Genomic DNA, 72,089 nt, shown 5'->3' on the forward strand with positions numbered 1-72,089 from the left:
TTAAGACATTTTAAGGCCTTAAATTCAAATGATTGGAGCTTGGACAGTTTAAGACCCTGGGGCAGCATTTTTTGTTCATAATTAAAAAGAGTACATTTGTAAGCATAAAATGGTTTCTTTGGATCATTTTTTTGGAATTATAAATGGATATTCCAGCATCATTTTTAGTTAAATAAGTGCACCAAATTTAATTTAGGCTTTCTTTGTTTTTATTACAAATATTATTAACACAAAATATTTTCTTATTTTGGTTGAAAAAGTATTAAAATAGTCTACAAAAATGTTTCCCCTAAGATTTACTTTCTACAGTTGTGACACAGCAAAAGAAAAACAAAGTCATGTATTTAAATGCTGTCAAAATCAAGGCAAATTATTCACAAAGTGTATTTCTGTAGTAGTTTGTAACTGATTCTGTGGTACCTTTCTACCTTTGAGGTATACATTTGTTGCATACAACTCATTCAAACACTGATCATGTGAGTTGTTATAACACCATAATGCTACTGCACATACAGTACAATGTATATAAATACACACACTGTATTAGGGGTGTCCCGATACGCCTTCAATTCCAGTACAATACGGAGTATTGGACGATATCGATATTTATCAGACATTAACAGGAATCATACATACTTTTATTATTTGTGGTGTGTGAGAAAAGGTTTGATCAAGTGAAATCTGTAGAAGCATTTAAGTCCCATCTTAAAACTCATTTGTATACTCTAGCCTTTAAAAAAACCCTTTTTAGACCAGCTGATCTGCCGTTTCTTTTCTTTTCTCCTCTGCCCCCCTCTCCCTTGTGGAGAGGGAGACACACAGGTCCGGTGGCCATGGATGAAGTGCTGGCTGTCCAGAGTCGGGACCCGGGGTGGCCCGCTCGCCTGTGCATCGGTTGGGGACATCTCTGCGCTGCTGACCCGTCTCCGCTCGAGATGGTCTCCTGCTGGCCCCACTATGGACTGGACTCTCACTATTATGTTAGATCTACTATGGACTGGACTTTTACAATATTATGTCAGACCCACTCGACGTCCATTGCATCTGGTCTCCCCTAGAGGGGTGGGGGGAGGGTTCACCCACATATGCGGTCCTCTCCAAGGTTTCTTGTAGTCATTCACATCGATGTCCCATTGGGGTTGTGAGTTTTTCCTTGCCCTTATGTGGGCTCTGTACCGCGGATGTCGTTGTGGCTTGTGCAGCCCTTTGAGACACTTGTGATTTAGGGCTATATAAATAAACATTGATTGATTGATTGATTGAAATTAGTCCAACAGTAGGTACGAAAAACACTAATCTATTTCAAAATGGACTTATGCTGTCTTTAAGTTGAAGTGGACTGGTAAAGTTTTTTTGATGACACCTAGTAGCCACAATAATTCATGAAGTGTAGATCATTATGCAGTAAATGATGCAGACACGTTTGTTACTGAATACTTTCTAATATGCTCCTGCCTTGGTGAATTTGTACGTGTTGCAACTAGAATTAATTGACAAGTGTTCCTATGATGGATCCCGCTGTAGTGGCTGCTGGTTGCAGGAGCTTTGTGCTCTTGTGTGTCCTCCTTTGCGTTCTTGATGTTTCCTTCTTGTTTTCATGTGGTTTTTTGTCTTTTGTTTCGGGCCTCTTTGGGATGGCGCATCAAGTTGTTGGCACTTTCATGACTTCTGCGGTGCTTCTTTGTGAACTTTCGGATCTTCCTCCCGAGAGTCTTTTGGCCATGGCCATGTTTGCACTGGAGATCAGCTGCTGGCTCTCTGCCACAGCAGAGTCTGCATGGAGAGACCGGCCTCCGGAGCTAGCGCTGAGCGTCAGGATTCACAAAGCCCTGGCTGAATGAGCATGTATCAGAGACTTTGGTCTTTTTGGCCGGATTCTCGCTCATCCGTGGAGGCCACCACAGTGTATATGGGTGTTGAAATTGTGTTTTTGTTTTGTTGCTTGTCTATGCATGGTGCGATCGAATGTGCGCAATATAGATTATTAATAGCACATTTTTCAGTTTCTTGTGGATTACTTTTTGTAGCTGTATGTAGAACTGGTGCCGCTGAAGGGGCAGCTTGTTGCATCAGTTCTGTGCTCTTTTAATGTCCTTTGAGATTTCCCTCGTTTCCACGTGTTTTTTAACCATCATTTTGTGGACTTTTTGCACCCACATAATTGACCAATTGTGGTATAAAAAGTCTATACTATCCTATCGACAAATATGCTGTTTTAGACTGCAATCAAGGGCACTTATTACATGTCTAACCTGTGTGCTTCGCTGTTGTGTAGCCGCTGGCTCCCAGTAGCCTACCATGTTTACCTTTTGTAAATGACTTGACTAAAATAGAAGAAAAGACCAACCTTGTGTGCTTATTGGAGGAAATGTAGATGTTAACTGGTTGTCCAGCTTTGCACAAGTAAAAACGCTGCAAGACTGCTTATATCGGACATTATATCGCACATTTGACATGCAGGCACATATGAACACATACTGGTTTTATTGCTGATATCGGATCGGGAGACCCCTCTACTGTATAGTAGATATTCAGTGTATGAGAACACAACATTAAGTACCATTAAAAAATGTATGTGCTTTCCAGAGTCCTCCAAGGAGTGTAAATTGTACTTTATGTCCATCTGCTTATAGTCCATGCAGGGTGGATATGATTATGTCCATAAAAGTAGCTTCCAGACAGTAGCAGATCTGCACATCTGGATCAGCTCCGCCTAATTCCACTACTGACTTCTGCGGTAAAGCAAGTTTAGTGCAGACGTCTGCTGAACAGTCATGGGGTTTCTCCTTCAGATACTGTAAGCCTGACATGAAGAAACAACAAACGGTAACTAAATGACTGATAGTAAATATAAATGCTTTTTTTTTTCTGTGCTTACGAGCAATGAGAGGGTCGATGTCCCTGGCTTTAGTGGCCACGTCGGAGGCACAGACTTGCCCAACTTGTACAAGCAGCGACGTCACGTCTTCATAGAGTGGAGGGAAGGCCTGGCAGAAAGCTACCAGGCACGGCAGTGTGGGCATGAAGAAGGCGAAGCGCTTGGCACGAGTCAACACTACAGAACACAAACACAACTTCATGTTGCATGACAGCCAATGGCCAGAAGGTGGTAGTAAAACGGCAATAATATATTTGACCTATTTGAACATTGAAGGGGTCATATTTACAATTTGTTTTCTATATTTATAACACTTCCTTGTGAAGTAGAGGGAAATATATTTATATAGCGCTTTTTTCTCTAGATACTCAAAGCGCTTTACATAATGAAACACATTATCTACATCTTTAAGCTACATTTAAACAATGTTCTGAAAATTACTTTAAAAAAGTAATTAGTTATAGTTAATTGAATTACGAATGGAATTACTCTTGAATAAATGTAATTAATACGTTACTTAAATAAAAACTTTTGAATGTTGTCTGTCTATCTGTGTTGGCGCTGCGATGAGGTGGCGACTTGTCCAGGGTGTACCCCGCCTTCCGCCCGAATGCAGCTGACATAGGCTCCAGTACCCCCCGCGACTCCAAAAGGGACAAGCGGTAGAAAATGGATGGATGGAACTTTAAATATCCGGTATATGTAGTTGAGAGACGTTTCATATGAGAACAAAGTGTGCTTGTGGTTTTAAAAGGCAGTGACATCAACAAAAGTTTTTAGCAAAGCTGAGTTTGTCGGCTCTGAAACTAGCTATCTTTTCACTGTATTGTGTTACCTCTGCTTGATGAAGAAATTAAATGTGCTTCGATGGCTGTCATATGTTTTGGTCAACAAACGTGTGCATTGTTTGGATGGCAAGTTTGTCAATTTAATCATTAATTGGTTGTTCATCATTCCCATTATGTAGGTATGTGTGTGTAAAAAAAAAAAAAAATTCATTTAAATGAAACCAGTATCATTAGACAGGTGTTGTTAAGATGGTTTTAGTGATATAAGCATCATTTTCATGTAATAAGTATTAAAAAAATGTATGATTTTTTTAACCCTGTGAAAATGCACTAGTTTATAGTCAACATCTTCAATACAAAGTCAATGAAGCTCAAGATTTTAGGTGTGACCTTTTTGTTAAACAATTCGTAACTTTCTTAATATTTACCCTGTTTTAAAAAGGCTGGTATTGTCGGAAATATTGTTAAACAAAGAAACAGAAAAATAGGTTTCACAGTTAAGGTGTATTTTTAATTGATCAAATGCATAAAATGAAATGTAGGAAGTGACGCAAAATTTGAGTAAACAAGATCGGTCCGACTCGACTTGTGACGTGAGTCACATCACAGCAACCAGGAAGAGGAAGTCAGCGAGTCTAAAAAAATTGTCGTGCGTATCTATCAATTTAAAAGATATTTGACAGACTCACACATGTATAACTTATACTTTAAAAGGAAACCCAATTAAGTTTTTACTGATCGTAGATTTTTTGCAGGGGAGTTTTGTTGTGTGTAAATGTGTCAAATGTTGTATGAGCTCTGTGGCGCAAGTACATGTCCAATCGGAAAATTACGATGTTCTGGATAAACTAGGATATGTGGTCCACGTCATGAGTGTAGGTGTAAAGTGGTGACGAAAACAACGCGAATGCAGTTGAACTCTGAAAACAGCGGCCCTGTTGCTACTCACGATGGCGCATTCAAGAGTTAAACGCTCTCAGTGACCACTGCTGAGAGCCAACCAGCGGCGAATACACACATTGTCTACATGTGCGTATGTTGTTGTCTGCTGTGTCACACAGTGATGGTGCCTCTTCTTATTTGATATCAAGTTTATTTTAGTGCGGCGCTGCTTGTTGCTTTCATTAGTAAAAATATATTACCTGCATTGAACTTGCTGCACCTATGACAATGTCTTGTTGTTGACATAAAACCACATCAAAAGTAGCGTGCCACGTTACATTAGGCTATTGCTAACGACGTTGTTAGAGACCTAAAAGTAATTAATTAGATTACTCATTACTAGTAAAAGTAACACCGCTTAGGATATAACGTCGTTATTACGAACACTGCATTCAAACCAGTGTGGGTTGCACTGGGAGCAGGTGGGCAAAGTGCCTTGCTCAAGGACACAACGACAGTGACCAGGATGGCGGTAGAGGGAATCGAACCCTGAAGTTGGTGACACGGCCGCTCTACCAATCTAGGTACCCCGCCCAGTGAATCCTGTGGTCTACATAACATGTAATGATGGTTCTTAGGTCAAATTTTGCATAGATAATGTTTTAAAGACCGTTTTCAAGCTGCTTTCTCACTGTCTCTTTTCACAATGCTCCGTTTTGTGGGCGGTCTTTTTTTACGTGCCTCTACTTCGACAGCGTTTTTTCCCCGCCAGCAATGATGTTGTTTTTGGCTCTTTCATATCAAGTTTACCGACAGATATAATTTCTAATTTACGCTACTTTGTATTAGAAATGGCAACAGCGGAGGATTCATGTGCACGCACGAGCCAGTCTGCCCCACAACCAGAGGATAGAGAAAAAGAAGGAACTTACTGACTACAATGGCGGACTCGCGCAAAGATCTTTGGGTAATTTCTACCATTTATGGAGATATCCGCTAACGTCACAGGGCAGAAAACATCACTGGACGGAGCAAATTTCTAACGGCTCGTTTGGAATACCGTATATTTCGGATTATAAATCGCAGTTTTTTTCATAGTTTGGCCGTGGGTGCGACATATTATTAACACATTACCGTAAAATATCAAATAATATTATTTATCTAATCCGCGTAAGAGACGAAGCAATTGGCAGCAATCGTCACACACACGTCAGCAATCGTCACTCACACGTCAATCAATAAGAATTCGTCGGGGGAGGGTCATGGCAGAAGTGCATTGTGGGTGATGGGATGCTACTGCCGTAGCTATTAAAATGGATCACATCAACATTGGCGGTAACTAGAGATGTCCGATTATATCGGCCTGCCGATATTATCGGCCGATAAATGCTTTAAAATGTAATATCGGAAATTATCGGTATCGTTTTTTTAAATTATCGGTATCGTTTTTTTATTTTTATTTTTTATTAAATCCACATAAAAAACACAAGATACACTTACAATTAGTGCAACAACCCAAAAAACCTCCCTCCCCCATTTACACTCATTCACACAAAAGGGTTGTTTCTTTCTGTTATTAATATTCTGGTTCCTACATTATATATCAATACAGTCTGCAAGGGATACAGTCCGTAAGCACACATGATTGTGCGTGCTGCTGGTCCAGTAATAGAACTAACCTTTAACAGTTAATTTTACTCATTTTCATTAATTACTAGTTTCTATGTAACTGTTTTTATATTGTTTTACTTTCTTTTTAATTAAAGAAAATGTTTTTAATTTATTTATCTTATTTTCTTTAATTATTTTTTTTTTAAAAGGACCTTATCTTCACCATACCTGTTTGTCCAAATTAGGCATAATAATGTGTTAATTCCACGACTGTATATATCGGTATCGGTTGATATCGGTATCGGTAATTAAGAGTTAGACAATATCGGAATATCGGATATCGGCAAAAAAGCCATTATCGGACATCCCTAGCGGTAACTTATAGAAACTGAGAAGGACTGAACAAAAATGGCACCGAAAAGGAAATCATATACTGCAGATTACAAACTGGACGTAGTCAAATATGTAGCAGAGAACGGCAATCGAGCAGCAGAAAGAAAGGACATACCAGAGGCGACACCGGGGAGGAAGATTTCATCGGATTTAGCGATCGGGAGTGACAGATTGTTTGGTAAACGTATAGCATGTTCTATATGTTATAGTTATTTGAATGACTCTTGCCATGTTAACATACCAGGCACGTTCTCAGTTGGTTATTTGTGCGTCATATGGCGTACACTTATTCAGCATGTTGTTCACTATTCTTTATTTATTTTAAATTACCTTTCAAATGTCTATTCTTGGTGTTGGATTTTATCAAATAAATTTCCCCCAAAAATGCGATTTATACTCCAGTGCGACTTATATGTTTTTTCCTTCTTTATTGTGCATTTTCGGCCGGTGCGACGTATACTCCGGAGCGACTTATAGTCCGAAAAATACGGTATGAAGAAAGGCAAGATTATTTTATAAATATCTCAGCAATGGCCTCCATGGTTTGTTTTAAAACATCCCATCAGGTAAGAAAATATAGTTTTGCAATATAGGCCCCCTTTAAGTTCTCAAATTAAAGTGAAAGAGGAAGAAAAGCTCTGCTGACCTGTGAGAAGAGTCCCCATCACACTGATGGCCAGTCGAGCCACACTGAGAGATTTTGGTAACGCATACTGAGTACACAAGTAGGACAACAACTGGATGGCAAAAATCTGTTCAAACAGGGACAGTACATTTTATTTACTTTTTCATTAAATTGAAAATATGCAATTGAAGACATGATGAAAGCTAAAGAAAAAGTAATTCAATATTTAACCTGCTTCTCCAGTTGAGGTTGAGCCAGCAGTTCGGGGATGAAGTCTAGACAAATGTGCATGGAAGGAATTCCTGCAACTGTGAGAGGCAGCAGAGCTTGAGGGTAACCCTGAAAGACAACAAGAGTGAGGTGGACTTAAAACCAAAAATGTGATATAAGTTTATATGACACTTACAATACAATTTATTTGGATAATGTTGAAAAATGTAAAAGCACAATAAACAATCATACTTATTTAACACATTCACAACAATGTGGCGTGTGATAAAACGTTGTCTTGATTAGGTGTAGGAACATTTATTTATTATTCTATATGCATTTAAAGTCTTTAAAGGCCCTACACAATTAGAAACATTTTCTATGAGCTTACAACACTTCACACACTCAGTATGTTTCCATGCACTAAATTACTCTGATTTCTCAAATAATTAGGTTTTTTCTATTTTCACACCTACTGCTGAGTCCCTGTTTCCATGCTCTATAGCTAATGTGACTGTGTGCCTCTTTTAATACAATTTTTCAAAAAACAAACATGATCAGATTAAGGTGTTTCCAAGTGTTTAAGAAAGCTTAATTTGAGCCAAATTATTTGAGAAATCAGACCTGAGTATATGAAAACATACTGACTCTAAAAGCTACTTAATTTTAACATGAAACTTTAATAGTTACTATTGTACCCAATGCAACTTTAAAATGAATGAACTCAATGCTACTTGAAAATCAACGTACTTGATGCAACTTTAAAATCAATGTACTCAATGCTACTTTTACCTCAATGTACGCAATTGTACTGTAACATCAATGTACTCAATGCTACCTTAAAAGCCACAATGCAGAATAGTATTAAGTGGCAAGGTAACACTATTGTGGCACTTCAGGTTGTGTATACTGTAGTATTCAGTCATCCACCACCACATTGCACTTAAAATGTTGTAGCTTTACTTTATTTGTTTTTTCTTTTTTGCAAATTTGACATATTTTGGGGCTAAGTTAATTGTTTACAAAATTTACGCGGCTGCCTATACGGCGCTAACTTTCCAAAGTGTTGTAAGCATTATATCCCGCCTTCTTACATCTTTCAGCACATAATGACATAACTATGCCCGTACATAAGATGCATTAGCTTTGTGTGTTGATCACTAACGTTAGCCATCATTGACTGTATATTCTATCATAACAACAACATGACTGCAAATTGTTAGTTGCTTCTCTTGGACTGTTTTCAAAGGGAAACTGCACTTAAATTCAGCCTATCGTTCACAATCATTTTGAAAGACGGGATGTATTTTTATATAAAAGTCTGCTTATAATGGAGCCAATACAACCCAATAAATAACCACCAAAAAAAACGGCAACATTACTCCATTTAAATTTTGCAACTTAAATTTTAACCAAGTATTAGTGATGTTGTTATTATAAATACTATCACAGACCAACTATTTATAGCGGTACCGTGATCACTAGTTTGTGTGCCTATGTTGACATTATTGGCTGGTGAGCTGCTTCCTCACCTCGATGTTCGTCAAAGTTTATTTTAGATCATAAATCATGCCTCTCACCTTGATAGTAGAAGGATAAGGAAATAATCCGACAAGTTGGTACACTCTGACAGCCAATTTAGACCCGTGCTTGGTTCCACCCCCCTTTCCTTGCGAGGATTATGAGTCATCTTCATCTAAACCGGGATATAACAATATTCTATCAGTCAGCATCCTAATGACAGCAGACATTGTACAGTAAGTGATGTTTTACTATGTTTGTTGGCTCTCAGAAAGTCTACAGTTAGCAGTAGTCAGGGTTGTCGACAAAGAAAAAAGTATAAGAAGTGTTGCAATTTTTACATGTTGTTCTAAATGTGCCCGTTACTACATTTCATATGTACTTACAGTGTGCATATAAAAAACCTTGATGGAGGTGTTTGGAATGTTTTTTAAGGGCTTTGTTGGTGGAATAGAGTGACTTCGATAGGCTCCATTGCAAGCACACTTTTGATTTATTTACAAGTTAGAATCCTTAAAAAACGAAAATAATATTTGTTCTTGTTTTACATAAGGATTGTGAATAATAGGCAAAATTCCAAAAAAAGTGCTGTTCCCCTTTAAGTATGTGTACACACTCCCTACATGTATGCATGTATGTCTGTACAAGACAGCGGTGAATAATTAAGTAAATAACATGTATTTATATAGCATCATTAACAGACATAAATCAACAAAGTGCTTGACAACACAGTTCATATATCAGAAATTACCGGTACATACAATATAAAAGGCCAAGACAACACAAAAATCCTAGCGGGTGAAGAACAGCTAATTAAAAGCCTGAACAAATAAATGAGTCTTAAGTTTACTTTTGAGCACAATGAGGGCGGAGGATCGTTCCAAAGCATGGGAGCAATAGCCTCGAAGTATCGGTCACCTGTAGTCCGAAAACGAGTGTGAGAAACCTTCAGCAGATTCTGATCCACAGACCGCAGGGGTGTAAAGCTGGATCAGATAACTCATATAAGAAAGAGCCAGACCATGCAAGGCGCTAAAGACTAGAACCAGAATTCTAAACTTGATCCTATAGGACACTGGCAGCCAATGAAGTTCTTTTAGAATAGGAGATATGCAGGTCTTCCTATTTGCACGGGTCAGAATTCTCGCTGCAGATTTTTGCACTAACTGCAGTTCCTTCTTGTTCAGACATGAAAACAGACTATTACAACAGTCTAAATGTGAAGACAAAAAAGCATGAATGATAAGCTCCAAATCATTCTGTGACACCATTTTCCGAAGTTAAGAGATTTTCCTTCGTTGAAAGGAGCAGTTCTTTTTGTCAGCTGCTTACAGTGATCACTAATGACAGGTCTTTGTCAAAGATAACGAGCACATTTTTAAAGTTTGGCTTAGTAGACTAGCCTAAATCACCAAAGTACTGTTTAATCCACAAGTGAGTGAGTGAGTGAGGATCTTTTCGCTGAGATATCAAGCATGAACGCCTTACTAACTCCTCGGCTGAACAAGCAATTTTAATTCAATGTAATTAGTAATTATAAAAATATGGACACTTTAAAACTTGAATGTTCTGTAAAACCACTAATGGTAACATATTACAGTAAAGTATTTGTCTTATTTTCCATTATATTGTCCGTAATCAAAGTAGATATTTACCGAGGAATTCCGTTCCCGGGTTAATAGGATCTTCCGTTTCCATGGCGATGGAGCGATTGTTTACATATTTTTCATGTGAAATTTATTAATAAACTATGCAGAATATCGCAAAATACCGTCATATTACAATATCGTAGTACTGTATTGTATCATGACTGATACAGATGATACATATCAAGTCCAGCAATACTAAATGTTCTGTAGTAAGTTTGGTGCTATCAGCAACATTTGACACTATTTTACTGAGCTGAAGTAAACTTCTTAGTAGAAACAATCTAAAGATCCTAACCACATTGCTACTGCATTCATAATTGTTTGGTTCAATGTTTTATTCTCACCTGAAAATGGACCAGTTTGGCAATATTGGGGTCAGCAATGAACATCTGATGTAGGAGACAACAGATGAGACATTGAACTTCCCTCAAATCACTGAGCAATCCTCCCTCAGAGTCAGCATCCTTTAAACACTCCTTGGCTCTAAGTTTCAGGCTGTGTGGCGTTTTTGCTGGCACGGCGCCTCTGATGCTCCTCAGAAGACTTTCTGAGTTTGCTCCCAGCTGCTGCTCCTCTGAGGTCGGCAAGCACACCTCCAGAAGGATCTGTACTGCTGCACTATCCTACAAGAAGACAGGAATTATTAGTCATGATTGTATGCTTTCTGAAGACAATGTTTCAGTATCAGACCTGTGCTGCTAAAAGAGCGTTCTTCAGCTCCTCCCGGGTGACCTCCGGTGTATCTGGCTGTCCAGGTACACCCAGGTTCGAGACCGTCTGGCTTTGTCGGTCAAAGTCTGCGGTCTCCTTCAAGTGGCTGTGCAGGTGTGCTTTAGAAGCCAGCAGGTAACCATTCAGCATGTGAAGAACAATGTCCATTAAAGGGGGACACCTAATGAAGTTGGGGAAAAGAAACACCCATCAGAACTTCATGTTTCATGGCCAATTATCCGAATTATATGATGACGTCATTTTGACTAGAGATCGACCAATATATTTTGTCAGGGCCGATACAGACTATTAGTCATGAAAGAGACCAATAACAGATCATTTGGAGCAGATATTCATTTACAGTAAAAGTGACATATTGGCGTCAAATTTTTTAATAATACTATTACAAACTTCAACACTTAACTTTCTTAAAATGTTAATAAAGCATGTTAATTTAAAAAATGAGTAAATACAATCTAACAAAAACAAAAAGTGCATGGAGTCTCTTGACACAGTAGCATCTCTTATGAAGTTAAATACAAATTTGAATAAATATATAGCTCCATTAAGTTTTACAACGTAAATAAAACAACGTTAAATAGAATTTGCCAAAAATGTGACTGTTAAATCAGTTGGTAGCACCAATTAAGCAGCACAAGATTATGGTGCAAAAAGCAAAGCCGTTGAGCATGCTCTCAGATCCATCAAAGGCATTATTTAGGTAGAAAATATCATAGGTTACATTAGGGCTGGGCGGTAACCGGTATTATAGTTAATACCGGTATATTTTAAAAAGTGGTATATATTTGAGAAGTACTGCTATCTTTTGATGTGCCTTTGTTACGGCCGTTTTCTCTTCTCTGCGCCTGATGGGCGAAGTACAGGGCATTCCCTTTGGCTCACCCCTGCCCCTTGCGTGTTTACGTAGGCTTCTGACGCACAATGACGCGCCACAAAAATACTTTTCAAAATAATATGGCGCCCCCGTGCCGACTTCTTAACTCCCGAGTGATGCAATGCTTTGGTCAACGACTGCATTTGGCTGTTGGTGAGTGACTACAGCTTTATTTAAACATACACCAATTGTCTTGAGAACATACATCTCTCCTTGTAGCAACTTTATTACGAATGTCATCTATTTATGTTGTTCACAAGTTGTAAGCGACTTAGGACAGCAGCAGTGATAGCTCCGCTCTGCTGCTTGCTCAGTGTGTCAAATGTTTAGTTTCACCTTGGCTTGAAAGTGCCTGTTCTCATAGCTCATGTGCAAACTATGCTACTGTTGTATACTGGTATAACAGCCACTGGCTTTCGTAATTATTATATTTAGGCATTGCAACATCAAAAGAACACATTGTTTCCCCCTTTTTATGTTTAGTTCTGCTATCAAACACTACTAATATAGCAGAGAATAAATTTGATTTGAAAGTTTCTCAAACAAATCAAAAGTTCAAACAAACATTTTACAAAGTGATTGCTGCAGAAACCAGAATGGTCCGATTGTATTCCACAAGATGATGAAAGTGATATTTCTAAAAGCCATTTTCTTCGACGCACTTTTGTTTTTTCCCCTGACTTTATTACTACCAGTAGGAACCACTTCTTGTGGGACTCTATGAAAGCTCTTTCCTATCCTTATATTTGAATGATTGGAAAACCCAAAAGCAGAACAGATATAAAGCATTTTATGCTCAAGCTCTACACTCACTCTCTCGTTTTAATGCTCCGCTCAAGCTGCTTGACCACAGTGTGAATTAAGCAGCGAAGAAGAGAAACGGATGTGACGTCATATGCAACCCAGCAATAGCGTAACGCTTTTATTTTGAACCTGGAAAAGTGTGTGATTGGTTTGAGAAAGTCTCTTGACATGTTCTGATGTCTCGAATAAATGTGTATGAATTTATATATACAGTCGTGGTCAAAACAGCTCAATTTTTGTTTCATCTGACCACAGAACTTTCCTCCAGAAGGTCTTATCTTTGTCCATGTGATGTCAGATGAAACAAAAATTTAGCTGTTTGGCCACAATACCAAGCAATATGTTTGGAGGAGAAAAGGTGAGGCCTTTAATCCCAGGAACACTATTCCCACCGTCAAGCATGGTGGTGGTAGTATTAGGCTCTGGCCTGTTTTGCTGCCAATGGAACTGGTGCTTTAAATGGGACAATGAAAAAGGAGGATTACCTCCAAATTCTTCAGGACAACCTAAAATCATCAGCCCGAAGGTTGGTTCTTGGGCGCAGTTGGGTGTTCCAACAGGACAATGACCCCAAACACACGTCAAAAGTGGTAAAGGAATGGCTAAATCAGGCTAGCATTAAGGTTTTAGAAAGGCCTTCCCGAAGTCCTGACTTAAACGTGTGGACAATGCTGAAGAAACAAGTCCATGTCAGAAAACCAACAAATTTAGCTGAACTGTACCAATTTTGTCAAGAGGAGTGGTCAAAAACTCAACCAGAAGCTTGCCAGAAGCGTGTGGATGGCTACAAAAAGCGCCTTATTGTAGTGAAACTTGCCAAGGGACATGTAACCAAATATTAACATTGCTGTATGTATACTTTTGACTCAGCAGATTTGGTCACATTTTCAGTAGACCCATAATAAATTCAGAAAAGAACCAAACTTCATGAATGTTTTTTGTGACCAACAAGTATGTGCTCCAATCACTCTTATCACAAAAAATAAAAGTTGTAGAAATTATTAGAAACTCATGACAAACTCAGCCATGACACTATGTTCTTTACAAGTGAATGTAAACTTTTGATCGCGACTGTATATATAAATGTATACATGTATATGCATGCATGCTTTGGAGCCCCTGCCTCGAAAGAAAATAATGTTTGCCTTGGTGCCCTTTCAACTTGCTTTGGTGCCCTAACACATGAGCTCTCCTTTAAGGCAACACTTGCTTTGACCTTAAAAAGTTAAAATTCGAGGCCTGCATCTGAGCCAACCAGTTTTAAATGGGCCTCTCGGATTAGAAAAAGGCAGACGCTTGTTCGATGATTGCTACATTTAAAATGATGGAAATGGTGATAATAGATGTAAATATTACTAATCATTATCAATATTAAAAATAAAGACAAAATACATTTAAAAAAAGTCTGGTGTCGATATATGTGTCAAAATTCTCAATATTGGTGCCAATAATCAGCCCGGCCGATAATCGGTCAACCCCTCAAACAGAAACTTTGACATGGCACTGCCATCCAAAAATGTTAGGCAATGTGTGGAAAACTCTACCTGTAGACCCTTTGGTCACAGCGCAGCACAATGAGAGGATCCACCATCAAGTTGTTCTGAGAGTATGTCTGCTGGCCAAGCAACGTTGCTGAAGGTTGAAGTGCATTGACGGTCATCACCCAAAGCCTGCAACACAATATCACAATGTCACACTAATGTTGGTGTAACCTAAACAATAAAACATAAAACACTCTTGGAAAAAGAAAGAAGTAATATTGCTAAATTGATACAAGTGTATTCAGTAGGAGTTTCATGGCACCATCCATAAAATGTGTTCTGACACTAATGTCTTCCTCCTTCAACATTTCCTGCTATGAAAAGATTATTTCACTAAGTCTCTTTTCATGCCTGGAGATTTTTTTTGTCAAAGAGCCTTTGCGTATCAATAATGTATATTTTCCGATTTTTGTAACTGTGCTGACAGAGTTGCTTTTAACACACTGCAGCTCAAGGTCAAAGGTGCAACAGTTGTTGTTCCACAGGTCGTCCTTTACTCCTTACTTAGTGTGTCTCACAGCAGCTTAACACAGACTTAAGAGAAAGGTCCCTGACCCAAAAGGTGAAAATCACCTCCTCCCTCCTCACTGAAACAACACAAGTCTCATCAAGGTACGGTAACTAAGAGCCAACCATAGGCACTTGCTGATCTGTCAACAGCAGCATGTACACAGATTAAAAAATGTTTTTTTCAGCACATCCAACAGTGAGGCCACTGATTCAAGACATATTACACATAAGAGGCAGGATTACAAAGTATTCAACTTTCATAGTTTTTTCAAAGAAAGAAATAAGGAGATGATAAGCTGATTTTACACAGTATAGGAGATTTGGGAGGCCGAAACAGGGAGAGCTGTTTTAGACACGTCACATCGATCTCTCTGAGAAAGTTGGAAGTGACTGAAACCATAACCAATGATTAGACTGCGAGGTTGATAGTTGAACCGTACGTATAATGGATTAGATTTTATATAGCGCTTTTCTAGACATTCAAAGCGCTTCACAGAGAAGTGAGAACCCATCATTCATTTTTACAACTCATTCATTCATCATTCATTCTCCGGTGTGAGCGGCACCGGGGGCAAGGGTGAAGTGTCCTGCCCAAGGACACAACGGCAGCGATTTTGGATGGTAAGAGGTGGGGAGCGAACCTGCAACCCTCAGGTTTCTGGCACGGCCGCTCTACCCACTACGCCATGCCGCCCCCAGTTTGAATCAAATGAAAAGACAGTCCTACAAACTATTATCTTATTAATGACTCATTGATTTTGTCATAATTCAAGCTTTCCTTAACATGACTGACACTAACGTGGCTGAAGAAAAAGTGGCTGATAATCCATTCCACCAAATCTGTTCCCATAGCATCTTCATTAAATACAATGTATAAATGCACAATTCCATTAAAATTAACTTTTAAATATTTTTTTCTATTAAGTAAAGTGTCCTGCACAAGTGCCAATATATGTAATGAAAATCATTTTAGATGACTTTAAACTAAATTGAACACTGAAATATAGAAGGATTGTGTTGCCTGTTACTAAACTATCATGAAATGCAATAATTTAAATCCTTCATAAATTTTGTATTTTTACACATTTGTGTTACTTCTTATCTTAATTACAATCAAATTTCCGTTCATTAATTTTTTTCTTGCAGGTCAGGATTGTAAGGGCCGCAATTTCAGTTAGAAAAAAATAGCCACTGGCACCTGTAGCAAGGATCTTCATCAAATTAAATGGAGATGTGTATCATAGCAGCCCGCACAAAAAAGTCTCAAGAACCCATGTTCCAAAACAAACAGGAAGTCGGCCATTTTGGTGTAAAACTAGGGGTCGTACTTTGACGGACTCGTCTATGTGACTTTGACCAAATGAGCCCACATGAAAATGACATGAAGTAAACAGATGGGTGATGATAAATTGCGAACCAATTTAGCCTATGCCTTTGAGATTCACCAAACAACACAAAACCTGAATAACTCAGCTCCACAAGGTCAGACATTGATTATATTTGGTGTGTATGATGAATATGACACCCAGAAGTGCCAGGTGATCATACCAACTCATAGTAGGCGGAGCCTGGCGGTGAAAACTGTTCCACGCCAATAGCCATCAAACTGTCAAAACCTAACCTCAGATGATCGGATCTGCTTCTAATCTTAAATGAGGGCTACATGTTGATATTGACTCCAAGGGTGCCACATTGGCAAGTCTGAAAGGCTCTGCCTAACAACACAGAACCTCTAAAACAACTTCAAAACCCTCCATCAACATTTTATATACAGTAAAAGCTGCAAGTATATATAATGTTGTAACAGACACGTTCATAACAATATCTGATATGTACAATATTTAGCTTATTTTGGTCATTTTAAGCATTGCCGGAACTGGTAGACTTGGTAACAGAAAACAAAAATAAATATTTTTGGACAAATAAGGATTCACAACCTTACTTTTTTTAACCTGAATATACGGAGGATGAACTGCTGCTTATAGAAGCGAGCACACAAAAAGAGGGTGAGACGTTGGAGCAGATGATGCAGAGAGAGTGAGGTCGGCGTGAATTTGACGCTGTAAATGTGGAACTGGGAGCCAAGCTATATGATAAATGGAGAGCTTACCCAATATAAACTGGAAGGTCCCCGGCCAGCTGGACCAAGCGCACGACTGTCCATCGAGTGAGTCACTTTAATATTGCTCATGATACACGCAGCACGTCATGCGTGTTATTACAACTACATACGCTGTCGAGCGAGCTTTGTACAAAGAAAACATGAAATGTGGGCCAATACTTTACAGATACTGTAATATGATTGTTCATGTTTTTCAGTCAATACAAATTGGTGTCCTATTGCATTGTGTTTTGCATTACAAACTCAAACGTGATTCAGGTGCTGATGTAGAAGCTAGCATATCTCTTGCCGTAGTTAGCTTTTTTTGGCTAATAACAAAGCATGTCTATATGTTACTCCGCTGGAAAAAGGAGTTTCTCCGTGTTTGCTCTTACAATAACAATGTCGCTACAGCTTGGTTATTATACAGGTTACGTAACATAAATGAAATATTGTTGGCGGTTTTTGAATGTATTTTTAAAGTGATTTAGAGGTAGAATTGATGGCTCCCATTAGCCACATAGAACGAGACGATTTTTACACGTTAGGCTGCAAAAAAAACCCAAACGTATGTCTTCTTGTCTCTCATAAGGATTGTGAACGATTCCAAGTAAAGTGCAGTTCCCCTTTAAAGAGTTGGAAATTAGTATTAGCTATTGACTCTGAGCTGCATTGTTTAGGAAGAATGTTAAACTGTATAGTTTCTGTTAAAATAAAATTACTTTCCTTTTTATTTTAAATTGCATTGATTTGGTGTTATGGTTGTTATATCACATGTATCACGCGGACAACTTGCCATTATAATTATACTTCAGTGTACTCTCTCCAACATATACTGTAACTGTGTCCAATCACGTACCTGCGGGGCATCACAGTGTTGAGGCCCATCCAAAGCTTGTTGAGGGTCTGCAGGATGCGACGTGGCACAGCAGGTTCCAGCAGCAGAGCCATGCTGGCAGTGAGGGCTTCTGAATAAGGGATCAGGTCTCCGGGTGTGAGAAGTGTCAACTGCTCCAGGATTCGCATCAGCCTGGGACTGCTGGATGGTAACTTCTGGAAGGCTGGTCATGACAAATGCAAACAGATGAATCAATTGAAGTCTGAAACATTAATAAATCAATGTGTGATATGTGACACACATTGCATGCAAAAACAGAAACATGACATCGTCCTAAATTCCTCAAACATCAGTTTGGCTATAAATTTATGTCTAAAAACAGAAACCAAAAAAATAAAAACGTCAAACTACCGGCGACTTGCCTGCAGCTTGACACCATCTTCAGCCTGTGTAGGGGAAGTGCATTGGTTCCTGATGCCTGACCAATTATTCTTTTTTTGCCTGTGTGCTGTTTTTTATAGCAGGAAAAAGAAAAACCTTCTACTGAGTCCTCGTTGGGCAGCGCGTTCCATTCTCAGTCACATGGCTACTTTTAATATGATTTGCATATTTATAAGGTCTGGGCGTGCCAAGCCACGCATACGTTTGCGGTCGATTTCAAGTAAATTGCGACGTAACAAATAAATGTGTTTGGATTTGTGCATGCAAACACTTTCATACATGTGCATGGGAACACTTTCATACATCTGAATTTTTACTGACATATGCAGTTTTCGGGATTTGATATTTAGTAGGAAAAGCCATGCAACTTTTTGCACATGAGACCCATGGTCTGCTACAGAATAAAGATTTGGGATCAGTGTTGGTGACTTTATGGCTGCACTAAGCAAGTATTCAGACCCTTCTGTCTCTTTCAAAAAAACATTTACTAACATTTTCTGGTCGTGGTGAATACTTTTAAAGACTAACATGAAGGTTATTAGTCTTCAAGATTTTTACATTTCTAAAACAATCTCAGCAGTGCAGTTGCTATCAAGTCAGTGCTTTTCTCAACAAGCAGCAGGTGCTGCTGAGGGCCCTCCATCTCAAAGCACTGACACAAAACTTGGTTCCATAATACTACCCGTGCTGACGTTAACAGTAGTAAACAACCCAGCCTCATTTCAACGCTAAATCAATGCAGACTTGGCAACCTGCAACAAGTGCTTGTAGGTACGCACACAGAGTCTGACAGTCTTTTTAAACTTTACTGTCAACCTTAACACGCCAACAGCGGCCCTTAGATAACAACAAGGCTACAGGAAAAACAATACCCCCAACTCATTATGCACCAATCAACCGTCAAGACAAGTGATATGCATTCACGAACATCGGAGTTATGAGCATCCACATAAAACCAGCAAGTCTGGTTTTTTTTTGCACATTCTCTGTGTTGTATCGTTGTTGGTTTAGCTGCGATAAGTTTGAGAATTTGTTGAGGAATTTATTTATTTTGAACGTATTACAGCATTAGAATTTTATTTATATTATTGAAATATTTAAATTACTAGTCTACTCAACTTGAATGTCACAAAATTATGTAAAAATAATAAGATAAGCAAGGCACTGTAAACAAAAATGTTTAGGTTTTGCATTTTTCAAGTGCCGATTTGTGTACCATTTAAGCACTGGCACCGTTTCAAAAGTATCAATTTGGTACTAGTATTCGTAAAAATGTGAACAATACCCATTCCTACTCACAAACTTGTGAAAAAATAAGTAACAGATAAAAGTTATTTTGTATTTGTAAACATTTTTGTTCGGCTTTTCATGTTTTTTGCTCAGATGTATCATGACTAATTATTAGCAGTGGGCGATACTGCAAATGTTGGTATCAGTCCGATAACAAGTAATTAGAGGGGCAGCATTGCCGATACCAATACTTTTTACTTGAAAATGCCTGATCATTAAATGATTCTCTAATTTTGCCTTTGACTAACTGATTATGATAATAATAAAACACAGGACAACAATATTAAGCCAAATAAGAAAATCAGATTCAGATTTGAAGGAGGCTGCAAATCTTATAAGTGTATATTTTTGAGTTCCAGTAAAACCATTAAGATGAATTTCAACTGACTGAATATATGATAATAGTTTAATCCCTTTGCTAAATTACATCTCTGACCACAAATTACACTTTGAAAAACAACAATAATTAAGGCTGTAAATAACTTCCACTTCTAGAATATGCTACTTGGATATTATTGAGGTTTTTAAGAGGCCTCTGTCAGTGACGTCTGTTTCTGCGCCAGGGGGTGTGGTTTGGTTTTGGGGAGTTCCCTCCGTTTGCTTTGCAGCTCAGCATTTACGTTTGGGTGTACAGCGTTTGTAGTGTTACCACAGGATCGTATAGCTTTACTGCATATTTCACAGCTCGCAGTTTCTCTGTGTCGTGACACTGTAAAATAGCACCACACAGCACGCCTCACCATCTCATTATCGTCTCTGCTCTGACTGGCAGGCAGCGGGGAGAGGGATAGAAGGGGAGGTGCCTGGGTGAGTGGACTCAGAGGTGGAGAGGAGCGCTGCGCATAAGAACTGAGAGAGATGCTGCACTCACACAAACTCTGTGAACAAATCTGAGTGATCTGCTGAACCTACAGTAGAGAAACTACAACAAAAATGTCGAATTCATCACGCTAGTATTGAACCGATACCAATACTCACATTGGTATCGAGATGATCGATATTTGGATCTATTCACCCACCTCCTACTAATTACTGCACTAAAAGATCAATTGACAGTATGATGTTTAGACTGAAAAAACCCTGGCCAAATAGTTTCTATATTAATCTTAGATGTTTGACAGCTCTTCAAGTGAACAGTAAACACTGATAAATGTGAACTTCCAATAATATTATAATTAAGGAGCCAGGTGTTCCTGGATCCAGTTTTTCAGTTTCAATAAATATACATTTAGTATTAAATCTAAACTAAAACGCCAAGTTCTAAACAAGTTGTTTGATGTGAACTATTAATAGAAAAATAATGCAGGAATGTCTGCTAGTCTTTTAACCTATGATCACTTGATGATATCACAAACATGATGCGCACCCTGGTGGAGCTGGCTCTGACTGTATCTGCAGGTGTTGCTGGGGAGCATCATCTTCCTCAGCAGGGGCAGGGTACCCGTCACCTCCTCTTCACACACCCAGTCTTCCACAAGACACAGGTGAGGATAGTTGATGGCCAGCAGCCTCAGCAGCGCAGAGTGCAGGCCTGACAACACAAACACATTTTGTTTTCACCAATTTATTATGAGCAAGAATTAGTAGTTATTATTTTTTGTCATGATGCGTCATTTTTATATTCTCACCCCCAAGCTCCTGTTGCAGCCCCTGGGCTTGGGTAACTAAGTACTTTATGGGAATCTGGTCCATCAGTGCTGCAGAATATGATTTCGGCTTTTTCTGCATTAAAGCTGGCAAAAAAAAGGAAAAAAGTAGTAACAGAAGTTAAGAAAGGACAGAAGAGGCAAACTAAGGGTTTTCCGATTTGTAATCTGTCTGATGTCAGCAAAAAGTATTGGGTGATATGGGCATGCATGTAGTGAAGTGAAGTGAATTATATTTATATAGCACATTTCTCTAGTGACTCAAAGCGCTTTTACATAGTGAAACCCAATATCTAAGTTACATTTAAACCACTGTGGGTGGCACTGGGAGCAGGTGGGTAAAGTGTCTTGCCCAAGGACACAACAGCAGTGACTAGGAAGGCGGAAGCGGGGATCGAACCTGGAACCCTCAACTTGCTGGTACGGCCACTCTACCAACCGAGCTATACCGCCCGGTATTAAAATGTCCTGCAGCGTGTTTACTTGTGCAAAGCTGGACAACCAGTTAACAACTAAATGTCCTCCAATAAACCCACACTGTTGATCTTTTCTTGTATTTTAGTCAAGTAATTTACAAAAGGTAAATATGTTAGGCTGTAGGCTACACAACAGCTAAACACACAAGCTATACATATGTAATAAGTGCCCTTCATTTAACAATATTGAAGTCAAATACAGCATATTTCTCAATTTAAACAAAGGTCAAATAGTTATAGTTGCATATTCCTTACACATACTCAGTCTCCAAGGCAGAAGCGATTTAGAAAGTGTCCAGTAACAATCATGTTCGCATCATTCTCTTACTGCATCACTCCACTTTAATTTAAAGATCGCACAAGTCCATTCCAGACAGTTAGTAATAAGTAGGTTAGTGTTTTTCACTACTACCGTTGTTTTCTGTTTGACTAATTTCACTTGATCAAACCTTTTTTAACATTCCACACTACAAAATAAGAAAAGTATGTATAAATCCTGCTGATATCATATTAGATCAATATCGGCCAATACTCAAGGCTCTAATATCGGTATTGCATTGGAAGTGAAAACATATGGGGACACCTCTAAAGAAAAACATTTGACACTACAAAATAATACGAGTATGTTTGATTCCTGTTGACATTGTATCGCATCATTATCGGCATTCGCCAATACTAGTATCATATTACACCACATGTCCCCTTACATACCCATCAATATATCCTTATTTATGGGTATCGGTCTGGGAAATGGCAGCACGGTGACACAGGGGTTAGTGCGTGTGCCTCACAATAAGAAGGTCCTGGGTTCGATCCCCGGGCTTGGGGTCTTTCTGTGCCGAGTTTGCAGTTTCTCCCCTCCGGGCCCTCCGGCTTCCTCCCACCTCCAAAAACATGCACCTAGGGATAGGTTGATTGGCAACACTAAATTGGCCCTAGTGTGTGAATGTGAGTGTGAATGTTGTCTGTCTATCTGTGTTGGCCCTGTGATGAGGTGGCGACGTGTCTAGGGTGTACCCTGCCTTACGCCCGAGTGCAGCTGGGATAGGCTCCAGCACATTAAGGGACAAGCAGTAGAAAATGGATGGATGATCTGGGAAATACAGTGCTGGGCAGTAGCGCCATATGGGATAACGGTAGGAGAGACAATATCGAGTATCCCTAGTATACATGTATAATTTAGTGTGCACTGTAATGCAGGTGACTTTTTGTTGAGAGAACTTCTTGCAATTATTCCAGTCTTAGGCACTTAAGTAAACAGACCAATTCACAAGATGGCCATTAACAGTCATGAATCTGATTTAATGAAGAGCAAAAGAGCCTGTCAAGGAAAAGAGAATATAAACCGCCTAGAATAACTTAGTTAGCTTTTGCACGCCGCTGTTTGTCAGCCCAGTGTTTATTTTCTATAAAACTGCCAACATTGAGCTCAGAGTGGAAAAGATAAGCGGTTGCATGTCAATAGAAAGAGAAAATCTCTTTCAGCTTAGAGGATCAAGCGCTTGTGAGCCACAAAATAAAGACTGACAACATTGAGTGTACAAACCCAGTTGTTTGGTGCTAGCCAGGAGGTTCTCCTCATACGATAGGATGTAGTAGAGGATGAGAAGTTGGGTGGTGATGGAGTAGCGTTGTCTTCCTCCTCGACTGTCTCCTTGCTGAGAAAGAAAGAGCTGAAATTGATTATCATGAATGTATTGATTATTGATGTTCGGCTTCATTTTGTAATATTCCGAAATTTAATGATACAAAATGTATTAATGACTGTTTGTTACATCATGGTTATTGTGACCAAAATTATCAGGGTTATCGTTATTGTGGTATTGTTGGATGTGCTCAACAAATACTTATGCACACACTGAAATCTTGACCAGGTGTTTTAAATGTTTTAATAACTAAAACAAATAGACACTGTTAAGAAAAAAACACTATTTTGCATATTTTGTGTTTCATAAGCCTCACTGATAGATTTTTAATCACAGTATTTTATGTTTTAATGGCTAAAATGTTATTGTTTTAAATATTGGTTTGTACTGTAGTATTTAAATTACAAGTGCTTAAAAATTAAAATCTATTATTATTATTTATCAATTCTGGTGGGTGTAGTGTCGTCCTCTGTCGAGCAGTAACGTCTTGGTTATGATGAGTGGTTTAAATATCTTAATTACCGTATGTAATTACCTTTTGTAAATGACTTGACTAAAATACAAGTAAAGTTAACTGGCTGTAAATGCGCTGTATCGGACATTATATCGGACATTTTATATGCAAAAACATACGTTTAATCCCATACTTGTATTTTGATATCGGATCTGGACACCCCTAATAAAAATATTATTGGCCCTTGTGAAACCCACAGTAAGACTTACACCAGAAGAAGCCTGGAAGACGCGGAGGATTTCTTGCTCTGTTATTGGTTGGTTTGTAGCCTCAGGGTTTGCCTTGGATGCTGGGGTGAGGATTGAGTTGATGTAAACGTCAACAAGGGGAATCAGCTGGGTGTGGATGGGGGGGTTTGTCTCACAAAGCTGACGGTAGATCCAGTCCTGGAAGGTGTACACAACACAGCGGGCATAAATAAATGCTTTAAAGGTCAGCCCTAGGTAGTATGGCATTTTTGTTATTTTAATGACGATCGATGCATGCAAAACTTCTACCTTGATGGACACTTTGTGCTTGGTGAAGGCTCGGCTCCGAAGCAGCTGGTAGATACAGTGAATTGGTAGGAATCCTGTGATATTGGCACTGAGGTTGTTGGTCACTGCGACCCTCACTGCATGGGCTGTAACCACCTGCATATGTATTATGCCAAAATGGAATGAGTTTTAAAACAAATTAATAATTTAGATTTTAAATTATCAATCAAATTATTGAAATTACTTCATTATTTATTTCATGGATTTTTCATTGACTTCAAAAGGTCTTTATTGTCATTTCCTCCATACATGCAAGACATAAGGAAGAATCGAGACACTATTTCTCTCTTGACCTGTACTCTGGGGCAAACTTTCAAAGGAGGAAAGACATTGTTTTTCAAATTATGAGTGTGAAGAAAGTGAGTGTGACGGACAGATGATATGCATTGAATTAAAGAAAGAAATCATTAAACCTAATGGTGTGCCCCTGTAGCTAACTTTGTGAAGCAGTGCACGCATAGTGCTTTCAAATCTGCAACATACGGAAGCAGAATGAGTACACAATGCCAGCCAAGGACGTCAAAACAATATCTAAATGGCGGTCTATGAAAATATGTAGAAGCTGCTGATGGTGTGTTTGCCGTAGTAGCTGTACGGCAGTCAGACGCACATTAGTTTACACACGGGACGTGTTTATGTGTTTCAGAGCTTCCATTTGTTGTTTTTTCCCACAAAGTGCCCTGGAAAAATAGGAAATCCTGTACCTGTTTGAGCGTCATATGGACGTTGTATGTGCGTGTAATTGTGGGAATGGTCCTGTGCGACCTTAGCTTGATCTTTCAGTTTAGCTAGCTGCTAATTAGCATGCTCACAAGGTAAATAGGGATACCTGCAAGAGCTCTCGTACCTGGACACAGCCAGGGGTGTGAAACCTATTGTTGAAAAGATGCCACACAGTCTCCAAGAGAAATGACTGGCTAAGGAGGCACGGTACAAGAAGCAGCACTGTTTGTTTTCCCCCTTTGCCTACTTCACAAACTTAATCTGCAGCAAAGCATACAGAAGAAAGAACCACAGTTTGTGGAGGTCAAAAACGTCCAATCAGTCCCGAAAGCATGAACAACCCAAAAGGGGAGCAACAAACGCTAAAAGACAAGTATCTACCCACAAGACAGATGTCGCAGGAAATGGTCTAACTTCTTAAAGTACCAGTAGAGTGGAAAAACAAGTTTACTTTATACGCCTATTTGTGTTTAATTGTATCCATTAAACCATATCCAATTTTATTTACGATACGCAAAGTAAACATCACAAAATGACACAAATTCTGTCAGCCATTTTGAATATTGCGCTCTAAATACCTTCGGCTATTTTAGCGGCACATGATAGCAGTGAGCTAATGCCAGCTTACACTGCTATTGTTGACACAAAGGAGCCGACGGATGCTTCTGCTTGCTAAAAGTAAATTCTAGATTATAATTCATGCCTCTCTCACCTGGTACTAGACAAATGTGGTCATGGACCAACAAACTGGCCGACTTTCACATCCCCCGAGATGGCGAAATAGACCCCACAAGACGCTTCCTGCAGGAACTTTTTTTTAACCCACTACCACCAAAAGGTCAAACATCAGGGTTGTGTCTTCACAAAAGGATCCATCCGTACAGCAGGATATCGGCTCGTCGACGCCAAACGGTGCATCAACATCATTCTCCGCACAGAGCCACCTTTTACTTATGTGGTAATTGACGTGTTCACTCCCTGGTCTGTCACCACGAGACAAACCTGTGGAGGTCAAGCTAAAAGCAAGAGGTGGGCAGTGCTCTTTATGTGCATGACCACACGTGCAATGCACATTGAACTTATCGAATCGTTGGAATTATCAAGTTTCATCAACACTTTGTGTCGATTCTTTGCACTGAGACGGCTTCGTTCTGACTGTGAGACAATTTCCTTTGGTGCCTGCAAGAAGTTGCACATGGTCCTCACAGATCTCGAAGAGCCTGCTGTCAGGAAGCATTTGGGTGAGGAAGGGTGAATATGGATTTTCAACCCCCATCATTCCTCCCATATGGCAGAAGCCCGGGAACGCATGTTTGGAGTCTCCAGAAGAATCCTTGATTCCAAGTTTCAAGAAACCAGCCAATCACATCTCGCTTATAAAGTGTTGCCCACGTTAATGGCAGAAGTAACACTGCACCTATCTCCTCAAACCCAGAATCTCCCTTCCTTCTGACCCCTGCTTTGCTATTGATGCAGAAGTCCTGTACTGCCCTTCCCCATCCTGCAAATTTCAACAGCAAATATCTGAACCGCCAGTAGCGGAGGCAGGTGCAGCAACTTGCCAACACCTTTTGGCACAGATGGATGCGTGAAACATTCCCACGCTCCAGAGTCGCAACAAGTAGCAAGATGTTAGACAAAACCTCAAAGAGGCTGACCTGGTGTTGCTCAAAGATAATCAAGCAAAGAGGAACGAATGGCCCCTGGCTTTCGTCACAAAGACTTTCACAAAAACTTTCCCTGACCAGGATGGGAACGTCAGAAAGCTCAAGGTCACAAGATCTGGATCTGCAAAGACTTTTCTGAAGTCTGTCTCCAAGACGGTCCCTTTCCTGGCAGCTAATTATACAGACTGAGTTAAGTTAGGTTTCTATAATTTGTATCAAACTCCTTCCACAGTGTGAAATAGTGGTATAGTTATTTTACTAGACGGGGAGTGTGACGTAACACTGTAAGGGAATGAGAAGGAACTTTTATTTTGAAGGTGGGTTTCTCCCTCCTCCAGCTTCCGGTAGTAGCCATACGGCAGTCAAATGCACACTAGTTCACACACAGGAAATGTTTACGTGTTTCAGAGCTCCCATATGTTCCCACGAAGTGCCTTGGAAATATTGTCTGTAAGTCCTGTGCGACGTTAGCTTGCTCTTACTGTTTAGCATGCTGCTAATTAGCATGTAGCTTGCTAGCATGCTCCCTTAAAGAACCTTGCAATGTTTTTGTGTCTCTCTTTCTCAGTTATAGCATATACTGTATATTAACCCGAGTTATTAACTATTTCATATGTAAATCCTATTTGTGGCTTGTAAATATTACATTGGTTTATGTACAGCTATTTACATAAGAAAAAAGGAAATGGTTTATCGGACCAATAGGAAAAGACGAAAAAAAAGAGGAAAAGAAAAGTGTATTCTTTGTGAAGATCACTAAAGCCTTTAAAAGATATACCCTGGACTCTGTCTTTCTTGGGATCCTCAAGTTAACTATCCGTCAACTTGTTTACGTCGCGGACACTGACACGTAGGACGGAATATAATCTACAGTACATTATATTGTTTTCATACAATATTTATTATCTAAAAGTGTTTTGTTTTTTTGTTTTTTTAAAATCATGTTCATGTTAAAATTGTTCTGTTTTTTTGGGAGACCAAGAATGGATTATTTACATTTTCATTCATTTCAATAGTTGAGTGTTTTGAGTGAAAAGTATTTTTGAAATTATACTTGTATGTCAAGGCACCATTGTAATTTCCAACATTTTGCATGTATTACACGTAGCATCCAAACACACAACAATGACGGAAAAGAAGTGTATAACAACATTGTCAGTTTGCACAAATACATGTACTGCATAAAATAGACATGAACTTATAAAAGCACCTGTTCTGTGAAGATCTCCTGTGTAAAGATGGTCTTCATCTTGCTTAAAGAGCTCGGTTTGATGGCAATCTATGAAAGTAAAAGATGAAAGGTGGTAGCTTTACTGCAAACCAAAACAGCCCACAGGTAGCAGAATTTCTACTTTTCTATTTCCTCTCTTCATATTTCATCAACAACACTCTACAGTACATTGCAAGCACAACAATGCATTGGTAGGATTGCCCTCGGTGTTGGGGGCGTTAGCGAACTTTCAATTCCAATTACACAATATATCTTAGTGGAACATACACTTAGGCGGACAGGTACCTCACACACATGCAGGAGACAATAGCACACTCAACAGGTTTGCTGCACTAGGGTAATGGCTTGTCTTGGCAGATATACTGTATGTATGCTGAAAGTATTTTAATGTAGAGGAGTGAGGCTGGAGTCCAGCCAGACGGATTGACGTATTTATCAATGATTTCCTCCCACCTATCATCTTACCTTCATTCCCAAAGTAGAACACACCAACTCAATAATGGAGCTGAGCTGGTTGCTATGGAAATACATAGCAACCAGTAACAGCATCTCTCCAAAAGAGGCAGACACACCAGCAGCACTGTAAAAGGGAGGATAAACACGTGCATGAGAGACAAGTTCATCTTGCTCTTTGGTCTTTTAAATTTACAGGACTGAATTTTATAAACCTATAAATCAGGACATATCATTCTAGTGTGTTGTTTCTGAGTAATGTATGTGTTTAAGCAGGGGTTTTTAACTTTTTTGACCGCAAAGCTCAAATTTTCCACTACAGAGGCACGCAGGCCCCACTCAAATATTGAATTAGTCATCTTACTCTTAATTTGAATCATATTCAATATTGACCAATAATTACATTATTGACAGATCGATAATAGTCACCAGAGTAGTTTAAGTGCTTAAAGCAGATGGGGAAGTGCTTTAGTGCTAAAGTGCAAGTGTGCTGAATTATTGCATATGAATTAAAGTGCGGGTATTACTGCACATAGCCCTATTGCAGAAGTAGTTAGCGTTAACAGATGTGTTTAAACACAAGTAATTAGCATTAACAGATGTGTTTACACACAGAACATTGGTTGTCATTGTGTAAGGTTCTCCTCTCTCCAGAGAGGAACGCTGCAGCTCTGACAGAGTGACCATCGGTTTCTTGGTTAGCTCCCTGACTACGGCCCTTCTGTCGCTCAGTTTAGACGGCCGGCCATCTCTAAGAAGAGGCCTGGTGGTTCCAAATTTCATCCATTTACGGATGATGGAGGCCACTGTGGTTATTGGACCTTCAAGACAGCAAATTTATTCTCTATCCTTCCCCAGATTTGTGCCTCGAGAAAATCCTGTCTCCGAGGTTTACAGACAATTCCTTCAACTTCATTCTTGCTTTGTGCACTGCCATTCACTATGAGGTTTAGAACCTTATACATACACAGGTGTGTGCCTTTACAAATAATGTCCAACCAACTGAATTTACCACTAGTGGACTCAAATTAAGCTGTAAGATCTCAAGGATGATCCGTTTAAACAGGATGCATCCAAGCTTACTTTTGAGCTTCATGACGAAGTGTGAATACTTAAATATGTACATGTGATTTCTTAGTTTATTATTTTTGAAAAAATTGCAAAAATTCTACCAAAAAAAACAACATTTTTCCACATCATGGAGCATTGTATTGTATTGTTTGTACAATTTTGAAGACAACAAGGAATGTATTCAATTTTGGAATAAGACTGCAACATAACAAAATGTAGAAAAAGTGAAGCGCTGTGAATACATTACGGATGCACTGGACATTGAGCAGCCGGCTCTCAACCATTATTAGACCAAATTTAATAGTAAACCCAATTTAACCGTGAACTGTATGTGTGTGTGTAAATCTAAAATAGAATCCCCTTTAGACACACAGTGGGATAAAATTGTGTAGGCATCTCTTACCTCTCAAAGTATTCCTCCTCTTTGATCATCCAGCTGAGCCACATGACCATGAGCTGCTCCTGTTCTGGAGTACTATGGAAGACAGATGTGGACATGAGGTCAAAGTTTAATTTTTTATATAGCACATTTTTAAAAACATGGGACATGGACAAAGTGCTGTGAAATTACAAACAGAAAGGAAGAAATAAATAAAATAATACAAATCAGAAAAAGTACAGACAAAGCTATAAATACACAACTAAATGTGCCAAACAAAAAGTAAGATGTGGAAATTAAATAATGGACTAAGAAAAAAGTAAAATATTTGTTGAGATTTAAAAGTCGGTAGATATGTTGCAGCTCTGAGATTCAGAGAGTGTTCCAGAGTCTAGGCTCTTTACCCTCTGGTCTTCAGTCCAGAAATCTGTAAAACACTGGTCATGACCTTACCGTGCTGACCGGGGTGTGCAAAACAAGTAAATCAAATAATTATGGTGATGTCAGCCCATGGAGAGATTTAAAAACTAGAATAAACTTAAACTCAATTCCAAAAACAACAGGCAGCCAGTGGAGAGAAACCAGTGCAGAAGTGATCTGCTCATTCTTTCTCATTCCTATTAGCAGGCATGTGGCTGCATTTTGGACCAGTTGTGAGCGGCTAGTAGAGCACTGCTGATTCATGTCAAAAGTATAAAGAGATAAAGTATTCCAAGCGGGATGTTAATGCATTTACTGTATGACTATTTCTAATTGCTTTGTGGGATCATAGGATTACACCTTCCAACAGTAAGCAGTCTAAGCTGGAAGAAGGCTTTTTTACCACCCAGCTTTTTAGCTTGTGAAATTTTAAAATTATTATCAATAAAGACACCAAACATTTTTGCAGTAGGACCATAATATGATTAACAGAATTTAAGAGTAGAAAACCCGTGCAGGCAATTGTTCTCACACAACTGCTATACCCAATATTTTTTTATTCAAATACCACAGGTTAACTTGGATCTATTTGTTAAAATGAACCCATTCTATGCTCATTCATCCGTTTATTCAAATAAAGTAAGAAGATCATAGCATACCTGACAAGCGTAGGGAAAGCCAGCAGCTTGCAGAAAGACAAAGAAACAAAGCGAACGCCTGCAGGAGTGGCTGGAGGTCGACTGGTCATCAGCTGAAGAAGCTGCTCAGCCTCTTCATCTGTCGGTCTGAAGCATGACAATAAGAAATGTTTTCGCTTCAAAACATACTCTTTTCTACTAACCAGCGTCAAGGTGAATATATTTATAAAATTCCACATTTAGATGGAGGGAATATTAGCAACCAACAAATATACATTTGTATGTGAAAGCAAATTAACAGAGTAGTAATAAATGTCAAGTTAAATTCTAAATAAGCGTGACCTGCTCTTTAACACACCTGAGGCCAGCGATGCCCATGAGGGCACAGTAGAGTCGCAACAGAGCCCCTGCCTTCACCACATGCTCCTCCCTGAGGCCGGAGTACCCGGAGCCGCCCTCTTCATCCATGTCACCATCATTGGCCACATGAGTGCTGCGCGAGCGAGGCAGGATGGCGACCAACTCCAACAGCAGCTGCCTGCGCATCTGCCACAACACTGAGCTGCTTTCTCTCTTTCTCTGGCAACAAAATTTAGTATGTCAGATTTGCCGCCATCCATTTTTACACATTGTAGTGGCAACAATTAATAACATCACCATTGACATTACCAGTTAGTTGCTGTACATTTAAGTAAATGTACTGACTGGTAAAGTAAATTTAAATTTTCCCGAGGGAACTCTCCTGAAGGAATCAATAAAGTACTATCTATCTAATCATTTCTTAAAATGCAGTTCAGCGTTTAGAGGGCGTAATATTGCAACACAGTTAACCACAGCACAGCCTGTCGTTTTTTTCCTTACAGCTCAAGAAAGACATTGTCTCGTAAAAAGGGATAAAGTAAGCAAAGGAATGATGGCATTTACAAATACAACCTCCTTTTACTCCAAGGACAGGATAACATTTGTAGCTATTGTGATCTCAAATGCACAATGTTCTGTTTATGGAATATCAGAAATGACACACAGCAAGGTAAAACTAGAACAAAAAACATGTCACTGTCAATGAGTGTAAGTGAATACAATAGTGGATGGACTCTTCAATTTAGGATATATTAAAATGACCACATAAATATAAAGTTGAGTACAGGGTAAATTGACATTATTCTCCTGTCTGCCCTACATGCTGGAACTCCACAGCCTGCTTTCCTGACTGCAACTACACTGTTGCGATTGGTCAGGGATCAAGGGTTTGACCAGCCTCACACCCCCGCTCAGAACTGCACAGAGATACGCCCCTCAAGCTAATGGTTAACATTAAACAGTAAAGCATTGGATATATATAAGCATAACATAGTTAGATGAATATTAGAGAATACAGTGTGAAACTGCTTTATTCACGAAACATCTGTCTGTTAAGTAGCAAGAGCAGAAAAGCACTGAGCGAATAATAAATACTTTCATTGCTGCCGTACACAAGTTTTCAAACACATACTAACATCCAAAGAACACTTTCTGGCTGCCACTTTCAAGAAAAGCAAAAAACTTTACTGAGCAGCGATTACTACTATACACTCAGCAAGTTACCACGTATGGACTTCCTACAAAAATTTGAATGATCTCGAGAAAGTCTTGTGAAGTATTGTACCCAATCATTCATGAGATTTAGGAGTGTAATGAAAAAAAGAAAGCAGGGATCATTTAAAAACAAACTCGCCTCATGTGAATGACACCTCGACATCATCACTGTCTTCTCCCCTCAAGGTGAGCTGTGGTGTCCCACAGGGGAGCATTCTGGGACCATTTTTACTCTTGATTTACATTAACGACATGAAATCAGCATGTAACAGCAATGTGTTCCTCTTCGCGGACGATTCTGCAATCCTGGCCTCGGACAGGGACAAATTGAAGGTTGAAAGTGCACTCAGCACCGAACTAAGTAATCTCTGTCTCTTGCTTTCCGATAACAAACTGTCACTACACCTGGGTAAAACAGAGTCCATCCTATTTGGGTCCAGGCACAAACTAGGTAAATCCCCAGGCTTTACGATTAAAGCAGGTGATACCATAATCACCAGCAAAGACAAGGTAATTTACCGAGGTTGTATATTGGACAACACTCTCTCGGGTGAAAAAATGGCATTAAAAGCAATCACCAAGATCAATAATAAAACAAGATTTTTGGGCAGAATTTCTGCTATTATCAACAGGGATACACTTAAGACCCTTGCCGGTGCCCTCATACAGTGTCATTTTGACTACGCCTGCACCTCATGGTTCACCAGTATCCCCAAGCCGCTAAAAACAAAACTGCAAACTACCCAAAACAAGCTGATGAGACTCCTGCTCAACCTCCCATACAGGACTCACCTAACTCAAGCCCACTTTCCCAAATTGGGATGGCTTAGAGTTGAGGAAAGAGTACACCAAATTGCAATGTGCCTGGTATTCAAAATACTCAGAGAAACTGTCCCCAAGTACCTGTCAAACTATTTCACCAGAGTAAGTGATGCTCACAGGTACTACACGAGGAAGTTCCTCAGACCTCTTCCCCCCCAAATTCAAGACTCTCATGGGAAAAAATGCATTCTACTATTTTGCCACCACACAGTGGAATGCACTACCAACAGACCTTAAAATTCGAACTTCCCTACTAAAAATCATGGCTCAGCTCAACCTCTACCTGATCTGAACCAACATTGATCCCCAGCAACTTACCGAAGCATCAAACAGGTTTATATGTGGTTATAGTGTATATATATTTTCTCATTCTGTTTTGCACACTCTTGGAGTCAACATGTGCATAGTCATGTACATAGTGTCATTTACATAGTGTATATATCCCCCCCAACCCCCATTTTTTGTATATATTGTTTTTCAAATCACCTGACATGTATACTGTGTATATGTACATCATTTATAAACATTTTTAACATAACATTTTATATACATGTTACAGTTCAATCAATCAATGTAGAACTAGGGCTGGGCGATAAAAACATATCAATAAATATAGCAATAGAAACACAAACAACATCAATAAAACATGCGTTTGATAAAACGTTCAAATTTTTTTTTTTCTTTGCCGGAATTAACGGAAGTTGCAAAGCAAGTTGGTTGCAAAAACAAAGGCACCCGCATAGACATCATATATAACTCAGCTTCAACCGCTACTGCTTGTAGGCACTGATGAGCCGCGGGACCGCCATCTTAAACGGGTCAACATCTCTATTTAGTGACAGGATTAATGAAGAGTCAGCACATTTAATCCATCATAACTTTCTCAATTGCTGTGTTGCAATCATGTGACCTAGAGGCACTCCTGGGTTTCAGGCAATGGCTAGAGTCTTATTAGGCTATTGTTTTTTTACCTGCATCAGTGCAGATTCAGGTGTATTTTGAAAGGTTTGGAGGCAAATATATAGGCCATCATGAAAAAATATTTAAAATGGGATGGAGTGGATTTATACTTATTTTTTGAACGATTTAAACCAGTGATTTTCACTAGTGGTACGCTGGTTAAAGCAAACAAACAGAGCATTGTCCTTCATTGAGTTTCATCGTCGACATGATGTTGTAGCACAGCCGGTTTAAATCACAGCCAAATTTTAATTGGCTGAGTCACGCAAGGATGTTTGGGTAAATGTCTACCATATATGGATTAGCCGGTGACGTCACATATGACACAAACGTCACAAAAGAAGTAAATTACTAATATCATTATAACGATACATATCTCAACTATTACCATAACGATACATATCCTTATGGTAATAGTGGTAACAGACTTGTACGCAAGTAAGGTTCTCATTCGGTGCTGTGGAGTCATTTCGAAATCAAGCCAAAAACTACGAACATTCTGAGGTGCATTTTAAGTGTGTTTCACTGTTTTTCAAGACTACACTACAAATCCTTAACCGCTACCACAAAGTACAATATGATAACACTGTACGGACAAAAGAAAAACAAATAACAGACATCAATAGCACAAAATCTGTGCAATGCAGCGGGGTACCCACTAAGCTCCAGTAGACACAAGGAGATAACAGCATTTTTTTTGTTATGCTAAACAGCATAACAACACATCCTGAATGGTGCAGCCCTAGCTAGGGCCCTTTTAAGATGAATTAAGACCCTCACCTGTTGTCCATTGCGAATAAACATGCTGAACCAGGTGCGGACTTTGCTGTTGGTACCGAGAAGCAAACCACTGACATAAGAAACCAGGGGACTGACAGCCTCGTCTGCTGTGTCTGGTTTATAATCTAGAGTCAGAGCAACCCCAAGACCAGGCAGATGGCATTCCTCCACCTAAGGAACAGAAAAATCATGTAAAACATATTTCATGGAGGTCCTGGTGGCTTTCTCAACAAGTTTTAGTTTTGAGCAGCAATCACTATATTTAGTTTAGTCCATTTCATATCATACTACTTCTCTTCTGGTTTTGTCTGATGAAAAGATGTAAAGCTACTGTATTGATAGTAAAGCATTTGCAGGGTATCTTTGATTTTAAAGGAAAAAAAACTCCTACTGACCACCATAGCTCGGATGTTGAGTGCTTGCGAGGGGTTCATCTGACACAGCTGCCTCAGCGCTTCGGTTCTGCGTCGACCACCAACACTTTCTTCATCCTGACGCTCTCCATTCTTGATCAAACATCTGCACACTGAAAATATCTTTATTAATAGAAGTTTTGGTGTTAATGTGCCTCACTTACTGGAATATCTTCTTTCTTAAATATTACTGTTAAGCTTTTATTATACTCAGCCTTGTTAGCATTAAAATGATTGATATGAATAATAGTGGTAGATTCTTAGTGACTAAAGTAATGCTGTATGTAGGGCTTTAATGATAAACGGTATTAATGATTACCGCAGTGAAACTCCAGACTGTTAGTATTACTATAGTATGATTATACAATTATCGAAAAACCATGACTAATATGAGCACTCACTGACTGGCGCCAGCTCACGAGTCTAAAATGCAACAATTCAAACAAGAACATTAACGTCTTTCCCAGTTAAGAGACAACATACTTCAATGTAAACTCTTATCAACACATTGCTGTCTGAGCAACTTAGATACTCAATTGTGAACATTGAACCAACAAGCGCTGTGCTCTCTTAAAACAGAGTGATCGTTCCACATTGTGGAGAATAAGAGACGGAGGTGTTTTTACGGTGCATTCAAGAACCGCTGACCACAGTAAGACGCCACAAAGCCCGGCAGAAATAATAATAATAGAATTTATTAGTTACGCACTTTTCATTTGAACGATTCTTAAAGTGCTACAGTATAAACCAATACCTAAAACCATAAAAGCTTAGCCATTAAAACAGAAAAAAATACTACGACTAAAGCACTATCAGTGAAGCATAAAAAAACAAAAACATAAAAAATAGTGGCTTTTCTAACTGTGTATTTATTTTAGCTATAAAAAATCACTTGGTTAATAGATTTCAGTGTGTATAAGTACTTGTTATATATGCTGCGATAATAATGATAACCAGGATAATTTGGGTAACAATAACCGTGTCATGAAATCTTCATATTGTTATCTCCCTAGCTGTATGGAAGAGAACCCAAGAGAGAAATGTGAGTGAAAGACGAGCAAGGCTACTTTATGTAATTTGTGTTTGGCAATGAACAAACCCTTTCTTGCCTTGTACTGTAGAGTTATGAATATTACCTTCATTGAAGCTGTCGGGCACGTTGGCAACCAGCAGACACAGAAACCAGTCTCCATTGCGGACATGCAGCAAAGCCTCAGCTACATCTACTATTGGCAGCAAGGAAGGCAGCTCTGCCGAGGGAAAAACAAATATACACTTTATCAAATGCACAGTAGAAAATGACTCGGCTCTAATATTGCAGGATGGCTGTGCACAAATGTGTGATTACTTGAGACAGCTAATGTGTGTTTGATATACATTAACTCTACATCATCAACAAGGTTGCCAAATGGATTCTATGACAAAACACATCATGCACAAACATTTTCTTATTTTGCAAGCCAGTGTGCTTTGCTTGTTTATTACATTGTTTATTGCTTTATCAGGCTATCAGTTCCTAAAGCATTCTGTGTCAGTTTTTGTAATTACTGTGGTCTAGAATGCCTGATTTATGCCAGCTTTTCCACTAACTGTGATGTTTTGAGGCATATTTTTTTTTAAAGGATGTACCGGTATTTTTTTTTTTTTTAAACCTAAATGATAAAGATAACATCCTACTTATCAAGACCGATTTTTTAGGCACTGGTATGACTCTTTAAACATGATGGTACTGCTAGCTAGTGTTACCATATCTCAGTTATTGTGTAGAAATACAGGGAAATAAGTACAAGTAAGTGTCATTCACTAACCGTGTTACAAAAAAGGTCAGAATAATACATCATGTTGGCTATTCGAGAACATTCAAACCCTTTTATTTATTGATCAAAATATTGATTTAGTACATTTGCAAACAGCTAAAATTATGTACAAAGCAAACTACAACCTGCTTCCCAAGAATGTTCAAAAATGACAGGTTCAACAAAAGAGGAGAAATATAACCTTAGGTAGACATATAATTTAAAACGTTTTTATGCACATACAACACTTAGGACCTTTGGTATATCAGTATGTGGATATTAAATTATGGAATTGATTAAGCAAATAAATCAAACAATGTAATAATATGATCCAGGTTAAGAAACTGTTCAAAATCAAAGTGTTCACGAAGTACAAGGAAGAAGAATCCTAATAAACATCTTGAACCTTATTGAAAAATGAGATAATCATATTCAACTCATAATGTGAACCATAAATTATTTATTTATTGATGAGAACTTATTTTTGTATACATGTATTGAATATTAATCGCAAATGTTGTCGATGTTTTCTGTAAAAAAAAACTATCGATTTTTGGAGAATAAAAAGCTCAAATGAGTGGGTTTTTGCACATATAAAATATATATTTTTTAAATCATGTATGGATGTGATTGTTGAATGGTGAATATGCAGATTATCCACTCGGGGTGTGCATCTCAACCTTATATGGCGATCCGACTATTTGGTAATACAGTAATTATTACCAAATAGTAGAACTATCAACGTGAAGGCATTGCAATCCATAAATTTAAAGAAAAGAAAAAAAGATGTGTGAGGAAAATTATTATGATTAGAAATGTCAATGAATTTTCTTCTGTTGATTCTTAAATTTAGTTGTATTTTTATTTGTTCTACATTGTTAAATGTTAGAATATCAAACCAAATCTATTAACTGCAGTGTTTCCCACACATTCATTTATTTGTGGCAGCCCGCCACGAAAGAATTAAGGCCGCCACAAAAAAATGTTTTTGTTTTTTTTTAATATACGGTATATATATTTTTTTTTAATTTTTTGTTTTTTGTCCTGTCCAGCTTCTCAGGCAAATCATATAGTTGATGTAGATGCCCATATCAGCTGTTCAGATTTACTTTACAAAAGAGAAGTGTAGGATCAAGATTTTTGGAGCTCTTTGTTCAGTGGATCAGATGTTTGATGAAGCTTTGTGTCTATCTACCACCAGTACTGTTTTGTTTATTTGTTACTGACTGTGGCAGGACACCTCTGTCTCTGTTTCACTTTATGTTGCTGGTAAATAATATGGCTGTAGTAGTAGGCTAAAGTTAAATTATTTAGTATGCACTAATTAAAGGGGCAGAGCTTTAAGAGACATTTTAGCTTTTATATTTTTATAAGATATATTTTTTGTAAGAACCACAATTAATAAATATATTTCTGTGAATAACTTATTGTTCAAATCTGTATATAAATATGTACATAAAGTGTTGTAATTATATTGTAAAATGGATGGATGGATGGATGGATGGACGTTTAAAACAAAACTGTTATTATTAATTAGTAAGTATACATTTTTTGAGCCTTTTTAGAGAAAATCATATCATTGTAGTAAATTATGCAAATTACTCGATGATGTCATGTGACCACGCCCATAGCCACGCCCATAGCTACGCCCCCACCACCACACGTATCTTGGCAGTTTATGGGAAACACTGAACTGGCTCATTAACATGAACGGAAGGTTTGTTTTTATTTGAAGCAGGACCGTGATGAAACATTTACATCTCAACGAAGGCAGAAACAGTGGCAGCTTTGCACAGAGTGGGCGTGGGTCTTGTGATTACACTTCAAGGTACAACGAAATGTGTTGTCAGTACAAGATGTCAAAGAGCAGACATTCAGTAGACAGGGGACCGCCAGAGAGGAAAAGCTTGCTCCGCTTGCACATGGAGGACATTAGCGTGATACTGTAGCGCTTAAGGACGGGAGTCGAAGGGGTGTCACAAGAGGGAGCTAACTGTTTTAATGACATTTAGCAACTTGCAATAACAACGGGCAGTACTTTATATGCATGCCTTTCTCTAGTGTGTGCACAATAACGGAAATGCGTTCCCTTCAAACCCGTACGACCGGAACTTTCTAACCATAACTTAAGTTCCGCAGGTGAATAATGTAAACCCACTACAATACGTGCTTTCATGTCTCCAACATCCCCAAAAAAGTTGCTAGATTTGTCGCTAGTCGCTTTTCAGAAACAAAGCCACTAAGAGGAGTTGGAAAAATACTACATTTAGCGAGAAAGCCGGCAAGTTGACAATACTGCGCTGAGGTGTGTGTGATAAAATAAAGACGCAAAAACTCGCCTTAGGTTGTTTCTGATTGGTTTACACTGCCATGGTTAGCTAGATTTAGGCACAAGAATGGATTGGTCTGTGATTGGTTCTTTCGGTAAGTCAATCAGAATTACTGTCTGCCAAGTTGATCTGTTGCTGTCAGTCGCAAACGACAACAGTACACTTGTATTATGTCATCACGGAAGTCCCGCAAGATTAGAGTGGTCATATTTTGTAACAGATCTACAATCCACTTATTCGTGACATCGACCAATCCATATTACATATAAATCAATCCAGAGGCTCGCCAAATGAATTATTCATATCTCTAAAGTTAACATCGGTTTGTACCGATTAATTTTTACACCCCTAATATCCACCATATTCCAGTATAAGGTTGTTGAATGTGTAAAGAGATGGACACACCTGCTTGTAGAATGCAGAGGACATCAGCCACCTCCTCCAAGTACACAGGACTTTCAAAGAGTTCTGAGGACTTCAAAAAGAACTCTCCTTTTGAATCTGACACCTAACAAAAAAACAGATACATTTTAATTGTAAGTCAAATCTACAGTATGGATAATGATATATTTTTCAGTTATTCAATTATCATCCATGCTGTGTTGTCATGAATGACAACAAGCATGTGTTCACACACAAACAGCATCAAACATGCTGGCACACATTATGCAACTTTTCCATTTTCCATATCACTTGAGTAGCAGTTAAGTTTTCTTTTACAAACCCATCCATCCATCCATTTTCTACCGCTTGTCCCTTTTCGGGGTCGCTGGAGCCTATCCCAGCTGCATTTGGGCGGAAGGCGGGGTACACCCTGGACAAGTCGCGACCTCATCACAGGGCCAACACAGATAGACAGACAACATTCACACTCACATTCACACACTAGGGCCAATTTAGTGTTGCCAATCAACCTATCCCCAGGTGCATGTCTTTGGAGGTGGGAGGAAGCCAGAGTACCCGGAGGGAACCCACGCAGTCACGGGGAGAACATGCCAACTCCACACAGGAAGATCCCGAGCCCGGGATTGAACTCAGGACCTTCGTATTGTGAGCCGATTACTACAAATATTGAAGAAGATGTTTAAATACCAATAATTTGTGATTCAAGCAGGACGTTTACCGTTCACTTCCTTTTTAGTGAACATTGAGTAGTATAAAAAATTGTGAAACATACAACATTTGAAGATAGACATCTAGTGTTTCACATACATTTGTTTATTTGTTGCGGAACCACCAACAATACATGAGGACCTTCATCGATAGATTTAGTGCTACCTCTTAAGTGGTGGTGTAATACCCGGGGTTAGATGTCATAATTGTCTAACATAAATTATTGGCCATTGACTGTAGGGGTGTGACGATACGGTCATCTATGGAGACAATACATGATATTGGATTCACGAGAATGAGATGAGGTTTTAACTAACAATACTGTGCTTATAAATATGCTCATAAATAACAATAGTCGACTATTTTACATTCTAAAAAGAACAGAAGTGGCGTGGAGCATACAAGTGTATAACACAATTATTGCAGGGTTTTACCTACATGTAATCAATCGATGTGAAAAACCACAGCAAAATAAAAGCCGCCAAAGCTTACAAATGAGGGTATTTTACGTGAAAACAAATTAAAGTAATACATTGTATGAATGGATATACATAGGGATGTAACGGATATACATAGGGATGTAGCGGAAATTCAGCCACCTAAAGACTGATCACCGAAACAGCACTGCAAAAACAGTATGTTGAGACGAATTAAAGAAGACAGACACTGGAGCCTGGAGTCGTACTAAAATATATTTGAGATATACCTGCGGACAGTGATCTATAAAATGCAACTATCATGCAAATATTAAGAGGACATTGGCAATCTTTCAAGGAGAGAAATTGGATGGAAGGCCGGAGTCTAAGTAAGACCAAATGCCGCCCGCGTTGCCCACACCTTGGCTCCGGAGACTAACAGTTTGGGCGATAAGGCGGCGGCTCTCCAGCGACGGGACACGCCCAGCCCCACTTCGCACTCCAGCCCGACTAACTTAATGCAAATTTTTGTCTCGAAGTTGCAGATCTGACTTGCTAACTTCCCTTACCCGCCTTGTTTTAACATGTCAAAAGCTGTAAACCTTGGAGACCTGCTGCTGATATGAGTATGGCGGCAGTGGTGATTGCAATAAGACTGCAAGGGAAGCCCAGCTTCCACTAAGAAAAAAAAAGTGGTCAAATATGTACTTTTGTGTTTACTAAATATGCTCCAGAAAAGGGGTGTCGAACTCGTTTTCACTGTGGGCCACATCGCAGTTATGGCTGCCGTCAGAGTACCGCTTTTAAACATGAATAATTTATTCAGAATTCACCTCATGATATTATTTTAAAATAGCCTACGCATTTGATTATAAAACATCTTTAGATTTTGCAGTAAACAAAGTGGCAGCTCAGTCACTAAAATGTTACCGTAAAATATATGGTGGTTGTTACAGCATATTACTGTAATTGAAAAAATGGTTCTATAGTCATTGTACAGTCAAATTTTGGCAACTGAGCAGCCAGTTTTTACCGTATAATGTATTGTTCTTTTTACAGTGTACGCTTTGATGGAAAACTTGCTTTGAAATCATAAGTCAAGCACATATTTGTCATTATTATATTTATTCTAACTAAAAAATAGTTGCAATTTATGAAAGTATTATATTTGTTGCACTAAAAGGGGAACTGCACTTTTAATTTTTTTTATTTGCCTATCGTTCACAATCATGAAAGACATGATGACGAATGTTTTTTTTTTAATACAGTCTAAATCGCAAATAAAAGTAAATAAAAGTGCACTTACAGCAGAGCCAATGGGAGGTTCTCTATTCCACCCATAAAACCCAATAAAATACCCAATACTCTTTTTACATTTTGTGACTTGAATATTAACCAGGTATTAGTGATATTGTTATTATAAGCGCCCAACACAGACAAACTATTTACAGCGGCGCCGTGATCACAAGCTTGCGTGCCTATGTTGACATGATCGACTGATGAGCTGCTTTCTCGTTTCCTTGTTCGTCAAACTTTATCCTACAATCATAATTCATGCCTCTCACCTGGAAAGTAGAAAAACGAGGACATATTCCGACAAGTTGGTACACTTTGACACCCAATTTAGACCCGGAAAAGGCAAGAACAAGATGAACAAGGGCTTGTGCAGCCCTATGAGATATTTGTGCTTAAGGGCTATACAAGTAAACTTTGATTGGTTGAAAAAACACTTGGTTCCACCCCCCTTTTCTTTGCAAGGATTATGAGTCATTTTTCATCTAAATGGGAATATATGAAAATCCTAGCAGTCGACATCCTAATGACAGCAGACATTGTAGAGTAAGTGATGCAGTAGTTTCAACATTTTAGCCTTTTCTCATTACATTATGCCTTTATGCTCTATTTGCAAATTGTTTTTGTTTATTTTATTTCTGCAATGTGCCTTAAAATGGAAGTGCATTTAGCAAATGGCCACCAGGCCACACTTTGCGTTCCTGGTGAAATAAGTAAAGCAGTGATGTTTAAAGTGCTGCCAAATGACAGAAGAGTGTCTTTAAGTGTTTTCTTATCACTAATACAAGTGGTAATGGTTAGACTGCACGCTGCTGGAGATTGTATGCATGCTGTGGGAATGCACACTCCCTGGGGCTTGTAGTGGCGGATCTCTCCCCTCACTGCGTGGCCAATACATGTATTTGATTAGCAAATGCATGCATGACACAAGATACACCTCTCTTTCACTTTTAGTAGGTACCTCTACTTACTAAATTGGCAAAAATGGCTAAAGTGCATCACAGATCACTTCTGCTACGTCTCACTCAAAGCAGGCGTGTTGTGGTGTGTTGTGAAGCGGAGTTACGCTACATCGAAAATTATGCTACAATGACACACTTCCATTATCATTTCAGGGTTTTTCCTGCGTTTAAAATTGCGTGTCGGCCGCTTCCAGCTAATTTTGTGCCGCCCCCAGCCAGAGCAATTGATATCGCTCAACACAGCGATTGATATCGCTCAACACAGCGTAAAGGTCCGCTGTGTTGATTGAGCGATTGATGTCCCTCTGCGGCAGCTATGTATTTTAACTGCAGTTGCAGCGTTGCGCCACTATAGAGGCGCTATATCAACAGCAGCACACTGGAAAGACCTGAAGCTACTACCGAAGAAGAAACAGATCGAATCGTGTTTTTACCGCTACTTGGTGCATAACGTAGACCGCAGTAACAAGTGGATTTCTGCCATACAGAGCATGATACGGTGGGAGCACTGGACTTCAACAGAACACTCAAGACTGTGCTGTGAAAATGTTGTCTCTGGTAAGTGAACACAGTAGTGTTAGCTTTGTTTCCAACCTTTTCTAACTAATTATAATAGATCGATTGATTGAAGAATTTATTAGAAGTTTGCATAGGATCAGGTAGAGTTTGATGACGGTACAGACTGACTGGTACGAGGTCAACTAAAAGGAATTTCCCCAAGAAAGCATTAGAAGGATGTAGTATTCATTATTGCAACAAATATTACAGCATATTATACTTTCCAAACATTTTTTGTCTAAATAAAAATAAATACTTAAATATCTGCTTGACCTATGATTTTACAGCAAACTACCCATAAAACTAATACAAATTACAATACATTTTACGGTGTTCTTTACAGCAAATTACTGTAAATTGAAAAAAATTATAATAATTTTTTTGCGTTAAAATTCTGGCACATGGTCAGGATTGTACCACCTCTGTCTCAATTTCAGCCAGAAAAAACCTTGCATTTGTTTATGGGCAAAGGCCAACTAAAAGTGCTGATTCCACATTTGTGACAATACTAAAAAAAACACTATGTATTTTTTGTGTTGGTATCAAAGTCTCATTACTTTTGAAAACCCTTGTAGCAGTAATACAAATAAACACATTGTGTTTGTATGAGGCTTTTCTTCAGCCTCTCAAGATGCTTGAAATAAAGTTATTTTGGTGCTTCAATTAAAAGTTCATACTTTACTCATGATGGCCAGAAGCTCACTGAGGGTCAGTCGGAGTCTCCTGAGAGGATCGCTGTGTTCAAACTCCAGAGTGAGACCATGCTGCAGTTGTGACACCAGAATGCTCTCCACATTAGAGCCACCTGCCTTGTGCCTGGCAGAAGGAACAACAATTAGCAGTGTTGGCGCTAGGAATTTTCAAAATGGGGTCCCACAGTAAATTTTTTGGGTTCTACTTATTGAAAACAAAACAGCGTTTTGAAAACAAATGATAAATGCATGCATTATCCTGTCATATCTCACATTCTATATTGTGTTCTGGAGAAAGGTTGTCAAAAACGTTACTTAATTCATTAAAAAGTGAATACAAAAGAAAACAAATGTTTATGCATATGGACATTTATTGAGTTATAAACATTTTTTCACTTTTTTCTTTCCTTCATGGATCTAAAGTTTACCGCTGCCGGTATTTTTTTTCTATATTTGTATTTAATAAGTTGTAGGTGTATTTATTTCAGTATAAAAGTATAAAAAGTTTTTTGCTTTGGTCATGAAATGATGATAATGGTGTGCCAGGGCATACTGTACATACATACATTATTTATTTAACGCTTAAATCTCTACAATCTACATCAACTTCGGATCTATCCGTCAATTCTAAGTTTTTTGTTTTTTTATGTTGTTTTTTTTCTGCCCTTTTTGTCAAAAAAAACTATGTTTTTTTATGGCAAACACACAAAATGTTACACAAAAAATATTTTTCAAAGTAGAATATTTGATGTGAAGAAATCGGAGCCTTGGATATCAGAATCAGAATCAGAGCAATGACAGTTTTAAAGAAAAAAACAGCTTTGTTTCATTAGTTAACATTGCAACTTTTTCTAAATTACATTTCACCTGTAAGCTTTTGTATTCCACTTTTGTTATGTTTTTGTTTATTTTAATAGTATTATTAGATGTGCCGTGGCCCTTTAAAACATTAGCTGCAGTCCGCAAATGGCCACACTTTTGACACCCCTGCTATAGATAATAAAAAACTAAATCTGATAAGTCTATGCATAAAAAGCTGAGCCTGGCGACGCATGCGCGTTTATCATAACGCACAGTCAGCATCTCTCCTTCAGTAAACAATGACAGTGATGATGTCACTGTCAGCGATGCGAGCGACACTTGCTAACTAGTCAGCCACTTCTCCAAGAAACTCCCTTTGAACACTCCTTGCACATTAACACTTCAAAAGGCACATATTTGTTGACCTGCAAGGTATGTTTTTGGTGTGGATGGAGTCTGGTCGGGTGCTGGTTAGCTTAAAGCTAACAGCTAGCCTGTCTCCATCCTTGAACAATGTCGATTCAGCGGGAGATAAAAGTGAAGTTTCCATGGACTCACAAAGACTAAAACAAGTAATTTACTGGAGACATGGCACAGGATGAAGTTGTTTACCATCAAGTCTTTCTTTTGTCAGCCCTTCACGGTAAAGTTGTCCGAGTGCAAACTGAGGCAGTATTTGTGATTGATAACACTTTTGGCGAATCAAAATTTAAGAAATTGTACCGGAAAGTTTATTACTTTGAAGACGACCAATAAGAACGCAATAAACGGGGACAGAATGTGACCTGGTTATCTTCTCCAAGTCACGACAATGACATTGTCTTTGTGACAGCGCGCTTGCTCCCACTGTCTGCGCGCAGGTGCGTCCCCGCTCTCCTGGCCAGAGAGAGAGAGAGATACGTGCCAGTCCTCAAGTGATGGCGTGATAAGAGCGCATGTCACAATAAACAAAACAAAACACTGGCGGAAAGCGATAATTGATTAAAAAAAATAACAAGCGAACTGGAGTTTTGACCCGGAGAAGGCAGGGTCGGTAAAAAAATAAAAATCTGCGTCCCGGGGGACACATGACTTCCGAAAATGCGCATCCTTTCTGATTTCAATGCGTAAAAAGACACAAAAAGTGCGTTAACGCCAACAGTGAATTAGGAATCTTTCAAGTAGATTTGCAATTTGATATAAAACAATGTGCTTTATGCTATCTAGAGGATGTTGAAAACTGCAGAGTATCACTTTTACCTGAGCTGTTGCTCTTTCCTGGCATCCTGCTCCAAGGCATGGAAGTCAACAGACAGCAGTGCTACAATTGAGTTGACAGCTTCCACCCCGGAGAGGAGCCGCAGGATGAGCTTCTTGTCCTGAGCCCAGGACTGACTCTGGTCTGCTGGGGCACACAGAGCCATCCTCACCAGGCAGGGAAGCAGCAGCCGCAGCTCAGGATCACTTAAGGCTGCCAGGCGCTGCACGTCCACCTTCTGCATGGCTTCAAATGCAAAAGGACTGACAAACTGCATCCCTGCACTGTCTGTCATCTCTGCAAATATAAATAAATAATCACATGTCATCATTTATTAGCAATATTAGGAAGCATGATATCATTGATGTAGTAACAAGTCTACTAAATATGAATAAACACCAGTCAACCCCAACACAACTGACAAGGTGTTCACTACGATGTTGGATTGCCATTTTTTTACCTCTTTTCGTCTGGTTAACTTATTTGAAGGAGTTATAAAGTCCTAAACTTTAACATAAAAGTTACAGGACATTGCTGAATTGATTTAAAACGTCGATAACTAGATTGATGCTAATTCAGTTTCAGTTTCAGTTTATTTCGAACATGCATACGATACAATGTAATGCATCACACAATTCCAGTTGTTTCATTACAGCACGTCCTAAAAGGAGTAGGAAGAAGCAGAGCTTATTTGATCCTACCCCTTTTCATACCATAGCAATTTTATCCAATTTCCTTGTTCTCTGTAACAGAACAGTGAACAAATAAATAATAAAGAATATACCATAGTAAGCATACATATATTAAATACATACCGGTAAATAATATCTGTCTCAATAAAACACATTTTAAAAAAAGGGAAAAAAAGGTTCAAGATGTTCATCATAATTCTTGTTCTGTGTACTTTGTGAACACTTGTAGTTTGAACAGTCTCTTAAACTGAATCATTTTGGTGCTTTGTTTGATTTATTTGCTTAATCCATTCCATCATTTTATTCCACATACTGATATATTAAAGGTTTTAAGTGTTGTACGTGCATACACATGTTTTAAATGAGATTTTCCTCCAAGGTGATATCTCTCCACTTTTATTGAGAATAATTATTGTACATTCTTGGGTAGCAGGTTATAGTTTGCTTTGTACATCGTTTTAGCTGTTTGCAAATGCACCAAATCGTTGAATTTCAATCATTGTGATTTAATAAATAAAGTGTTTGTATGTTCTCTACATCCAACATGATGTATTATTCTAATTTATCTTTTTTGTAACACAGTTAGTGAATGAAGTGTACTTTTGTAGTTGTTTCCCCATATTTCGGCACAATAACTCAGATATGGTAACACTAGCGAGCAGTAGAGAATATGAAGGGATTTTTGGTCCAGAACATGTTTAGCTTTATTCATTATTGACGTGTTTCTTGCTACTTTATGTTGTATTTTTTTTACATGAGATTTCCCAATTCATTTTATCATGTATTATTACACCCCAAAAATTGTTTTCTTTTACTCTTTCAATATTTAATCCGAATCCCGATTCAGAATAAGATTATAAATCCTCCTAATCCAAAAAGCACGAATTCAACTCCAGTACAGCAACCAACATATTAAAGGCGTTGGTTATTGATATTATTTGAGGCTTTTAGTCACCATCTTCATTACTTTGCGGTAGTTTAGCATGCTACAAGCTAACAGCTAAGGCTAACGCTCGGCAGACAATAAAAACAAAAGTAAGCATCGCTCCTTAGCACGTAATAAAGTCCCACAAAAACGGTAAAAGTAACATCCTTACCTCAGTTATTAACGATTTGTCTGCAGCCTTGAAGACTTCCAGGCAGGCCTTCAGACCGCGGACTTGCTTGAGCTTTCGGAGAGGATGTTTGAACAAGTACCCTGCTTTAACATCTAAAGTCCTGTATTCAGCATGTTCCACACCCTAAAATATCAGCATGCTACTGTGACCTATTCGAAAATGCCATACACTGAAAAACAAAGTGCATGTGTCGACGATATAATGTTATATTACTGGGGATATTCTGTGATATGCCGGGGCAAACCACGGCGTTGTCTGACACAAAATGACGGAAGCCTGCAGGGACGCCATCGCGCTAACGTCCAGTCGTGCTAACAATTAATTGCATCATGTAACTATTGGCACAGTTCAATGTATATGCATACATAAAACTAACGTTCCCATATATACCCTAAATATACAATAATACATTATATAACTAAGTAATGACAGCGACTGTTTAGTTTTGTGACCTGGCCATTAAACAGGGCAGTGTTTTTCAACCACTGTGCCGTGGAACACTAGTGTGCCGCGAGATAGTGTCTGGTGTGCCGTGGGAGATTATCTCATTTCACCTATTTGGGTTAAAAATATTTTTTGCAAACCAGTAATTATAGTCTGCAAATTATGTGTTGTTGTTGAGTGTCTGTGTTGTTTAGAACTCAGCAGAGTAACCGTGTAATACTCTTCCATATCAGTAGGTGGCAGCCGGTAGCTAATTGCTTTGTAAATGTCGGAAACAGCGGGAGGCATTGTGCAGGTAAAAAGGTGTCTTATGCTTAAACCATACTTGCCAACCCTCCCGTTTTTAGCGGGAGACTCCCGGTATTCAGCGCCTCTCCCGATAACCTCCCGGCATAAATTTTCTCCCGACAAACTCCCGGTATTCAGCCAGAGCTGGAGGCCACGCCCCCTCCAGCTCAATGCGGACCTGAGTGGGGACAGCCTGTTCTCACGTCCGCTTTCCCACCATATAAACAGCTTGCCTGCCCAATGATGTCATAACATCTACGGCTTTTAGAGAGTAGAGTGCACAACTTCGCAGACAACAAGGAAACGAAGCAGAAGAACGAGGAAGTTACAGACATGGCGACGCCGTCGACGAGCAAGATGAAGAAATACGCTTGCAAGTTCCAAAACGAATGGAAACAAGAATTTCAGTTCATCCAGGACAGTTCGAAGGGGAAGGCGTATGTTGCCTGTACATTTTGTAGAACAGACTTCTCCATTGAACACGGTGGCCGAAATGATATACTCATTCATGAACGGAGAAGTTAAACAGGACAATGCTGCCATCTACTGGATAGCCTCCAGAACACTGAAATTCAAGTATTTATTTTATTTATATGTATAATAAAATAAATATATATATATTTATATATATATTTATATATAGCTAGAATTCACTGAAAGTCAAGTATTTCATACATATATATATATATATATATATATATATATATATATATATATATATATATATATATATATATATATATATATATATATATATATATATATATATATATATGAAATACTTGATTTGGTGAATTCTTGCTATATATAAATATATATATAAATATATATATTTATATATATATTATATGCATTCTTGTTTATTATCAATAGCGCTATTTCTATTGGTATTCATATTGCTTTTTAATGTAATAATGCTCATTGTCATTTCTGTATTATTTTTTTTTTTTTTCACTAACTGCTTATTTGCTATTACTTTTACCATCATATTTGTACATGTAGTATTTGCTGATGTTGCTCTGTTGTTGTTGTTGTTGTTGTTGTTGTGTTTGCTGTTGTTGTTTTTGTCTCTCTGTCTAATCCCCCTCTTGTCCCCACAATTACCCCCTCTGTCTTCCTTTTTTGTCTCTTTCTATCCCGTCCTGCTCCGGCCCGGCTGCACCAAATGATAATATAAATACATTTAATAAAGTCAAATACAAATAAGGCAACAAGAGAAGTATCCTACACTTGTCTTTTGTAAAGTAAATCTGAACAGCCGATATGGGCATCTACATCTACTATATGATTTGCCTGAGAAGCTGGGCAGGACATTATAAAAAAAAAAAAAAGATTTGGTGAATTCTAGCTGTAAATATACTCTCCTCTTAACCACGCCCCCGCCCCAACCACGCCCCCTCGCCCCCGACCACGCCCCCCACACACACACACACCTCCCGATATGGGAGGTCTCAAGGTTGGCAAGTATGGCTTAAACCAAAAATAAACAAAATGTTTGCCCTTAAGAAAAGGCATTGAAGCTTAGGTAAGGCAATGCAGAACAAAACTAAAACTGAACTGGCTACAAAGTAAACAAAAACCGAATGCTGGACGACAGCAAAGACTTACTGTGGAGCAAAGACGGCGTCCACAATGTACATCCAAACATGACATGACAATCAACAATGTCCCCACAAAGCAGGATAATAACAACTGAAATATTCTTGATTGCTAAAACAAAGTAGATGCGGGAAATATCACTCAAAGAAAGACATGAAACTGCTGCAGGAGAATACCAAAAAAAGACAAAAAGCCACCAAAATATGAGCGCAGGACTAGAACTAAAACACTACACACAGGAAAACAGCAAAAAACTCCAAATAAGTCACGGCGTGATGTGACAGGTCGTGACAGTACACCTACTTTGAGACAAGAGCTATATTAATGCGCGGTTGGTTATGGTTTAAAGTCATATCCAACAATTGCGATAACGACTTTTTACTGTCAACCGAGTTTATGATTTCTGCTGGTGGTGTGCCTCAGGGTTTTTTCAATGCAAAAAATGTGCCTTGGCTCAAAAAAGGTTGAAAAACACTGACATAGGGGACGTAGGGGATATCACTAACGTTACTGGATTATTACATCGTGTATGATACCTGACCCCGATATCGTGAATGGTACGTGATTAGTGTAAGTGTACAATACATCAGTGTTTTTCAACCTTTTGGAGCCAAGGCACATTTTTGTTCGTTGAAAAAATGCGGAGGCACACCACCAGCAAAAAACATTAAACATGTAAACTCAGAAGTTACAGTAAAAAGTTGTTCTCGCAATTGTTGGATATGACTTTAAACCATTGATTGATTGATTGATTGAAACTTTTATTAGTAGATTGCACAGTGAAGTACATATTCCGTACAATTGACCACTAAATGGTAACACCCGAATAAGTTTTTTAACTTGTTTAAGTTGGGGTCCACTTTTAAATTGATTCATGATACAGATATATACTATTTTTCATAATACAGTCATCACACAAGATAATCATCAGGGTATATACATTGAATTATTTACATTATTTACAATCCGGGTTGTGGGATATGGAGGGGGTGGGGGTGCGGGGGGGGGGGGGGGTAGGTTTGGTTGGTATCAACACTTCAGTCATCAACAATTGCATCATCAGAGAAATGGACGTTGGAACAGTGTAGGACTGACTTGGTAGGATATGTACAGCAAGTAGTGGACACAGAGAGAGACATCAGAAAGTATAAGAAAAAGTGTCTACATTTGATTATTTACAATCCGAAGAGGTATGATGAAGAAGGGAGGGTGTTAGTTTAGGGTTGAAGTTGCCTGGAGGTGTTCTTTTAGTGCGGTTTTGAAGGAGGATAGAGATGCCCTTTCTTTTACACCTGTTGGGAGTGCATTCCATATTGATGTGGCATAGAAAGAGAATACGTTAAGACCTTTGTTAGATCGGAATCTGGGTTTAACGTGTTTAGTGGAGCTCCCTCTGGTGTTGTGGTTATGGCGGTCATTTACGTTAAGGAAGTAGTTTGACATGTACTTCGGTATCAGGGAGGTGTAGCGGATTTTATAGACTAGGCTCAGTGCATGTTGTTTTACTCTGTCCTCCACCCTGAGCAAGCCCACTTTGGAAAAGTGGGTAGGAGTGAGGTGTGATCTGGGGTGGAGGTCTAGAAGTAATCTGACTAGCTTATTCTGGGATGTTTGGAGTCTAGATTTGAGGGTTTTGGAGGTGCTGGGGTACCAGGTGGTGCATGCGTAATCGAAAAAGGGTTGAATGAGAGTTCCCGCCAGAATCTTCGTGGTGCTTTTGTTGACCAGAGAGGAGATTCTATAGATTCTACAGTGGTTCTTAACCTTGTTGGAGGTACCGAAGCCCACCAGTTTTATATGCGCATTCACCGAAGCCTTCTTTCGTGAAAAATACAAATGTTTTTATTTGCAAATTCAAAACAAAGTTATGTTTTTTTTAGTGGTGCACAAAATGAACCGTGCATGAACATCACCTTGTTCAAAGAACAAAACCAACACAGTACATGAACTCACAACAAATTACACACCTGTAAATCAGATGGAAAATTAGAAGGAATATTGTTTGGGGGTATCCATAGTACGCCGACAGGGAGAAGTTTTTTATTTACACGATGAGTCGGGTGTGTCTTGACCTCCGCCGAACCCCTGAGGCCGATTCACCAACCCCTTAAGAACCACTGCTTTAAACCATAACCAACCATGCATCAATATAGCTCTTGTCTCAAAGTAAGTGTCACGACCTGTCACATCACGCCGTGACTTATTTGGAGTATTTTTGGTGTTTTCCTCGTGTAGTGTCTTGCGTTCCTATTTTGGTGGCTTTTACTGTTTTGTTGGTATTTTCCTGAAGCAGTTTCATGTCTTCCTTTGAGCGCTATTCCCCACACCTGCTTTGTTTTAGCATTCAAGACTATTTCAGTTGTGCAGACACTTTCCTTCTCTGTGGGGACATTGTTGATTGTCATGTCATGTACGGATGTACTTTGTGGACGCCGTCTCTGCTCCACAGTAAGTCTTTGCTGTCGTCCAGCATTCTGTTTTTGTTTACTTTGTAGCCAGTTCAGTTTTAGTTTCAGTTTCCATAGCCATCCCTAAGCTTCAATGCCTTTTTTAGGAGCACTCGCTTTTTGTTTATTTTTGGTTTAAGCATTAGATACAACGTTTACAAAGCAATTAACTACTGGCTGCCACCTACTGATATGGAAAAGTATTACATGGTTACTCTGCCAAGCTCTAGACAGCACCGACACTCAACAACGCTACTTTATTTGCAGATTATAATTTCTGGTTTGCATAAAATATTTTTAACCCAAATAGGTGAAATTACATAATCTGCCACGGCACACCAGACACTATCTCACGGCACACTAGTATACCGCGGCACAGTGGTTGAAAACCACTGCAATACATGACCATTACATTGTATACAATACTTGTCTCACATCGTGTATGATACTTTAACATTATATTGTATACAATACTTCACCATCATATTGTTTGACCATTTATTGTTTTTGTTTGTTTTGGAACCTTTATTTACCCAAGAAAGTCCCATTGAGATGAGGAATCTTTTTCAAGGGAGTCCTACACATCATCATTACGTCGTGTACGATTAGGGATTGATTGCCGTCCAAATTCAAACCGGTACGGTACGAAATCCTGGTACCTGGAGTTTGCCCCCCCTCAGTCTAGTCCATTACATCATTTGCGATACCTGACCATTACATGGTGTACGACAGTGGTCCCCAACCACCGGGCTGCGGCTCGGTACCGGTCCGTGGATCGACTGGTACCGGGCCGCACAAGAAATTTAATTTTTTATTTTTTTTTAAAATTAAATCAACATAAAAAACACAAGATACACTTACAATTAGTGCACCAACCCAAAAAACTTCCCTCCCCCATTTACACTCATTCACACTCATTCGCACAAAAGGGTTGTTTCTTTCCGTTATTAATATTTCTGGTTCCTACATTATATATCAATATAGATCAATACAGTCTGCAGGGATACAGTCCGTAAGCACACATGATTGTATTTTTTTCTAACAAAAAAAATATATATATATATATTTTTTTAAATACACCCCTCTCCCCCACCCCCCCGGTCCGTGGGACAAATTTTCAAGCGGTGACCGGTCCGCAGTTACAAAAAGGTTGGGGACCACTGGTGTACGATACTTGTCTTTTACATCATGAATGATACGTGACTATTATATTATGTACGGTACTTGTCTTATATAGGATACCTGGCTACTACATTGTGTACAACAATTAGATCATTTACGATACCTGATCATTACATGGTATACAATATTTTTACATTATGAATGATACCTGACTATTATTTTATGTACAATACTTGTCGAGTCTATTAAATAGTTTAAGGTACCTGATAATTACATCGAGTACGATACTTGTTGAAACTTTTATAACCGGCCGAGTCATACCAAAGACTACAAAAATGGGACCCATTACCTCCCTGCTTGGCACTCAGCATCAAGGGTTGGAATTGGGGGTTAAATCACCAAAAATGATTCCCGGGCGCGGCCACTGCTGCTGCCCACTGCTCCCCTTACCTCCCAGGGGGTGATCAAGGGTGATGGGTCAAATGCAGAGAATAATTTCGCCACATCTAGTGTGTGTGTGACAATCATTGGTACTTTAACTTTATAGTTTACCATTACATTGTGTACAGTACTTATACTTTACATGGTGTACAATACTTGACTATTACATCATGTACGATACTTGTCTTAAATCATGTACGATACTTGACTATTACATTATGTACAATATTTATTTATGAAATAAAGATGTTGGCGGCCAGTCTCCAATTAAAGTTATCAACTAAAAAAATAGTTTTGACTGTTTACTTGACATTATATAAAATAATGTTCAATGTTGTAGTAGAATTTCTGACCTTTGACCTATATTGCATGTCTAATAAGAATGTACGCTCATTTAATTTCTCTTCTATTCTGTGCCAGTGGGACAAAGGTGAATATGGAGTTGTGCCAACCTGTCTACAGAATGTTTAGAATTTCCAAATATGACTAAGAGTCCCGGGTGGACCACTAGCCTGTGCATCGGTTGGGGACATCTCTGCGCTGCTGACCCGTCTCCGCTCGGGATGGTTTCCTGTTGGCCCCGCTGTGGACTGGACTCCCGCTGATGTGTTGGATCCACTGTGGACTGGACTTTCACAATGTTATGTCAGACCCACTCGACATCCGTTGCTTTCGGTCTCCCCTAGAGGGGGGGGGGGTTACCCACATATGCGGTCCTCTCCAAGGTTTCTCATAGTCATTCACCGACGTCCCACTGGGGTGAGTTTTTCCTTGCCCGTATGTGGGCTCTGTACCGAGGATGTCGTTGTGGCTTGTACAGCCCTTTGAGACACTTGTGATTTAGGGCTATATAAATAAACATTGATTGATTGATTGATTGATAAGAGATACAAGGTTGTTTTGGAACAGACAAAACCAAAACAAAACAATCGTGACGCATTAGATAACAAACAATGACGCACAAGAGACATATAAAAAATGGCAGAAGACCGGAACTCGACAGTGATTTTGGCTTGTGTGTGTCTTGTTTACTCCGGAGTAACATGTGGTCTGTCTGCACGGCCAACTTAATTCAACCTGCACTTCTGATAATGCGTAAATAAATTTGTTGTACTAAACTACTTTTGTTGCCTGCTTAAGCTTCGGACAATCCACTACACAAATTGGCGTCACGAACAGGATGGTCCAGAACTCTGCAAGTCAACATCCGCTCCCGGCTTCTCTCTCAGGCAGACAACGCTTGCACGCGCGCATCTAATACAAGGTAAGCTATTTTGCTTATTGTGTAAAAGTTATCTGTCTGAAGAGAAACGGGATCGGTAAGACGAAAACTGAATTTTTTTTCATAAAAGATAGTTTTAGTCAGGTTCTCCAAAAACAACCTGGAATGGGGTAAATTATGGTTGGATTGAGTTGTTTTATATGTGATCATTTGTCTGTGTGTTTGTTGAAAACTTGTGATTTCTTGTTTTTAACATAAGGGGATTGTTGATAGAATTTTGGTCGTTTGGAGTGTTTTTGAGGCGTAGACTATGTGAGACGAAAAAATTCTTTTAACCTCTTCATCCTCTGTCGTTGCTGGCAGAGGATGCTTTTTTCTGCAAGTACATTAGGTTAGCCGGAGTTGGACACAGCGAAATTTAAGGCAAGGTTGGCTAACTGGTGTGACATTTGGCCCACACAAATTTATGACGTCGTATCTGTCTATGTGGAAACTGCAGCCGGGTAAAAAGCCTGATATAAGGTGATCGTTCAGTGACTCCGGTAAAGGAGATCAACTGAGCCAAGTTGTCACGAATTTGGAAATTTGCTGCAGTATAGATGGATAGAGTTAAGGGCTCCATATGGTAGAGCTTTGGTGGAGCTTTGGTGAAACTGTATGGAACTGACCAAAACATGATGACTGTAGAGCATTGGGTGATTATCAGTGACTCTATGGTGCTTTTATGCTGTTGCCGTGTATTGGTCAGGGAGTAAAACCAGGGGCTGCTCCGCTGAAACGGGTTAATCGCCGTTGCATGAGTAATGAAGGGACCTGTGTTTGTTAATGAGACAGCCGATTCCACAAAAGCACGCGTGCATTAGTTGTTTATATGTGTCCGGACAATGGGGTGGTATGGTAATTTAACAATGTGTGTGTATAATGATGAATGCTGAAATGTGTGTGTATTGAGTGAGTCAGTTTATGTTGGTACATTTAGATATATGCGTAATTTAATAACTTTTGTGTAGCACCTGGTTTCTTATCTGGTTTAATTCCCCCCTTCCCCCCCCCCCCCTCTCGCAACCTCCCTTCACGCTTTTTCTCACAGCCCCGCTATCTGTAAAAGTTGGGAAATTGTCTAAAATGTGTGTGCGTGTGAGAAAGTAGACAACGTTTATGTACAGAAAACGAAAGAGACGTAAGAAGGTCATTGTCTTCCAAAACGTTATTAGTTAATGAAGTCATCAGAGACAACAATCTTGATGTCGTTGGTCTAGCCGAGACCTGGCTCAAACCAGACAAATTTTTTGCGCTGGGTGAGGCGTCTCCTCCTGGCTATACGGGAACGCATATTGCCCGCCCCATTAAAAGGGGTGGGGGTGTTGCACTAATATACAACAAAAACTTTAGCCTTACCTCGGACCTAAATAATAAATATAACTCGTTTGAGGTGCTCACTGTGAAGTTTGTCACACCGCTGCCTCTGCACCTGGCTGTCATCTACCGCCCCCCAGGGCCCTATTCGGACTTTATCAATGAATTTTCAGAGTTCGTTGCTGATCTAGTGACGCACGCCGACAATATAATCATAATGGGAGACTTTAACGTCCATATGAATACCCCATCGGACCCTTCATGCGTGGCGCTCCAGACTATAATTGATAGCTGTGGTCTTACACAAACAATAAATGAACCCACGCATCGCAACGGTAATACGATAGATCTAGTGCTTGTCAGGGGTGTCACCACCTCTAAAGTTACGATACTCCCGTACACTAAAGTAATGTCCGATCATTACCTTATAAAATTCGAAGTTCTGACTCATTGTCAACAAACTAATAATAATAATAATAACTACTATAGCAGCCGCAACATTAATGCTGCCACAACGACGACTCTTACTGACCTACTGCCTTCGGTAATGGCACCATTCCCAAATTATGTGGGCTCTATTGATAACCTCACTAACAGCTTTAACGACGCCCTGCGCGAGCGACACCATTGATAGTGTAGCACCGCTAAAGCTAAAAAGGGCCCCTAAAAGGCGTACCCCATGGTTTACAGAAGAAACTAAAGCCCAGAAATGATCATGTAGAAAGCTGGAACGCAAATGGCGTGCGACTAAACTTGAGGTTTTCCATCAAGCATGGTGTGATAGTTTAATAACTTATAAACGCATGCTTACCTCAGCTAAAGCTAAATATTACTCAAATCTCATCCACCTCAACAAAAATGATCCTAAATTTTTGTTTAGTACAGTAGCATCGCTAACCCAACAAGGGACTTCTCCCAGTAGCTCCACCCACTCAGCAGATAACTTTATGAATTTCTTTAATAAGAAAATTGAAGTCATTAGAAAAGATATTAAAGACAATGCATCCCAGCTACAACTGGGTTCTATTAACACAAATACGACTGTATATACGACGGATACCGCCCTCCAAAATAGTTTCTCTCTCTTTGATGAAATAACATTGGAGGAATTGTTAAAATGTGTAAATGGGACAAAACAAACAACATGTTTACTTGACCCAATTCCTGGGAAACTTATCAAGGAGCTTTTTGTTTTATTAGGTCCATCAGTGTTAAATATTATAAACTTATCACTTTCCTCTGGTACTGTTCCCCTAGCATTCAAAAAAGCGGTTATTCATCCTCTACTCAAAAGACCTAACCTCGATCCTGACCTCATGGTAAACTACCGGCCGGTGTCCCACCTTCTGTTTATCTCGAAAATAATCGAAAAAATTGTCGCACAGCAGCTAAATGAACACTTAGCGTCTAACAATCGCTGTGAACCTTTTCAGTCCGGTTTCAGGGCAAATCACTCTATGGAGACAGCCCTCGCAAAAATGACTAATGATCTATTGCTAACGATGGATTCTGATGCGTCATCTATGTTGCTGCTTCTTGATCTTAGCGCCGCTTTCGATACTGTTGATCATAATATTTTATTAGAGCGTATCAAAACGCGTATTGGGATGTCAGACTTAGCCTTGTCTTGGTTTAACTCTTATCTTACTGACAGGATGCAGTGTGTCTCCCATAACAATGTGACCTCGGACTATGTTAAGGTAACGTGTGGAGTTCCCCAGGGTTCGGTTCTTGGCCCTGCACTCTTTAGTATTTACATGCTGCCGCTAGGTGACATCATACGCAAATACGGTGTTAGCTTTCACTGTTATGCTGATGACACCCAACTCTACATGCCCCTAAAGCTGACCAACACGCCGGATTGTAGTCAGCTGGAGGCGTGTCTTAATGAAATTAAACAATGGATGTCCGCTAACTTTTTGCAACTCAACGCTAAGAAAACGGAAATGCTGATTATCGGTCCTGCTCAACACCGACATCTATTTAATAATACCACCTTAACATTTGACAACCAAACAATTAAACAAGGCGACTCGGTAAAGAATCTGGGTATTATCTTTGACCCAACTCTCTCGTTTGAGTCACACATTAAGAGTGTAACTAAAACGGCCTTCTTTCATCTCCGTAATATCGCTAAAATTCGTTCCATTTTGTCCACAAGCGATGCTGAGATCATTATTCATGCGTTCGTTACATCTCGTCTTGATTACTGTAACGTTTTATTTTCGGGCCTCCCTATGTCTAGCATTAAAAGATTACAGATGGTACAAAATGCGGCTGCTAGACTTTTGACAAAAACAAGAAAGTTTGATCATATTACGCCTATACTGGCTCACTTGCACTGGCTTCCTGTGCACCTAAGATGCGACTTTAAGGTTTTACTACTTACGTATAAAATACTACACGGTCAAGCTCCTGCCTATCTTGCCGATTGTATTGTACCATATGTCCCGGCAAGAAATCTGCGTTCAAAGAACTTCGGCTTATTAGTGATTCCCAGAGCCCAAAAAAAGTCTGCGGGCTATAGAGCGTTTTCTATTCGGGCTCCAATATTATGGAATGCCCTCCCGGTAAAAGTTAGAGATGCTACCTCAGTAGAAGCATTTAAGTCTCATCTTAAAACTCATTTGTATACCCTAGCCTTTAAATAGACTCCCTTTTTAGACCAGTTGATCTGCCATTTCTTTTCTTTTCTTTTCTACTCTGCTCCGGGGTGGACCGCTAGCCTGTTTATCGGATGGGGACATCTCTACGCTGCTGACCCGTCTCCGCTCGGGATGGTTCCTGCTGGCCCCACCATGGACTGGACTTTCGCTGATGTGTTGGACTTTCACAATATTATGTCAGACCCACTCGACATCCATTGCTTTCGGTCTCCCCTAGAGGGGGGGGGGGGGGGGGGGTTTACCCACATATGCGGTCCTCTCCAAGGTTTCTCATAGTCATTCACATTGACGTCCCACTGGGGTGAGTTTTCCTTGCCCGTATGTGGGCTCTGTACCGAGGATGTCGTTGTGGCTTGTACAGCCCTTTGAGACACTCGTGATTTAGGGCTATATAAATAAACATTGATTGATTGATATGAGTGAATGATCTATCCATTTAATTATCTTATTCTGCTCTCGGAGGTTGGATCGCGGGGGCAGCAGCCTAAGCAGGGAAGTCCAGAATACCCTCCTTAAACTTGACTATTTGTCCATCTAAGAGTGAATGATAAATGTTGTTCTTATTATTAAGGTTCTGATATGATACAGCTGTGCTTCTGGATGAGAAAAATAGTTGTCTATTGCATTTACTTTTAACTGTGCTGGTGATTGTAACTGTGTGACACTGTGGTTTGAAAAAAAAAAAAAAAAAAAAAAAAAGGAGACCCTGCTGGAAGACATTTTAAGATAAGGGATGTGTGCGTGTGACGAGGCTGTGTGAGTGACAGCTGCGTGAGGCGTGGGCCGAAGAGGTGTGACACTGTTTGCATAGCATTGGGCTAGGTTAGCATTGAGCTAGGTTAGCATTGAGTTAGCATAGCATTGGATTAGTTTAGCATTGAGCTAGGTTTAAATAATAAATAAATAAATAAATAAATAAATAAATAAATATAAAACTATATATATATATATATATATATAGTGGACAGCTGTACTCAATCTGAAGAGAAGGCTGACAGGTTGGTTTTGATAATAGGAAAAATAAAATATACTGTATATGAATAAATAAACATTTAAATATCAATACATACATTTGGACTGGGACATTGAAGCATTGTTAAATTCACTAGTCATTAATTATGTGTGTAATATACTGTATTGAACAGCCTTGCTGCTTATCTGATCCATCCAGTTCCTGTGTGGAAGTTGAGACAAACACACACACACACGCACATCATAGAGTAGGACACATTGTAACTTTGAATTAATAGTTATACAACAACTAAATTAATAATATTGAATTTAAATTTGATAAAGATAAATTGATTATACATTGACATTTTTATTTTTTTTAGGAATAAACACACAATAAAATAAAAATTAAATTTATATTCTAAAAACATCTAAGGGCATCTGTGCAAACTGTGAAACATAGAGTCTGAAGAAGTACAGATAAGCGTCGCCAACACTCAGCGCCATTGTCAAAACAAAACGTAGAGAAGCGTTAAACAAATTCTAATCAGAAGGAAGACAGACCAAAATATGAGAACTTAAGTAAACAGACAGCAAGTAAACCAGAAATAATAATGTAAATAAATAACAAAGAAAGCTAATTTCTATGTGACATTGGTGCATGTAGAATTACATGTAGAGAATAAAACTAAATGGAAATAACTGTCTGCAAGATGAGCATGACGTCATGAATTGTGCTCGGGTTAGTAATAGATAGATAGATAAACAGATAACACGTTATTGATTCCTTCAGGAGAGTTCCCTCAGGAAGAAGAAGTAAAAAGTAAACAGTAACTAATAAGGGTGTAAATGGAAACAAAATAGAAAAATATTACAACGAGAATAAAAAGAGAACAGTAAAATAAGAATATAATAAGAGAAACTAGGCATTAACGACAATGATATAAAAAAGTATTGTACTGTTATTGTTTAGCGACAATTCAAAATCCTTTATAAATATAATTATAGAAGAATAATTCTTCAACAAAATAAATATTTAGAATTAAGTTCACGAGCCCAGATGGATCTCTATTACAATATTCAAAGAAGGTTGATGATTGATTATATGTATAGAAATTTTGATTATAATTTAATCACTTGTTTAATTTTTAAAACGTTTTAGTTATTCTTATTTTTTTGTTTGTCCAAATAAGTCAAGTAAGACCACAACAAATGAGCAATGTGGTGCACTGTTATACAATTTAATAAATCAGAAAATGATGACATTATGCTGTATTTTATTTCTTTATTTTACTGGGGGAAAAAAAAGGTTGAAAACCACTGCCCTAAATCATATCTAAAGCTAAAATTATTTTATAAGACTGATTATTTTGGATTATTGTGTTTGTATTGTGAGAGAAGGAGAGAAAGTGAGAGAGAGAGGAAGAGAGAGCAGGTGAAAAAACAGATTGAGGGTGAAGAGGATGGTTTGAGAAAATATGGGAAAAGGATGTTTATAACCTTACGTTATGTGAATGGTTTCTAGGAGAACAGAAAACAGTGTGTGAAGTGTAAGGAAGAGATGGATACAGGATGTTGTTTGTAAAGGAAAACGAAAGTGAAGAAAAGATAAGAAAGTGACAAATGAAGGTATTTGTAAATGGTATGCTGTTGATTGTGGTTAGCTGCAAGTTTGTTTAATTGTTTGTTTGTTTAGTTGTTTGAGTGGAAGGGGAAGAAATCAATAGGAATAATTACATGCAAAATGGAATAAAACTATGAGTGCGATAGATAATGAATGAATAAATGAAATAAGTTTATTTTGGTCATATAATCAACCATCAACCAATTTGTGTGAGCAGTTTAACAGTAAATTAGACATATTAACAATCATACACATTTACACACAGAAAAGAAAAGAAAAAGAATGACCGAAAAAAGAATAGGCGGAAGCCAAAGCTTATATTGGCCTATGATATACAATTACTGAACATTAAATTACCTGGAACATCAACGTTAAAAGATGAAAGTAATTGTTACTATATTTTATAATGTTCAAAAAACTTTACCTTTCAAGGGTCTCAAAAACCATAACAAAAAACTACATGTGTTCAGCTCATCACTGAGGATGGGACATCATTTAACTCCTAAAACTGAAATACATTTGTGTTTTTATTTTTATTTTACTTGACCTATTTTAAAAATCAATATCCCCCGTAAATGATAGTTTTCTCCTCATAATGTAAATAAGCTAAGAATACAAACTGGAAGGCTGTTGTTCTTTACTCGGAAACATAATTGCCATTGTTTTAAAATTAAATTATCTGAACATTTAACACATTATGACTTATAAAAATAGATTGGTATGATCATAATAATAATGCTTTGTGTAATATTGAAATGAGCCTTTTAAGTTTAAGTATTGGGTCTATAATTCTTCTATAAACATTTCCCTAAACTTCAAAACAATATTACATATGGAAAAATAAATGAATAATATAACATGTGCAGACATTTCTTATTCAGCATGTGTTTAACTTTATACCGAATAGCAATGGATTTGGATATTTTTCTTTAATATGTTCAATATGCGGCTTCCAACATATTAATGATCAATTACTATTCTCAAGAATGTAGTTCATATACTCTGTCAATTTCCACTTGATTCAACTTTAATTTTTGTTTCACAATTTGACTTTGCACCCTGGACAGGTCGCCACCTCATCACAGGGCCAACACAGATAGATAGACAGACAGACAACATTCACACACTAGGGCAAATTTAGTCTTATTAATTTCTACATATTGAGATCTATTACTTAAAATAACTACTTAACCACTGTTGTGAAACACCTTTCTAATTTATGGGAGTATTGGGATAGGATTGAGGAAGATGTCTGCTGTGGTGGTGGTTAGTTTGGAAATTAATTTAATAAAAGTAACTTTAAAGTGCAGTCCGACATTTTAGTTTGGAGTAATTTATAGTTTTATTTAGACATTGCAGTACACCATACCATACGCCCGGGAATCGTTTTTGGTGATTTGGCTCCCAAAATTTTTTGTAGTCTTTGGTATGACTCGGCCGGGGTTTTGAACTTGCGACCTGCCGATCTCAGGGCGGACACTCTAACCACTAGGCCACTGAGATGAAGGAGGCAAACCAAATCTCAACAGCTTTCAGTTAGCTACAGATTTTGAGAGTATAATGCGAATAACTATAACTTTACAACTGTTTGCTGTGAATAGTGTTGAATAATAATTACAAATAACAGCCTACATTAATAATTAGAATAGGAGCCGATATGTAAAGTGTTAAAAAGAGGAGAAGTGTGATTAGGGCTGGCGCTTAGAGCATGGCCTTGTGTGTTTGTTGTGACTAGGTTGGATAACCAGTCGGAGACAGGCAAGGCAAGGATATGCAGCTTTGTTTGTGTGGCGTTTTTCATGCAACAAAGTGAAATGAAAGAAAATAAAAGCAAAATTAAAATGCAGACAATAAAAATAAACACAGTGCGGACGTTAAAAGATTAAAAGATTTAGCTGAAAGATAAGGAGAAACGTGAATAAAAACATTCTTTTGTTTTGGAGAATATCACGCACAGCGGGAGGTCAGAGTGCAAGCATGACAGCTTGCTCGCGGCTACTGATAGACAAATGATAGTTTAAATTAACTTATAGATAATCTTTAAGTGAATTAAAAGGGTACTTAAATACACATGAAGTAGTACGTATAATCTTTGAATTAAGGTTATTGATTAGCATTTAATGGGATAGTTAAGACTGTAATTTTAAAACGTGATATGCAAAATTGAACTAACCGAGAGGATATGAAAATGATGGGTGTACATGTTTTGAGTTCCAAATTCTGGAGGAAAAAAAAACAAAAAAAAAAAACCTCAACAAAACGTAAAACCATACAGACGGACTTGGGTGGTAGCCACGGTTGTGCTAGGTCAAGCAAGGGTGGAAAGGATATGCAGCACGGGGACTGCCAACTTCTCTGAACAAGACAAGCTCCAAAGTTGTAGCCAGAACATGCTCACAAAAAATACAGGTGTGACAGCAGGACGAACAGCAGGATACAAACAGACCCCTGCTGGACATAAGTGTCAACGGACAATGTTCAACACAATCTTTGAAGCATTCTTTTGTGGTCAACCTGCACACACCTTGTAATGACCTGCTTACGAACTGTGCCGACAATTCAATACCGCACAGAAGGAACTTCCTGATGTTGCCTGACAGCATGACATCAGCTGACAACTACTGGGGACGCCTCCCAGGAAGGAATGGAGGACGGGGACTGCTCCAACTGTCCTAGCACTGGCTGACTGAGGTGCGTCCGTGTGTCCTGCCACCCAAGCCGCCAAAGTGTATGATCACCAATTAGACGACTCATAATAGGAGCCTTTTGACTCTTATATATGGTGGGACTCAAGGTATGGCCGCTCATGTGAACTATCCTTACAACAATTAGAATGGTATAAGATGGACAACTAATGACCCACATTGTTCCTTTGCTCTCTGTCCTGCCTACGAAACCAAAAATTTAGGTCAAATTATAAAACAGGGCGTAGCTGCCGCTGATTGAACCGATACGCAAATACCACATTTTCAATTATTTCGGTTGTCTGTTAAAAACAAAGCTATTGGTTGCAATTTGGACATTCCTGCTGTAGGCTACAAAGAGCTAGCAGCTACACAACAGCTGAGCTAAAACAAAATTTAAGCATATCAAATAATTGTAGTTGCTTATTACATACACAAAGTCGCAGAGAGACAGAAGTCTGTAGAAAGTATTCAGTAACAAACGTGTCCGCATTATTAAACTTTCTACCACAGGAAACATATTGAACAAATACAGCAGTTACTGTCAGACTCTAATCCGGATTACCTTGTCTATCAGACACATGGTTAAAACCCACAACACCTTTCGTTCTAATTAATGTCCCGGGGGACAAGATTACAGAAAAGACAGATCGAGTGACAAAGGGGGGAGGAATTATGATTTATGAAAGAGAAAACATTAAAAGTAGATCAATTTGAGTATGTTGAAATTAAAATCACATTTTCCTCAGAAATGTATTTCAAGGTAATTGTAGTATACCGACCGACCACAGCTAAAGACATTTTTCTTGATTAATTTTCAGACATCCTCAAACAGCATAGTATGAAAGAAGTAACGTCATGGGGGACGTTAATCTGGACTGGTTAAATAAAACACGTAGAAAGAAACTTAAGGATATTATAAACGGCTTCTACATGATACAAATGATACGCAGTCCTACTAGAACTACAATTGGATGACAAAAATCAAAGAGAACATCTGTAAATACACAAATACAAAACCAGAAAGAAGAGTGCTAAAATAAAAATACCATTGGATTCTAATAAAGACATGAGGACTCAGCTCTCATAAGAGCAATTATAACAGGTCTAAATACAGATCGTATGATTTAAAAGTTTGGAGGAACAAAGTTACAATGTTTATGCGGAAGTCTAAGGCTGACTTTCACTTAGAAGTAATCAAAGCTGCAAAAGGGAACATTAGAAAGTTATGGAAAACCAGATACAAACTTACGGGAAGAGAGCAAACAAGAAACAACACTATAACATTAAATATCAATGGCGCTACTATCGCAGACAGTCTGGACATAAGTAATAATTTTAATGAACATTTCATCCAGTCTGTACAAACCCTGAATAAAGAGTCCCTCAAAATCAGTGCAAATAATTGTCATTTATTCAGGATGGACTAATTTTAGAATTAACAAATGAAACAAAGTTAAACAAAATCTTCACTGCATTATCAGACTCACGATCTAGAGACATATATATATGGGTTGGACACTATCTTCCTAAAAACATATAAGGATTGTATTATTGCTCGTATAACAACGATTGATAAATAAATTAATAACGGAAAACACTTTCCCTACCACGTCGAGAAACTGCTACTATGATTAAATCCATAAAGCAGGAAATAAAGAAGACCAGAACATGTACAGACCAATTAGCCTTCTCCACGTTATAACAAAAGGAATAGAAAATTTGAAGTTAAAATATGGCTTTGGAGCAATCAAGGCTGCTCACACGGTCACTAAGAGGGGCATTATGTTGACACATCAATTTATTGAGTATTATATTTATCTATGAGAGCATTTTTGTTGTAAATTGTGAAGCTTGGTTGTTGTTACGAATGATGACAGATGTAAAAAAGAGCATGAATTGTCTTTGTGTGATGATGTAAATAAGGTGTGGTTGTATTGTATGTTAAGTATGTGTGCATGAAGGGGCATTTGGTGACTTTTCTTAAAATTGATTACATGCTACAGTATGATTATTTTTTATTAATTATTGATTATTATGAATGTATATAAATTATGATTAATTAGTGTCATAATTGTATTGCTTGATTTTTGGATCCCTTTAATTTAGGTAGCCAGGGACTGCAGATGGAAAATAGCTATTTAGATATAATCTGGTACAGAACATATCTGTTTCTGAATTTAATGTTTCTATGCATTGTCCCATCATAGATAGACTAAATTAAATACAACTATTTAGTGAATTATTGAGGCCACAATAATTCACTAGGTGTTGTAAAATATCAAAGTACTATTGCAAAAGCGAACAGTGACCTCAAACATGACCTGTCCTCCGCCTCTGTTCTTGCTGCGCTTGACTATCAGCTGCCTTATCTTTTTCTTGGATGTTTCTGAAACTACTACTACTACCACTACTACTACTACTATTACTATTACTATGACTAACACTGTCCCTGTAAGAGGGACAGAGGGGGGAGGTGAGTTTGGATTGGGTCAAGTTTGAGCGTGTTGAGGTTTTATTTAATCGATATGATCAATCCGGTACAAGGATAAAGGAACGTAATGATTTAGATTGACAATTGCAGTGGTTGGCGAAAGCAACCCCAACCTCAAAGGAGGGTGCCAATTCAGTAATTAAATGTTTTGTGAATGATCTAATATCCCGACATGGTTTCCCCAAAAAGATTAGGTCAAACAACGGCACCTAATTTAAGAAAACAGGTTAATCTTCTTCAGTCACAAGATCAGCACTTCTCAGGACCAGCAGCTTCCTAGGAAGGTGGAAAGACCATGAGACCAAAATGGTAAGTTTGCAAAATGTACAATTTGTGTGCCAGTTCCTCTGTGCAGATTTGAGGATGAAAGCAGCCACTCCAGATTCCCTTGCACTCGCTCAGAGGGGCACGGTCAAAGCCAATCCAGGACCAACACCCGATACCTGACTGGAAGGAACCGAGAGGAGAGACAACACCTTGCCAGCGATGACGAGAACAACTAAGGTTGCCAGCCAATATGTGTCCACCGGGACTCCAGCAGCTGTGGAAAGAAGTGTCGGGAGTGCCGAAGCAGCGAGGAGGCCTGAAGCAAGCCGAGGGCCTGGACCAAAGCCCCCACAGCTCCAACTCTACCTGAGTTTTCCCCAATTTCGGCCAGCACGCACCGGCCACTGAACAGTCTGCCCAATGGACTGAACCACACCCCAAAGAGAGACAGACTGTTTGAGTGGATCTCTTTCTTCACCAGGGCAGCCGAAAGCCCAACGAGGTGTCGGCAGGCCATCAGCCTGAGGCACCACCAAGCCATCTATACGAGCACTAATCGAACATGGACTCATACGAAATTCAGTTGTGTGTTCAAAATTAATTGGTAATTAACAATATTGGTAACTACATCCATTGCAAATGCCGGGAAAAATATTTTTGCAAATGTCTTACAGTCATAAATCTATATACATTCATCTATTTATGTTCAATGATGTTCATGATCAAAGTATTTGTTATTCCTTTACTAAATCAAAGGGTAGGCCACTAATTGTGTTCTGTGAGATGGTTTTACTGCAGGCTGGTAACAGCGATCGCTCTGAAGGAGGGTCATAGACGGAATTTTTGCCTCGTATAAAAACATTGAGGTTTTTGCCTCTATCTGTGGTAGAGATTTAACTTAGTGGTCTACATCAGAAATTGTTTTGGTCCAGGGTCTAAAGACCCTGGAAGGCGGGTATGTAGTAGAATTTCTGACCTTTGACCTATATTGCATGTCTAATAAGAATGTACGCTCATTTAATTTCTCTTCTATTCTGTGCCAGTGGGACAAAGGTGAATATGGAGTTGTGCCAACCTGTCTACAGAATGTTTAGAATTTCCAAATATGACTAAGAGATACAAGGTTGTTTTGGAACAGACAAAACCAAAACAAAACAATCGTGACGCATTAGATAACAAACAATGACGCACAAGAGACATATAAAAAATGGCAGAAGACCGGAACTCGACAGTGATTTTGGCTTGTGTGTGTCTTGTTTACTCCGGAGTAACATGTGGTCTGTCTGCACGGCCAACTTAATTCAACCTGCACTTCTGATAATGGGTAAATAAATTTGTTGTACTAAACTACTTTTGTTGCCTGCTTAAGCTTCGGACAATCCACTACAATGTAAATCTTTGTTTGACATTAAATAGAAATTTCAACAATCCAGTTAAGTCCTTCTCACCTCCCCAAAACAATAAGCACAATAAACACAAGCAGCACGTTAATAAGTTGACACATTTTTATTTCTAAAACAGAAGCCACTGTACCAACTGTTGGCATTTATATATAATATTTCTATAGATTGCAGTTTGTTTTTTGTGTGTAAATGTGTGGTATAAAATATTATATACAGTACAACAAAGTATGTCTTCATTAGAACACAGTGAAGTTCAATGCTGTACATTTCCTGTGAAGCTACTGCTTTACTGTATGTCATAATTCTTCTGTACATTGTGACAATACAAATAATCTTTCTCCATTACAAAAAAATAATACCTTCTGTCATTCGTTCTGTTATTAAGTACGATGATCAAAGCAAAAAGTTGGTATAAACCTCTCTCAATATATATGTAAATATATATAACTGATTGAAAAATAATACAATTCAAAACTTACAATAAATAATATGCACACATTTTGTTTGGATATTCTTTCATCCAAAGCAATAAAAAGGAAGTTTTGGTTGCAAAACCAAAAAATCCATTGCTCGTAAAATGTCCCTTTAACCTGAACTCTTTCCACAATAAACATATTGTTAAAAATCCTCAAACTGGCCTCTGAGTTTAAAACCAACATACTATGGTTATTGTTATTGTCAAGTTCATGTACTCACGCGAAGGTTTACCTCGTCTGATACAGCAAGTAAGTTCAGGAGAGAACTTACTTTATACAGCGCATCAATACTCATATCTTGGAATTAACTCCAACATGAATAACTTCCAGTCTGATGATGAAAATGATTCCAACGTGTGAGCTACAACAAGTTCATGATGAAGTTGTAGATCTGGTTGAGCACCACAAAGTGAACAGGCAGACATGAGCGTCGGTCCTGCGTGGCAGGGTCACATGTCAGCCAGGAGAGGGCGTTGTATTGTTCCAACACAAATCTGTCAACAACACAAACTCATTATTTGACTGTCATGACAAAATTGTGGAAAACATTCATATATTGATTTATTCATTCACTTTTTGCCAGTAATCCATCCTAACGGTTCGACTAAAATCAAATGCGTACGGAAAACAAAGCCATTTTTAAAGTAAATATAACTAGATTAGGCAATTCCTGAAGGAATTGCATGTGAATGCTCCAATGCTGAAGTTGAACTGAAATTCTGGATTTTTTCAGAATTGTTGAAGTAGAGCACAGGGTGAATATTTTGAAGTTGGAACGGTTTGAATTGGATAAAAAATGGGGGAGTTGTGGAACTTTGAAGAATGTTCAATTCATTTCAACAGGAATTTGGGAATTTCGAGAAAAGCGAGAATTTTTTTGAAAATGGTAAAAAGCTTTTATGGTCTGAATGAGATGAAATGGTTGGTGTTGGAATTTTTAAAATCGGTCGAGAAATGTTAAATAAGGGCCATGTTGAATTGAGAATTGGTATCATGGAATTCCTGGAAATTCGGAAAACTGGGAATTTTTACAGTTCAAAAAAACGCTTTGTTTTTTGTCCTAATTAAGAGGAATGTTTTGACGGTGGAACGGTTGAAGTGGGTTGAAAAATGTGGGAGGAGTAGTCGCCAGAAAAAAGGGTGGAAATAGGGCTTTGGGAAAGCAGTAATTCTGAAAAATCCAGGAATTTTTTGGAACTTGGAAAAATGGTAGTTTGAATTTCCAGGATGGTGGAATGTGTTGAAGGTGGAATGGTTTGAATAGGTTGAAAAATGTGGAAATGGTCGAAGTTTGAAAAATGGCCAATTCATTTTGAATGGGAAAAATGTCCCGGAAAACCTGGAATTCTGGCAAATCTGGGAACTTTTGAAATTTGTCAAGGGAAAGCCCACGATTCCCGAATAAGCTGAACAGTTTGAAGTTGGAACGGTTTGAATCGGATGAAAAAATGTGGAAGGTAGAGTGCGCCAAAATCTGGAGAAGAAGAAGAAGTTGAATAAAAAATAGATGAATTTTGGTGTAGAAAACCATGTGTGAATGCTTTGGAGCATTCACACAATTAATGCGTTCCAGAGTCAGACAACAAAGATATCGAGACAAAACAAATGTATAGAGAAAAATGCATGCATAAAACAATTTGAAATATATATCAATGATTAATTAAATGTATAAATTATTATTTAACATCACTTTGGAATGTAGAGGGAGGAGGTGTATCAAAGTGCTGACACTCGCAACTTTCTTTGGCCCTATGGTGGATATTTTGTAGTTGTATAACTTACAAATACTGAATCCTCAACACATAAATCTTTGTTTGGACATTACATTCATGGAACAATACGCAGTTAAACTAGTTTGTTACATTAATTTAACAGAGAGAGTATACATAGACTGAATCCTATAAAAAGTGTAACGTTGAAAATGAAAGTACCGAAGTATTCTAGAAAGACGTTAATACA

At 38.6% G+C, this 72,089-nt stretch overlaps 2 protein-coding genes across 3 annotated transcripts in view; both read right to left on the bottom strand.

Moving 5' to 3' along the window:
* Positions 1 to 2,467: 2,467 nt before the first annotated feature.
* ints2 (integrator complex subunit 2) lies at positions 2,468 to 49,124 on the bottom strand. The gene is made up of 25 exons (XM_062048446.1): positions 48,626 to 49,124; positions 46,839 to 47,133; positions 44,784 to 44,922; positions 40,170 to 40,272; positions 36,775 to 36,888; positions 35,621 to 35,751; positions 35,226 to 35,396; positions 31,447 to 31,667; positions 31,110 to 31,235; positions 30,055 to 30,126; positions 28,593 to 28,707; positions 28,107 to 28,175; positions 24,468 to 24,602; positions 24,180 to 24,356; positions 23,357 to 23,468; positions 21,317 to 21,421; positions 21,055 to 21,219; positions 17,979 to 18,180; positions 14,512 to 14,637; positions 11,248 to 11,449; positions 10,902 to 11,180; positions 7,409 to 7,516; positions 7,199 to 7,304; positions 2,879 to 3,055; positions 2,468 to 2,803 (listed from the first exon to the last, which is right to left on the bottom strand). The coding sequence occupies exons 2-25, from the start codon at positions 47,129 to 47,131 to the stop codon at positions 2,628 to 2,630; spliced, it is 3,624 nt and encodes a 1,207-aa protein (XP_061904430.1). The 5' UTR covers positions 47,132 to 47,133; positions 48,626 to 49,124; the 3' UTR covers positions 2,468 to 2,627.
* A 20,591-nt stretch (positions 49,125 to 69,715) lies between these two features.
* The window catches only part of med13a (mediator complex subunit 13a), a 205,552-nt gene continuing 203,178 nt past the window's right edge, over positions 69,716 to 72,089 (bottom strand). For both annotated transcript variants that reach the window (XM_062048448.1, XM_062048447.1), the window contains exon 30: positions 69,716 to 70,624. In XM_062048448.1, the coding sequence (XP_061904432.1) occupies positions 70,492 to 70,624 (133 nt within the window). In that variant the 3' untranslated portion in view covers positions 69,716 to 70,491. The remainder of the gene's footprint in view (positions 70,625 to 72,089) is intronic.

This window comes from Entelurus aequoreus, linkage group LG05 (assembly GCF_033978785.1).
Source record: "Entelurus aequoreus isolate RoL-2023_Sb linkage group LG05, RoL_Eaeq_v1.1, whole genome shotgun sequence".
Classification (NCBI taxonomy): Eukaryota; Metazoa; Chordata; class Actinopteri; order Syngnathiformes; family Syngnathidae; genus Entelurus; species Entelurus aequoreus.

What these genes read in the sequence shown, in the direction of transcription:
- ints2 (XM_062048446.1), bottom strand. Translation starts at nt 47,131, where the DNA reads ATGACAGACAGTGCAGGGATGCAGTTTGTCAGTCCTTTTGCATTTGAA. An exon ending in ATGGGCATCGCTGGCCTCAG is followed by an intron (nt 31,236 to 31,446) that starts GTGTGTTAAAGA and finishes GTCATGCTTCAG; the next exon opens with ACCGACAGATGAAGAGGCTG. An exon ending in GAGGAGGAATACTTTGAGAG is followed by an intron (nt 28,708 to 30,054) that starts GTAAGAGATGCC and finishes TCCCTTTTACAG; the next exon opens with TGCTGCTGGTGTGTCTGCCT.